Source organism: Helianthus annuus, chromosome 8, assembly GCF_002127325.2.
Source record: "Helianthus annuus cultivar XRQ/B chromosome 8, HanXRQr2.0-SUNRISE, whole genome shotgun sequence".
Lineage (NCBI taxonomy): Eukaryota > Viridiplantae > Streptophyta > Magnoliopsida > Asterales > Asteraceae > Helianthus > Helianthus annuus.
Window position 1 is genome coordinate 117,343,501 of NC_035440.2, and position 72,089 is coordinate 117,415,589.

Genomic DNA, 72,089 nt, shown 5'->3' on the forward strand with positions numbered 1-72,089 from the left:
AGGCAAAAGAAAAGCAAGGATGATAAAGAAAATAAGAAGAAAGGGACAGATTCTAAAGAAGGGGGACAAATTGGGTATATACATGTTAGAGCAAGGAGAGGTGAAGCAACTGATAGTCACAGTCTTGCTGAAAGGGTATGCTCTTCATTCTTTTGTACTTGAATTTCCTTTACTACCCTTCTTTCATACCCTTTTTTCGTAGATATTTATTCGGAAATGAAGCTCGTCTAGGTGAGCTCGATATCCTTTCACTTTTTCTTTTCCACATTTGTACATTTGTATAATACAATATGTTACACTACGACCCTACAATGCAGTTAACACATGTGTGTAACAGAAAAAGTACTAATGAGTTTGATAATTATTAGGTTTTGTATAAACCAACACTTCATACGCTCAAGTTCACTAGAAAATGTATACACCTAATATTTACTAGAACGTCGACACATTAATTATTTTCTATATTTTTTTAAACTCCTAATTAAATTAAGTTGACATCTTTTTAAAGAGATTTAAAGAGTTTAAACTGGTAGGTACATTACTAGAACAAGTAAATTTCAGTTTAACCCTAGTTTTAAAACCAGAATCAATACATGAATTTTAAACACGCATGCATGTCCTATTCGTTTTGATGACCAATAAAGATTCAAGCACTCTTGATCATAACCACCTTTACTTTCACATTTCATGTATAATTTTCTTTTGTTCTTCCATCTGTACATATAACATGTTCCTTTTCTATTTATATATACTTAAATAGTTAATAAAATAAAAAAATGACTGAGAATGGATATGCCGTGCGCAATAATTTTAGGTGAGACGAGAGAAGATAAGTGAGAAGATGAAGGCCTTGCAATCCATTGTTCCAGGGTGTGATAAGGCAAGTTAATTAATTTATTTTAGCTTAATTAATTTACTAAACTGAAAATAAATACTCAATAATATTTATTCAAAAGCAGATAACAGGAAAGGCTCTTATGTTGGAGGAAGTTATTAACTATGTCCAATCTCTACAAAATGTAATTCAGGTTAGCTTGAACTAGATTTTAGTTACTATTATTATTTAATATATTTAGTAAATAAATATTTTATTAAATCACATTCTTCAGACTCTATCTTTGAAGCTTGCTTCTGTAAATCCCATGTTGTATGACTATGGAGCAGAATATGAGGAATGCATGCACCAACCTCATGATCAGGTATTAGAAAAATATTTATATTGTTTATCTTTTTTTTTTATTTAAGTTTGAAATAATAATGTGTAGAATTATATGACCACCATCCAGCAACAGCTGCTTTCATTTCAAGAAAACCAGATGCCATGCATGAATTCCCAGGTATAGATATGTTCTGAACAATATATATAGAGGAAGATTTAAATGATAACGCTAAATATTGTGAGAACTGTGAAGAAGAATGAAAAAACAACGAGAACTTTGTCAAAAACAATTCAAATTCATTTTTTTAAACTTATCATTATAATTCGAATACACTATTAGAAATTTAATTTAGATCCATAAATTTACGTTAATTCGTAAATAAAGAAAATTTACACATATGTAAAAAATCTAATAACAGTGATTTTGAGAGGAGTAATTAATTATTTAATGTTGTAAATTCTTTTTTTAATATTGTATTTTAATTACAATGATGATGTTTGTATAAAAAAATTGGTTTTGATTGGTTCTCACGGTTCTCGCAATATTTAACGTTCTCAAGATAACACTCCCATATATATATATATATATATATATATATATATATATATATATATATATATATATATATATATATATATATATATATATATATATATATATATATATATATATATATATATATATATATACACATATTTATGTATGTATCTTTTTATATATAAAACATGTCAAATTATTTAATAAGAAGGAATTATATACAGAATAATGGTGAAGCATTATGGGATTTTGAAGAACAAAGACAAGAACTCGACGATCTTTTTGCTATTATCAATGGCAATTCATTTACTTAATTTCTTTTATGTAATTTCAGGTAATTATCAAATGAAATAGTAAATATGTATTCGAATTCTTAAATTATTTTAGTGTATGTATGGGTATGCGTATGTGTATTTATGTATAGATACATTAATTACACTCATACTTAACTACTCACAGTGTGTACACATATACATTACACCACACATTCACACACATAAAAGAAAATATTTTTAACGTGTGAATTAATTAAGCCGTACAAAATGCATGCAGAGTGTTGACCAAATTGAAGATGAAGAAAGAGATGAATAACTTAACGGAATACAGGCATGTAGACGTATATATATGTATGTGTATATGTATATGTGTATGTATACACATATAATATCCTCTCATCGATTTCATATATTTGTATAACATTTTTTATATATCATGTGGTTCCTGCTTTTTACTTATAATTAAGTTAACTTAAAATCCAGAAAAAAAAGGAATACATTAATGTGTGACAAATTGTGTTTCATGAATTGTTTTGGATTTGAACTTTAATTGGTTGGAGTGGATGTTAAATATCGGTTCATCTTAATTCACTCGTTAATAGATGTTCAACCAATAAATTCTTTGTTGTATTCTAGCTAGAATTAACTAGAGACGACTTACTTAAAATCTTCTCTCTTCTAATTCTCTAAAACTGTATAGGTCGCAAATAACTTCTTCATAGTCTTAATAAGGGTCACTACCATTGAATGTAGTCAAGATATGTCACTTTCATACTCTATTTAGTCAAGATCAGGGTCGGCCTTAAGAATTCGTATACTATGTTGGAACTCAAAAAAACATGTCATTAGGCCTTAAAATAAATTAGGTATTGAGCTCACTAAAGGTCTAAACCTAATGTCAATGAGCTAGTAACTAATCTAAGCCATAAGAATAGTTTTGTAAGTGGGGCTATGTTGGTGTTTGTATGGGTATACCCTATTAATTTTTTTTACATATACATATCGTATTTTTTTTAATGACGTGCCCTTCGAAATACCGAGCCCTGACCGGTGGTCCTCCCTGCCCTCTTGTCAACATATATGTCAATTTTATACATTATCCTTAATCTTGGCAAGGGTTATCATTTCCTCTCTAATCAGTAACTTTCCTTTAATCTTGATAATGATCACCCTCGCAATTGCAACATATTAACCATTTTAATAAACATTATAGCCTAGTGGCATTTTGGTAGTGGAATAAGACTTATGATCAATAGGTCATGGGTTCGATTCCCACAAAAGAGAGAGGAGGGGGGGGGGGTCCCAGATTTATTGGGTTACTTCTGAATTGGTATATAGGCATTATTGCCTGATGGATATGGATATGATCGGATGCTTCCGCTAGTGGCACAATGATACTCTAGTGATCCGTCAGTGATCCAAATTTGCCGTTCAAAAAAAAAAATACAATAATGATCTCTCTTTTAAAATAGAAAGTGTTTATCGAACTAGACATCACTTAAAGAACTTGAACTTTAAGTGTGCAATTCATTTAAGTATACCTTACATTAGCAAGGTACACTTATAATAATTATTATATGAAGTTGTTGGCATATCATCTCCAACGTGACAACGCATATACAAGTGAATAAGTATGTATATATGACTTTTACGTACGATGGATCAATATACATTGTTGCTAACTGTGACGATTATATTGATTTTAAAATAATATAATCAAGATTGCATGAAGTATCGGCCGATATCATGTTTTTTCTACAAATACTTGCATAATTTTATTTCACTACGACTAGGTTCAATCGCTAGCAAAAAAAAAAGGAGTATTTAATAGCAAAAAATAAAATAATATATAAAAAAATAAAAAAAATAGCAGTGTTTAATATTTAATAAAACGGTTAATGGGTACCTATATAAAAAAGTTGTGTTTTTTAAAATAAGGATACATTTAAACCAGATCTAAGACAGTAATAATAAAAAATTCTTAACAATTTCAACCTAAATACAGCGGCCGATATACAAACCGGTATAATTGGTAATTTATCTATAATTTTTTAAAACATAAAAGAGTAAGCTACACAGATTGTTTATGTGATTTTCAAAATTTTTGATTTGGTTCCTAGTTCTAAAAGTATGCAAATGGTCCATTTGTTTTTGTAATTTATAACGCATTTAGTTTTCACCCAACAAATTTAAAGCTTTCAGGAGATACAAGTTAGAGACTAAATGCGTAACAATCAGCAACCAATTAATTATATATGCAGCAACCAAATAATAAATGTTTACATTTACATTTATATACATAAAATATTTACATTTATAAATACGTGTCTATGCTCTACTTTTGTATAATCATTTATTAGGCTACCTGGTTATTAATTCGCGTATTACATGGGATGAATAAAGACAATATCTTACGTAAACATATGTAAAAACACAAGACTATAACCTAGTGACTTAGATAATAATAATAATAAATAATTATAATAATATAATAATTACAAATAAATAATGACAATAGCAATAACAGTTTTTCTTATATGTCATAAGGTTTGCATTTTTTTTTTTTTTTTTTTTTTGTTATTTTCATCCAGCCCATTAACTTCATCCAAAAAGTCAGTTAAATGAAGGACACTTTTTTCTTTTTACTTATATAAATTATTAGTATTTTTAAATAAAACTCACCCCATTAATTTATATCACCGGTCAAATGTGAACTTAAGAAGTTATGTAAATATCTTATACAATAATGAGATTTAACTTAATCAGATGATAAATTACAAAAACTTAAAATATAACCTAAATTATATAAAATTAATTTAAATTTTAAACTATATACCATATTCGTTTTCATAGGTTTATCGACGCGACGGTATAAAATTTGTTGAATACAGAGTTATATTCACAATAAAGTATTTTTTTTGTATCAGACACCACATGTGTTGTTTATTAATAATAAAAATAAGATATTAATCTAATATATTATTAATAAAATAATAATATTGCTAAATTAAGAGATACTTATGTGTAGTTATTCGCATACAAATTATTATAAATAAAATACTACAATAATATAAGATATATATTTTTACGCAGTACGTATTTATCTATACTTATTTATAGATTATTAAATTGGACAAAATGGTTATTGGGCAAATTATTCCATGACAATGCTGTGAACATGTCTGACCAAATTATCATTTCAAAACTTCAATTTTTCGATTCAAAAACGCAATCTATCACATCAAAGCAACTCAATTTTGATCCAGAATCTAGAAACACACTTAGATCTAGAAACACACTTCGAATTCATCAAAATCGCACTAAAATTTACATCTCCGTGATGTTTGGCAGAAACAAACATTAAATCAAGAACAATGGTGATTCGGAAGCCAGTTAGACCAAACTAAATCCGTAATCATGCTCTGATACCCAAAAGTCCTTGTGACCCTCTGGATCGATGACAAACACCACAAACATGCTAGACACATAAACACCGACACAAAACTAAACCCTAAACAAGTATCAAACCCTGACAAACTCATGCCATCTTAAACTTTGACAACTTGTAATGGTTTATTCCCTGACAACTTGTAAGGTTTATCCCTGAAGCTTTGAGGGTGTATTCCACACCCTTGTTGACTTTGTCGACCAAAATTGATAAAGCCATAGTTACTTGTAGGTTATTGTAGTTATGAGTCGAGCCTTAACGATTCGGAGCCACAGCTTAAGCCAAAAATAAAGCTCGTTGTTGGATCGTTGTACGACCTATACAAGTCGATCAGAAGAGTCTAATCCATATCAAAGGCGGAATTCAATGATACGAACTTGATTACAGCTTGATTCACGCTTATAAACACTTGTTTATTGATTTCAAAGCAATACAGATCAGTTGACAGTTTGGCTGCACCTCGGCTCTGAAATCCGGATCGTTACAAATGAAATGACACACTAGGTATTTATAGGCAAGCCATTTTGTACGGAATAGACACATGCCATTTCGTGCGAAATGGACAATGTTCATTTCGTACGAAATGGACTCATCCATTTCATGCGAAATGGCCTGTTTTGCCTAAAAACCCATTTTCTCGAACTACGTGCCCTGATCTATCATTTCTATTTACAAGACTCGATACAAGACGAAGTCAACAGACATATGCACCAACACTCGTTTAGTTATTGAGCCTGAGCTCGAGCCTAAATTACAAAATTCGTTTAGGATCACGGGCCTAAACAAACCCCAAAAAAAATATTTTTTATATGATATAATAATAATAATAATGATAATAACATTGGCGAGCCGAGCTCGAGTCGAGCTTTAGCTCTTTTAAGTGATATTGAAGTAAGCTCGAGCCGAGCTTTTAGCTCGTTTGAGATTGTTCTCAAAATAGCTAGAGCCGAGCCGAGCCGAGCTGAGTTGAGTCCGAGTTTCAGGTTTTATTCGCGAGCCGAGCTCGAGCTCAAACAAGTAGTCTTGAGCCTCGAGCTCGACCCGACATGTTTACACCCCTACTCCCACTAAAGACAAACCAGACAAGAGAAAATAGGATCCAGAAGTACACCTACTGTGGGACCTGTATGGACAAATGTCATTAACTTTTGGGTGCAACATGTTTACATTATACAAACTTACACAAACACGCATTCTTTATGCAATTACACAACAATCCAATACATGCATGCTAATATGTTATACTTGATTCGTTATTCTGGGGTTATTCTTTTTGTGATAAACTTGTCATTAACTTCGTACGAGCCTACCCTTAACATGTATACTGCTATAGGAGTAATGCACCGCTCGTGAACGTGAGGTCATGTTAAGTTTATTTATTCTTTATACTTGCGGTAATCAGAGGGTTGAATTGTAAATCGCATGCCGGTTTATACGTTAATCTTGATAACTAGGTTTGCCATGTGGATTGTTCATTTTATACTTATATGCTAGTACACCAAACTTGTATACTCGCCAATACTTTTGTATTGAATTATACTTTAAAACATGTTGCAGGTTTATGATGATGTTGGTGATGCACGGAACTTAGTAGGATGCCTAGAAATGCATTTTAAACTTGAAATACTTGTTGTAATGTAATTCATTTGTTTCAACTTTCAACTTGTTGTATTCTATTTCAAACAATGTATTTGATTCTTTTAGCAATGAAATGAAATTTATTGTTAAATACTTGTCACATTAGTGTTATGAAGTCTCTTGTAATCTCGTTTACATCTCACTCCGATGTTTCCGCCATCGGTTGAGGTGTGACAGATTGGTATCAGAGCCATATGTTACGCCCTAACACGTTTAACCTTAAAAATAACGCAGCGGAAAAAGAGCTTTAAAATTTCTTTCCTTATTAACGACATGACTTTCACGAAGGTTCCAAATTCTAAAAATGTTAAACGTTCTATAAAAGGGTTCACAACATTCGTACTAAAATTTAGATTTCTAGACATTATATACTTCAACTATGTGACCGATCTATCCGTACAATCCTTGCTCTTGACTCGATCTACGTCCGCTTCACTTCCTTAGCAGCAGAAGAAGTCCGTGTAGTACCTGTGGGCATCACATACAACTTAGCCATTAGTCAATGACAACATCATATAACATTAATCTCAAATAATTAAGGATTGAATAACGTTCGATAATGTAACTTGATCCATTCGAATAACCCTTCTCCTTCTCTTGTTCCGGATTCGGCTTAAATTTCATAAGAATCCGAGGTACTCATTCCTGCATTGCATACCGACCTCAAACGAATAATTAGTAACGTTAAAATTCTAACATATCAGCTCATGCATACATACGTACTTACATACAACATATATACACATCTGCATACATACATACCTTTCCTACAACCTTACTTACGTGCATACACTCATACATGTCTTTACACATACATACATACACAACTACATACGAACATACCTTTTCTACATCTTTACGTAATCATACAATGTTTACATGGGTCTTAGACTTAGGTTTAAAGCCCATAAACATCTAAGGAACGTAAAAATCATGTTCGGAAAGTCCGTCGTAGTCCACGGATAACAAACCGAAGCCTACGACACATAAATCAACTTAAATAACCAGAATTTAGCTTTTGGGACTTGGGAGGCCGTCGCCGACGCCCCTAGGGCCGTCGCCGACGGGCCTTGCATTCACCCGTAGCCCAAAAACCCGTAGGCAGGTAATTAACCCGTCAGCACAAAACTTCACTTTCTGGAGCCCGTCGGCGACGCCCCCATACCCGTCGGCGACGCCCTCTAGAAATTGCAGTTTTTCTGCAGTTCCGTTTCGTCGTCCGTACGCACTAAAACGCGCATAACTTTTGAACCGTTTACCCGTTTAACCTACCGTTTCTTCCTACATGCTTGTAAATTCACATTCTATCATATTAACTTAAAATCCTACCTCCGGATTAAGTAAATTCTTAACTTGCGTGCATTTGACATATTACCATTTTCTAACTATTTGACCCGTTCGTGCATTTAACATCATAATCTGTTTATTTGACCTCAATCTCATATGATCTTTAATAATTTCATTGGCACCTAACATAAAAGATTAAATTATCGGACGTCTTGCATCCTCTTAACCCATTTTCGCTCAAAAGCTTATTGTTGACCCGTTATGGGTATTTGCGCATTAAATGAACCATGACATACAAAACCCTATACTTCGCTTTCATACTTGTCCAAGACATTACTCTAATCGAAATAGCTCGTTTCTAAACGACTTCTATGGCCGTTTGCCCGATATACCTATCAAGGGCATTTTAGTCAACTATGCTCTATCCTTAATAACAAAGGAATTTCTTACATAAGTAACCAATTCCACTACCTTGCTACAATTTCTTAATCACACCTACCTTGCTCGGATCAAAACTAAGATCCGTTTAATACATTCATCGACATCATACAATTCATTCCTATTTGACCTCAATTATCACATGTAATTAAAATGCATATAACATTACATAAACAACTAAGAAGTGATTACGGAATCACTTACCTTGTGCATCCGTGTTCATACCCGCTTGCTTGCCTCATCTTGACCCGTTAGTCTTTCGTGCTTGAGTCCACATCCACATGATCCCTAATGCTTTCATGTTACCGCAATCACATCCTTGTTAGTGTACACGATTTCACATCTAAATGATCATATCAAAAGCGTAACTCACATTTGACTTTCATGGTCAAGTCTAATAAACATAAGGCATACATCCAAAACCACAACTTTTTAGACTCATGCAATCCATCACGTTAACGCATAAAACGCATATTAATTTAGCACCTACCATACGACACTATGTACATTTCCTACTTATGATGCTAAAGTACTTACAACCACATGATCACATAATCATACTCGCATACACATTTGCTTACATATACTTTCACATATCATACACCTTCGCTCTTAATTACCTTGATTCAAGCACATCTAATACAAGGTGAGCATTACACCATTCAAGCACAAAGTACAAGCTCCTAATGCATAATTTTGACCAACACATATATTCCACCCGAATTCTTGTACTAGTTCCATCTAAAGCACCTTCATTAAGTTAGTATACTACTAATTACATCATTACCATAAGTTATTCATATATGTCAAGCCACTTCCTAAAATCTCACATCCTAACTTCACTTAGACATTTCATCAAACACTTGGTGGGCATACTACCTTCTAAGCACAATGTACAACTAATTCATGCAAAGTCTTCTAGGTTCTCACTTTCAATTAACAACATAACAAAACATCAAACTAACTCCATGCCATATTCAACCTAACTAGCAAGGATGAGTCACATACAACATAATATATCAAGAATTTAAACAAAGATTGGACATGGGTGACATACCCATGTCGCTACTTTTACTAACCCAAACGGGTTTCATCTTCAAACATCAATTAACATCTAATCTTGTATAATTCACCTTCCATATGATAATTCTAACATATATTCATGCTCAATATCATGGAAATTCGCGGATCGATCATAACCCGCTTCATATCAAAATCACCAAATCATGAATTACAACTTACCAAGTGATTTGTAAGGCTAGATGATCAAGAATCCTTGTACATGCAATAGAATTAGGCTGGATTCCCTCTTTAATTTGATGAATTCTTGAGAGTTAGGGTTTACACCCTTCTCCCCCTTCTCCTGCTCAATCTCACGTACACACACACCTGGTGTGTGAGATTTTCTTTTTTTTTATTTTATTTTCCTTATAAACTTAAACCCATTCACCCATTTTAGTCCCTCATGTTTTCTATAATTCCCTTTTTGTCACAATTAAATCCCTACTACATAACTTATACTTTATATATTTTAAATAGATTACTTAATAAAGGTTAGTTAAACCACCTTATACCATTCAACATGGAAACATACTGGTAATTTAGACATTTCGGTTTTAGGGGCGTTACACCATAACTATAGAGAATTTGGAAAATTGCCTTGCTTTTTGACCTAGTATGTAGTTAAGCACCATACTCGACCATACTTGATTTATTTGTTAATTTCTTGAAACATCTTTTATGTGCTATATTCTTGAAATACCTTTTATGTGCTCATACTTTTTTTACTATTCCAAAACATACGCCTTTCCTAAGGCATTTTATACGATCATATTAAACTAAAAAAAACACTCGCGTTATACAAACGAGACGACTTCACCAAAATAGGCGTGAAACCCACAATTTGGTAAACGACTCTCAATCCACTTACTCTTTTATTCAAAAATTCACCACCAAGTTAGAAGTGAAATTCTCACCTTAATGGAGAAATTCCATTTCAAATCTAGTGGACCCTCGTCAACGAGTCGGAATTAACTTTCTTGACCCGACGAGTACCCACACACTTAGTGTTGGTGCATATGTCTGTTGACTTCGTCTTGTATCGTGGCTTTAAATAGAAATGATAGATCAGGGCACGTAGTTCGAGAAAATGCGTTTTTAGGCAAAACAGGCCATTTCGCATGAAATGCCATGTGTCTATTTCGTACGAAATGGCTTACCTATAAATACCTAGTGTGTCATTTCATTTGTAACGATCCGGATTTCAGAGCCGAGGTGCTGCCAAACTGTCAACTGATCTGTATTGCTTTGAAATCAATAAACAAGTGTTTATAAGCGTGAATCAAGCTGTAATCAAGTTCGTATCATCGAATTCCGCCTTTGATATGGATTAGACTCTTCTGATCGACTTGTATAGGTCGTACAACGATCTAACAAGTGGTATCAGAGCTCAGGAGGAAGAGTTCTAACCGATTCAGCTCGATTGCACCGAGATTTCTGATTTCTACACCTTTTACAAGTTTTTTTCAAAATTAAACAAGATTTCACGGTTAAAATGGATTGATTTTCACATATAACACCCGTAATACTGTATTAATCAATCCTTGAAAGAATCAGACCTAAAATCAACCTAAATCTTGATCAATTTGGTCAAAAACCGGCCGATTGGATGACATCAGCATGATTTCGCACGAAATGGACTTCCATTTCGTTTGAAATTGCCATTCCGTTTGAAAGAAGACATCATTTCGTACGAAATAGGCCATTTCATGTGAAACAGATCTCCATTTCGCACGAAATAGACTTCATTTCGTTTGAAAGTTGCCATTTCGTTTGAAAAATCATCCATTTCGCACGAATTGGGTGAAGTTGATCCATTTCGTTTGAAATAACAATCCATTTCGCACGAATAAAATTTTTTGATCTCCATTTTGTACGGATTGAGTTTTAGTGATACCATTTCGCTTCAAACTTCCCATTTCGTATCAAAGGTATTCATTTCGTGTGAAACTTGATTGTTTGCTTAAAAAGTATTTCAGGTTGTACGATTTGAGTAAACATCACATCAGGTTGTTTGAAGTGTGGTAAAAATGTTTGACGAATACGAAAACGATGATCATGAAAGATTAAATAATTGGTATGAGGGATATTGGAGTAGTAGGTATAGAGATGTGAAAAGGGAGGATTGGGTTAAAAGATTTGAATGTTTCTTGTGTAGGAAAGATGAAACAGTGAATGAGTTGGAAAATCAGTATGAAAGCTTGCTTGACAATTTAAAAAGGTTTGAGATAAGAATGTCAAATGATGAACAGAAATCAAAATTTGCAGACGCGTTACCTGCAGAGTGGAATGAAATTTTGATTAAACTGAAAAAGGATTCTGAATTTTCGAAATTTTATCCAAAAGAATTTATCAGTGAGCTGAAAACATTCAAGTATGAAAATGATAAGAAAAAGAAGGAGGTGATAAATGATTTAGAAAAGAATTTAGAAAAAATAAGTTTGGACGTGATGTTTGAAATGAGAAGAAGAGTATATATGTGTCTTGCATAGGGGTGAGCAAAAGGAAAAACCCGACCCTACCCGACCATTACCCGACCCGACCCGAGAACCGATCAAACATAAAATACAGAACCAATTCACTACCCTAAATATAGGGTCGGTTCCGTTCCATAGGTCCAAATCGGGTTTCACCATGAAAAGAACCGAGAACCGACCCGACCCTACTTTATATGAAAAATTGGAACCGATCTAAATACAGAGGTACTTAGGTTCAGGTCGGGTTGGGTATATTTTCGGTTCGATTCTCGGTTATTTTCGGTCCGGACCTAAACTTGCTCACCCCTAGTCTTGTAGCAAAAAATGTTATGAAATATGATATTAAGAGGGGTTGTTATATTGATGAAAATATGAATTCTCTTGATTTTGTTAAAAATTTTTGTGCAGGTACATACAAGACAGAGACAGAAGTAATTTCAAAGAATGAAGAATTCGAGAAAAATGAAGTTTCAAGATCTGAACCAGTGTGCTCAAAATGTGATAAATCTGAATCAGACAATGTCAAACTCCTGAAAGATATAGAGAGTTTGACATTGGAAAAAAAAATTAAAAGAAAACGAAAAAGAACTCCAAAATAAAATAAAAATTTTAGAAAAAGAAGATGTTTTTTGGATAAAACTAGAAAACAAAGTTTTAATAGAAAAAGAAACAGAATTTCAAAGTCAAATAAAAGTTTTAGAAAATGAAAAATCTGTTTTAGATAAAAATAAAATTGAAAATGAAAATACAATAAATTCTCATCTTGAGAAAATCACTCAACTTGAAAATGAAGTTGAGATTGCTAAAAATAAAATTGGTGAGCTAGAAAAGAAATTGAAAGGTTTTGTGACCACGTCAGTATTACTAGATCATATTTGTCCAAAACCTATCAATGAAATTCCAATAAGTGACAATGTCAAAAATTATGACAAAGTCATAATTGTGACAACCCTCACTAAACCAGGTATCCGTACGACTTAATTAATAATAATTTACTGCTTAATTACTGTGCTTACCTGAAATTGTGGACAAACTGCTACTTGATTTCTGATACTTGTACATACCTGCATCATACTTTATTTACTGTCACTACATTATTTACATGCTGAACCTTAGTGGCAAACATGATGCACAAAAGCACAGTAGCACAATGAACGGATAACCTATTGAACGTGCTGTCATAACTAGCACCAGGCAGATACTGCCTCTAAGGCCTGTATGAGCCCGAGATAGTTTACTACACTAATAGTGAGTGTGGAGATACAAGGGTTGTAGAACTGCGTCTCTAGGAATAAGTTACAATGACAGGATGTGCCTAAAACGTACTCTAAGTACAAAACTCAGCACTTTAACTAAAAATTCAGCATTTGGTTAACTAATAAAGTGCCAAAACATGAGAAAAACATTACTAGACACTTTCCAAAGTGTCGGGAATAAGTTGTATCACTAAAATTAATATTAACGACACTTTAAAGCTTTGTTAAACGCTTTAACGGATTACTATCCCGGAACATAAAAATATTGCCATATACATTATTTGTCTTTTTCTGAGCCAGTTAGGGTCCCTGAATACCCTAACACCCATTGTAAAGCACAACTCACTAGTAACCGGGTTAATCCCTAAACTAACTTAACTTAACCTAACTATAAACTAACTAGATGGTTGGATATGAACCAAGACCCCCCCCCCCTAACCAAACCATCCCCAAGAGGGGACACACATTGTCCTTCACTTAATTATTTTAATCTTCTTGTTCCATATCAAGCTAGCATATAACCCTTTGGGTAATGAACACTCTAATTGTCTATAAGATCACCACTTAACACATTCTTTCTCACACTTAACATCTCAACAAAAACACACTCTCTCTCTCTCAAGAAGCTCTCGGACGAACTCTCCTATACATCCATCAATTCTTCGAGTCTTGATCATCCAATTCCAAGTTCATACAAGTGTTAAGGATCACCTACAAGGAGGCTTAGTGCATTCGGAAGGCGAAGGACCTCACCCTATTGCTTTTATCCACTCATTTTGCGTCTAGATTCTTCCCTAGCCTCGAGCTAGTAGTAAGTTACTATAATCACACTCTCGAACTATTTTAAGGTGGTTAAAATGATATGTAACGGTTAAAACTCGTAATCTTACAAGATGATACATAAAAGTCTACTGAAAATGCTAGTAATGATGGTTAAAAGCTTGAATGTTGTGTAAATCTTGTAGTATTTGATTTGTGTAGTTATTTAGGCCCGATCTATGTTGTGGTAGCTCGGATCATCGTTTAACCCGGATTGGTCATGATCATGGATCATGACATAAAGCTTGTTTAAGTGTAACAAGGGTTAAGTGATGAAACTCTACCACACCTCAAACTTGAACTTGTGTAAAAATGGTTTTACTTACGGAATAGTGTTTAAAACTAGTAGATCTACGGATCTACAAGCGGTATTTTCAAAGGACCGAGTGTCAAAGAAACCATATTTACTAAAGCCGGATCTTACACTAACAAGGATGATTTTTAGAACACACGAGTGTGTAAACACATGTGTAACACAAAGTTTCGACAAAATAACTATTTTTGTAAAAGTTGACAAGAAGTTGTAAAGATGGAATTTCTTTAAAAGCGAGGTTTTTGCGAAACCGGATTGATTTATATAAAGATTCACTAAAAGTAATGAGATTTACTTCATAGTTTTGGAAAACTACAAGTTCATGTGATTATTGCGATTTACATATTTATTGACTAGTTTGTTGCTTTGAACGTTGTTTTGATTGAATGAGAAAATTGTTGGGTTGATTTATAAAAGAAAATGATACGCTTGAAAGCGTGGCCACCTCCAGTTACAGAGGAAACTCTGGCGAAATTTTTCCAAAAACCTAGCACTTAGAAATATTTTCACCACAAGTGTTAGAAATACGTTTTTTTAAACTTGTTTTCACATATAAGTTTCGCCACGACTTTATTTACAAAATATCGGAGGTGGAATTTTCACAAAATTAAACGTGATAAATATATATTTGGTAAATATATTTTTCATAACGTTACTTGTCATGTATTTATGATTATTTTGTGAAGATACTAGTATTATTTTTAGGGTAAAAATAATATTATCGTGTTAACGGCTCTAAATTAATACGAACGCTTTCACGATAAATATATAAGTTACACCGGTAATTATTATTACCACTCGATCGTTAAAACGTAACTTACGCATTTAAGGAAATATTTATGAACGCGTATTTTTGCCAAGGTATTATTTTGGGAAAATTATATGTAATAGAAAATATAATATTTTTGAGAAGAATATTTATATTTTAGAGTTAGAAATAAAATATATTTTAAGTGAGACTTAATAATATATTTCGAACACACATGTATTAAATCCCCCGTCCTTGGGAAGGAAAATGATTACCAAGTATTTACAAAATGTAAACACGAAATAGTTGTCTAACTATTTCCCAAAAACTTTAAACCATAAAGCTAAGGCACGGCCGTCCGTCTAATAGAGTTAGTACGTGTAGGTCGTCACACAGCTGCTTGATCAGGAGACATACTTGGTAGAGACACACCACTATGAGTTCATGTCCCCCTTTTCTCTTAACTGTTTTCAGTTTTTAAACTGCGGGGGTGAAATACATGTTACTATGATTACAAGTACTTTATACATGGTATGGTTAGCGTAAGGAGGTTTACTACTTAGATCATGTGAGTGGGTAGGCAGAAACTTGAGGCCATTAATCGTCATGGTAGGACCGAGGGACAGGAGCGGTAGATCTATCTGGGTGTAGCGAGCCCAGCCCCAGGCCAAACAGAACGGACCTCGGGGTGACTTTGTGCCCAACGCATAAATCTGCTAGGTTTGAGTCTTCCTACTTGCACTTCACACATATCAATGGCCTTGCAAACCATTGGTGATCTCTTTTTTTCCTTATTTGCTACATACCAGGATTTTATACATACAAAGGTTTATTTACTCACTTACACATGAACTCGCTCAACATTATTGTTGATTTTTCAACTTACATGTATTTCAGGGAATTAAAGGATCCAGCGCGGTATGACACGTTTTCCCGCTGCACTAGTTACGAGGTCATCCGGGTTTAGGGGATGTGACTCTTTCCTGGACAAGTCACAGTCCTTAAACTATGTTTATGTCATGTTGATGTTAGTGTCTGTTGAACACTGTTTATGTTGTTAGGATGTGTTTCCGTTAAGACAATGTTATTATATTTGACTTTTAAAACTTAATTAAATGGATGATCTTGCATGGTTTTTATTTCATATAGCTTGTTATGATTAAGCTATGGTATTAAGAAGTCACACCAAAATTAACCACGCTTCCACAAAGCCAGGGTGTGACAGCTTGGTATCAGAGCTCTGATCATAGCGAACTAGGATTCCTTCTCGAGTCTAGACTATGATCACTAGGGCTCTCACGAATTCATTTTTACTGCATACCACTTAAGTCCAGATCCAAACCGTTTTTATAAACAAATGTTGAGCACATTTTTTTATAGGCTCAGTCTGGGAGGCTGAGGCTCAGTCTGGGAGGCTGAGGCTCGGTCTGAGAGGCCGAGGCTCGGTCTAAGAGATCAAGGTAGATGGCTCGTGAGACTAGGAAGATCAGTCTAAGAGGCTGGGAGAATTTGGCTAGCAAGACTAGGAGTTTTCAGTCTAGGAGACTGGGAGGCTAGTGGGACTAGGAGAATTATTTGATTGCTTACTTGGTGACTAATGTGTTTACCTGATTATATGACTGATTATTTGTGCATATTTGTGTTTATGTTACAGACACATGGACTCGTCTGGCACTGGGGATTCAGACACCACAGGCCCTAGACCTATAGTATCAGACGATCTAGAGTCTTCAGAGCGCGAGGTTCACACATCCGACGTTACTAGCACAGACGAGGATGACTTTCAGCCCTTTGCGTTACCTGATGGTGCTGATGAGCTCGCTGATGGCCCTTTGGCCGGGGACCTACCGCTGGTAGAGATCCCTGCTCCCATACCACTTGCTTCATATCCTGCTTACGATTTGCTTCTCGACGCCGACGTTGATGGCGACGTCGATCTGTTTGATGACGAGCCCTTAGAGGAGGATGTTCAGGGCGAGGCCCTTCTTGCTGCTGGTGATCTTTTGATGCTTGCAGATGCTCCCGCTGAGGAGTCACCTGCACACTCACCGATCCCAGACTCTTTCGAGTCTGTGGCCTCCGCACCTTCACACACTCAGAGTGCGCAGCACTTTTCTCACGGTTCAGATCTAGATAGAGCATCCTCTGTTGCCCCTGCTCCTAGCTTTGCTTTCGACCACGATGATGAGCAGGATTCCGATCCTGTCTTTCCCCCAGGTTTCGACCCAGATCAGGATATAGAGTTTATACCTATGGATCAGCCTATGGAGGATCCAGTCGACCCAGTTGACCCAGTTGATCCCATCGACCCTGAGTTTGATTTTGAGATGGCCTTTGATGATCCCGAGCCTGTCATGGCCCCTGAGCAGGTAGCCGCTCTAGACCCAGTGCTTGAGCATGACCTTGTTCATGCTGGCGCACCCATTATTGATCCTGTGATTGCTGACCCACCCATTGATGATCACCCTGTCGATGCTCCGTTGTTGGAGGGCGATCATGTCATTGCTGCTGATCATGATGATCCCCCACTTATCGCTGATGCACCTGTTGACCCTTTTGTTGCACCCCCACCATGATCCTATGCCTGTTCAGTTTGACCGTGCACTTTTTGAGGCACAGATTGACCCACGAGATGAGCACGCACAGCACGGGTGGATTCCTGCTGATGACGAGGTTCCACGTATTCCCCCTCAGATCACTGATACTCGTCACGTTGATACCTCTTTTACATTCCCTCAGTTTACACCTCCAGCTCGACCTGGAGAGGATTCTTCGGCTCATCCTTTTGGACATGTACCGGTATCTATCCCAGTTATACCACCATCTTCTACTACTTTTCCCCCTGTTCCACCTTTTCCTGTATCACCTTTTGATCCAGCCAGTGAGCCATTCCTTTGGTCGTCACCACCTGTTATGCCACCGACCGACCCCTACCATCCATTCCATATGGGGTATTCCATTGAGGACGTTTTGATGTCATTTGTTGCCCAGCACGAGGCACACACACGGCGCATCCAGGAGCTTGAGAGAGCTCAGCCGCCGCCGTGCCAGTGTCAGGGTCAGACCCACCCTACTTCATTGCAGCACCCTCGACATTTACCACCAGACTATGCTGCACGCCATTCGGCACTTGAGCAGCAGGTTGCTTCTTGGTTGCGTACCCAGAGAGCCATGGAGGAGGACTGGCTCCATTTGAGTCGTTTGTTCTTCGCCCACTTTCCCCCTCCTCCACCGCCATCAGTGTAGAGCTCTTCAGTACCGTATGGGTAGACGTTGGTGAGAAGACGGCGATTGCTTTTGACTGCACAGCATTTTTGGAGACCACCTTCTGATTCTGACTTTTGTTGATCATGTATATGGGATGTATTGACACTGATTTGATATAGTTTTTGGACTGGGGTGACGTAGCCCTAGTCGACTGATGTTGTATGACACTGTCATGTACTTGTACACTTACTATGTGGTCTCGATATATGGCAATCGCAGTATTCTCATCATATTTGATGCTTGATTTGGTTATTTATATTTTTGACATGGGATGTTGTGTGATTAATATAATTGAAACATGAGATGCTATGTGATTGGTCTATTTATAACATGAGATGTTATGTGCTATTACTATTATTATATACGTACGCTTTATTATGGCCTGACCAACGTGAACACATCTTTTAGAAGATGCCGAGACGTCAAACGCCGATGCCTACCAATGAGGCAGAACTCCAGCAAATCATCGCTGCTGCCATCGCGCAATACGCCGCCTCTCAAGGAGGGACTAGTGGAAGCAACTCTGGCAATACTGGCAACAACAATCCACCTCATGGTAATACTGAGTCATTAAGACATACCGTGACCTAATTAGATATCTATAGCAAAGATGCTAATGCCGTTCATATGTTGTAACGTATGTGCAGGGTGCACCTACAAGCAGTTTCTAGACTGCAAGCCTGTCAACTTTGATGGCACAGGAGGTGCTGTCGCCTTTGTTCGTTGGGCTGAGAAAACTGAATATGTTCTTCGCATGAGCAAATGTGCACCAGACCAGCAAGTCACCTATATATCTGGGCTATTCTTGGATGGAGCCCTATCTTAGTGGAATTTGCAAGTGCAGACTCTTGGAGAAGCTGCTACCTACGCACTAACATGGACCGAACTGAAGGAACTTGTGCGCAAAAAGTACTGCTCTCGCGCGGAAATCCAAAGATTGGAAACTGAGTTCTGGCATTTGAAAATGGAAGGTCCAAAGATCGCAGAATACGTTCAGAGGTTCCATGACTTATCGCATGTGGTACCTTATATGGTCACTCCAGAGTTCAAGCGAATTGAACGCTTCATTTGGGGTTTAGCTCCCCAAATCAAAAGCATGGTAACCTCCTCCAAGCCTGCGACAATTACTGAGGCGATTGATTTGAGCGTGGCTCTCACTGAGGAGGCTATTCGCCTGAACAAGTTCGATGAGATCGAGGCAAAGAAGAAAGAGACTCACGTCGAGTCATCAGGAGGTAACAAGCGGAAGTTCTCGAACTTCAAGCAAGGCACCAGTGGTGTTGTCAAGAAAGGAGAAACAAGCATGCCAGCTCAGGTTACAGCTGGTAGTGGAAAGAAAGGAAAAGGATATATGGGCACCCAGCCTAAGTGTAATACCTGCCAACGACACCATTCTGGCCATTGTACTGTGAAAGTATGCGAAGCATGTGGAAAACCTGGCCACTTGAAGGATTCTTGTTGGGCCACTGTTGGCCAGGGAGGATTCGGAAACAGAAATAATAACCGGGGTGGGAATGGAAATCGCCCACAAGGAAACAATAGAGGTAATGGAAATCGAGGCAACAATGCTAATCAAGCGGGCGCTGTGAATCGTAACCAGAGGAATAATCAAGCTGGTGGAAACGGGCAAAGACCCGGATGCTTCAACTGTGGTGATCTCGGGCACTACAAGAGGAACTGCCCAGAGTTAAACCAAGCCCGTGAAAGAGTGTTTAATATCGAAGCGAGGGAGGCGCGCCAGGATCCCAATGTCGTTACTGGTACATTCCCTGTAAACCAACGCTATGCATCCGTTTTATTTGATACTGGTGCCGATTATAGCTTCATGTCGTTAGAGTTTAAGAATATGCTTGGTTTAGCCGGTAGTAAATTAGATATTCCATACTCAATCGAATTGGCTAATGGAAAGTCGGTAGAAGCCGGTGAAGTTATCAGAGGTTGTGTGATCGAATTGGGAGAGCGTGAGTTTGCTTTGGATCTACTACCAGTCCAGCTAGGAAGCTTCGATGTGGTGGTAGGAATGGATTGGTTATCAGGCAACAAGGCTGAGATAGTTTGTCACGAAAAGGTCATTCGTATCCCAACCGAAGCGCGAAACAATTGTGGTTCACGGAGAGAAGCGTGATACGCCGTTAAGAATTATCAGCTGCCTCAAAGCGCGAAAGTGTTTGCAGAAGGGATGTGCTGCCTTTCTGGCACATATTGTAGATAAGAAAGCTGAAGAACCAAAGATCGAAGACATCCCTGTCGTGAGGGAATATCCAGAAGTCTTCCCAGAGGACTTGCCTGGACTGCCACCTCAGAGGCAAGTAGAGTTTCACATCGATTTAGTCCCAGGCGCCACGCCTGTGGCTAAGGCACCCTATAGACTTGCCCCGTCTGAGATACAAGAATTGTCGACACAACTTCAAGAGTTGTTAGACAAGGGATTTATCCGACCAAGCTTCTCGCCTTGGGGAGCTCCAGTTTTGTTTGTCAAGAAGAAGGACAGTAGTTTTCGAATGTGCATTGACTACCGGGAGTTGAACAAGCTGACGATCAAGAATAGATACCCTCTGCCAAGGATCGATGATCTATTCGACCAACTGCAAGGTTCAAGCTTTTACTCTAAGATCGATCTTCGATCTGGATACCATCAGTTAAGGATACAGGAGGAGAGTATCCCGAAAACAGCCTTAAGAACTCGTTATGGACACTACGAGTTCCTAGTTATGCCATTTGGGTTGACAAACGCACCTGCAGTGTTCATGGATTTGATGAATAGAGTTTGCAAGCCCTACTTGGACAAGTTCGTGATTGTGTTCATCGATGATATCTTGATTTATTCAAAGACGAAGGCTGAGCACGAACAGCATTTAAGAGCCATTTTGGAATTACTGAAGAAAGAACAGTTGTACGCCAAGTTCTCTAAGTGCGAGTTTTGGCTACGAGAAGTACAATTCCTTGGGCACGTGGTAAATGGAGATGGAATCCACGTGGATCCCACCAAGATCGAAGCGATCAAGAATTGGGAAACGGCAAAGACGCCAACCGAGATCCGGCAATTCTTGGGTTTGGCTGGCTATTACCGAAGATTCATTGAGGATTTTTCAAAAATCGCTCAACCATTGACGCTCCTCACGCAGAAAGATAAGAAGTTTGATTGGGGAATCAAACAGGAAGAAGTATTCCAGATATTGAAAGATAAGCTCTGCAATGCGCCAATCTTAGCACTACCAGAAGGTACAGATGATTTTGTGGTATACTGTGACGCCTCACGCCAAGGTTTGGGTTGCGTGTTGATGCAACACCAAAAGGTTATTGCTTACGCATCGCGTCAATTGAAAGTGCACGAAAAGAACTATACCACACATGATTTGGAACTTGGCGCAGTGGTTTTTGCTTTAAAGATCTGGAGACACTACCTTTATGGTACGAAGTGTACAATTTTTACAGATCATAAAAGCCTACAACACATATTCAATCAGAAGGAGTTGAATATGAGACAAAGACGATGGGTTGAGTTGTTGAATGATTACGACTGCGAGATAAAGTATCATCCAGGGAAGGCGAATGTGGTCGCCGATGCCCTAAGTCGAAAGGAGAGGATCAAGCCCATAAGGGTTAGGGCTTTAGAGATGATTATCCAAACCGATCTTTCCTTGCGCATTCGTGCCGCGCAAAAAGAAGCTCTTAAGGAAAGAAACCTTGAAGAGGAATATCTTCGTGGGATGGAGAAGCAATTGGTGCCAAACGAGGAAGGAATGTTATGTTTTGAGAAAAGGATTTGGGTTCCTTTGTTTGGAGGTTTGAGGAAAGTTATCTTTGATGAAGCTCACAAATCGCGGTACTCTATCCACCCAGGAGCGGATAAGATGTACCAAGACCTTAAAGATTACTACTGGTGGCCTAGGATGAAAGGCGATGTTGTTGTTTATGTGAGCAAGTGTTTAACATGCGCTAAGGTGAAAGCGGAATACCAGAAGCCTTCGGGACTTCTGCAACAACCGGAAATTCCCAAGTGGAAGTGGGAACAAATCTCCATGGATTTTATTACAAAGCTGCCAAGAACGCCAAGAGGCCATGACACTATTTGGGTAATAGTAGATCGATTAACGAAGTCAGCGCACTTCTTACCTATCAGAGAGAAGGATAATACGAGCAAGTTGGCCGAAATTTACATGAGAGAAATTGTTACACGCCATGGAGTACCTCTCTCGATCATCTATGACAGAGATGGAAGGTTCGTATCAAGGATTTGGCAATCCTTCCAAGAAGCTTTTGGCTCGCAATTGAATATGAGCACCGCGTTTCACCCACAGACCGACGGGCAAAGCGAACGGACGATACAGACTTTGGAAGACATGCTGAGAGCGTGTGTTATGGATTTGGGCGGTAGCTAGGATAAACATTTGCCACTGGTCGAATTTTCATACAACAACAGCTACCACACCAGTATTGGTGCCGCGCCATTTGAAGCTTTATATGGACGCAAGTGCAGGTCACTGCTTTGTTGGTCTGACACAGGTGATAGACAATTGGTTGGTTCTGATGTGGTCCAGGAAACCACAGATAAGATTGCACAGATCCGAGATCGCATCAATGCGGCTCGCGACCGTCAGAAAGCCTACGCGGATCGAAAAAGGAAACCTCTAGAGTTTGAGGTAGGTGATATGGTTTTGTTGAAAGTATCACCCTGGAAGGATGTGGCACGCTTCGGGAAGCGTGGAAATTTGAATCCGCGGTATATTGGTCCGTTCAGAATTTTGGAAAGAATTGGGCTAGTAGCATACAAGCTGGACTTACCTGCTGAACTGAATGGTGTTCACGATACATTCCACGTATCAAATTTGAGGAAGAGTCCAACTCAAGATACCGTTGTCATTCCTACCGACGAAATTCATGTTGACGACACGCTCCACTTCGTTGAAGAACCCGTTGAGGTTACGGATTGGAAAGTGAACAAGACCCGCCGGAGCAGTGTCAAGCTCGTCAAGGTTCGATGGAATGCCAGACATGGTCCTGAATACACCTGGGAGCGTGAGGACCGGATGAAAGAGAAATACCCCCACTTATTTCCCAAGAACCCTGCATCTAGAAGCAGAATTTAAAATTTCGGGACGAAATTTTTCTAACGGGGGGAGAATGTGACAACCCTCACTAAACCAGGTATCCGTACGACTTAATTAATAATAATTTACTGCTTAATTACTGTGCTTACCTGAAATTGTGGACAAACTGCTACTTGATTTCTGATACTTGTACATACCTGCATCATACTTTATTTACTGTCACTACATTATTTACATGCTGAACCTTAGTGACAAACATGATGCACAAAAGCACAGTATCACAATGAACGAATAACCTATTGAACGTGTTGTCATAACTAGCACCAGGCAGATACTGCCTCTAAGGCCTGTATGAGCCTGAGATAGTTTACTACACTAATAGTGAGTGTGGAGATACAAGGGTTGTAGAACTGCGTCTCTAGGAATAAGTTACAGTGACAGGATGTGCCTAAAACGTACTCTAAGTACAAAAGTCAGCACTTTAACTAAAAATTCAGCATTTGGTTAACTAATAAAGTGCCAAAACATGAGAAAAACATTACTAGACACTTTCCAAAGTGTCGGGAATAAGTTGTGTCACTAAAATTAATATTAACGACACTTTAAAGCTTTGTTAAACGCTTTAACGGATTACTATCCAACCGAACAACCGGACTTTACCCGGAACATAAAAATATTGCCATATACATTATTTGTCTTTTTCTGAGCCAGTTAGGGTCCCTGAATACCCTAACACCCACTGTAAAGCACAACACACTAGTAACCAGGTTAATCCCTAAACTAACTTAACTTAACCTAACTATAAACTAACTAGATGGTTGGATATGAACCAAGACCCCCCCCCCTTAACATCTCAACAAAAACACACTCTCTCTCTCTCAAGAAGCTCTCGGCCGAACTCCCCTATACATCCATCAATTCTTCGAGTCTTGATCATCCAATTCCAAGTTCATACAAGTGTTAAGGATCACCTACAAGGAGGCTTAGTGCATTCGGAAGGCGAAGGACCTCACCCTATTGCTTTTATCCACTCATTTTGCGTCTAGATTCTTCCCTAGCCTCGAGCTAGTAGTAAGTTACTATAATCACACTCTCGGAACTATTTTAAGGTGGTTAAAATGATATGTAACGGTTAAAACTCGTAATCTTACAAGATGATACATAAAAGTCTACTGAAAATGCTAGTAATGATGGTTAAAAGCTTGAATGTTGTGTAAATCTTGTAGTATTTGATTTGTGTAGTTATTTAGGCCCGATCTATGTTGTGGTAGCTCGGATCATCGTTTAACCTGGATTGGTCATGATCATGGATCATGACATAAAGCTTGTTTAAGTGTAACAAGGGTTAAGTGATGAAACTCTACCACACCTCAAACTTGAACTTGTGTAAAAATGGTTTTACTTACGGAATAGTGTTTAAAACTAGTAGATCTACGGATCTACAAGCGGTATTTTCAAAGGACCGAGTGTCAAAGAAACCATATTTACTAAAGCCGGATCTTACACTAACAAGGATGATTTTTAGAACACACGAGTGTGTAAACACATGTGTAACACAAAGTTTCGACAAAATAACTATTTTTGTAAAAGTTGACAAGAAGTTGTAAAGATGGAATTTCTTTAAAAGCGAGGGTTTTTGCAAAACCGGATTGATTTATATAAAGATCCACTAAAAGTAATGAGATTTACTTCATAGTTTTGGAAAACTACAAGTTCATGTGATTCTTGCGATTTACATATTTATTGACTAGTTTGTTGCTTTGAACGTTGTTTTGATTGAATGAGAAAATTGTTGGGTTGATTTATGAAAGAAAATGATACGCTTGAAAGCGTGGCCACCTCCAGTTATAGAGGAAACTCGGGCGAAATTTTTCCAAAAACCTAGCACTTAGAAATATTTTCACCACAAGTGTTAGAAATACGTTTTTTTAACTTGTTTTCACATATAAGTTTCGCCACGACTTTATTTACAAAATATCGGAGGTGGAATTTTCACAAAATTAAACGTGATAAATATATATTTAGTAAATATATTTTTCATAACGTTACTTGTCATGTATTTATGATTATTTTGTGAAGATACTAGTATTATTTTTAGGGTAAAAATAATATTACCGTGTTAATGGCTCCAAATTAATACGAACGCTTTCACGATAAATATATAAGTTACACCGGTAATTATTATTACCACTCGATCGTTAAAACGTAACTTACGCATTTAAGGAAATATTTATGAACGCGTATTTTTGCCAAGGTATTATTTTGGGAAAATTATATGTAATAGAAAATATAATATTTTTGAGAAGAATATTTATATTTTGGAGTTAGAAATAAAATATATTTTAAGTGAGACTTAATAATATATTTCGAACACACATGTATTAAATCCCCCATCCTTGGGAAGGAAAATGATTACCAAGTATTTACAAAATGTAAACACGAAATAGTTGTCTAACTATTTCCCAAAAACTTTAAACCATAAAGCTAAGGCACGGCCGTCCGTCTAATAGAGTTAGTACGTGTGGGTCGTCACACAACTGCTTGATCAGGAGACATACTTGGTAGAGACGCACCACTGTGAGTTCATGTCCCCCTTTTCTCTTAACTGTTTTCAGTTTTTAAACTGCGGGGGTGAAATACATGTTACTATGATTACAAGTACTTTATACATGGTATGGTTAGCGTAAGGACGTTTACTACTTAGATCATGTGAGTGGGTAGGCGGAAACTTGAGGCCATTAATCCTCATGGTAGGACCGAGGGACAGGAGCGGTAGATCTATCTGGGTGTAGCGAGCCCAGCCCCAGGCCAAACAGAACGGACCTCGGGGTGACTTTGTGCCCAATGCATAAATCTGCTAGGTTTGAGTCTTCCTACTTGCACTTCACACATATCAATGGCCTTGCAAACCATTGGTGATCTCTTTTTTTTTCCTTATTTGCTACATACCAGGATTTTATACATACAAAGGTTTATTTACTCACTTACACATGAACTCGCTCAACATTATTGTTGATTTTTCAACTTACATGTATTTCAGGGAATTAATGGATCTGGCGCGGTATGACACGATTTCCTGCTGCACTAGTTACGAGGTCATCCAGGTTTAGGGGATGTGACTCTTTCCTGGACAAGTCACAGTCCTTAAACTATGTTTATGTCATGTTGATGTTAGTGTCTGTTGAACACTGTTTATGTTGTTAGGATGTGTTTCCGTTAAGACAATGTTGTTATATTTGACTTTTAAAACTTAATTAAATGGATGATCTTGCATGGTTTTTATTTCATATAGCTTGTTATGATTAAGCTATGGTATTAAGAAGTCACACCAAAATTAACCACGCTTCCGCAAAGCCAGGGTGTGACAATAATTGAAGATTGTGATGATAAATCTGATGATGAGGATGAGAAAAAGAAAATATTTTTAAAATTAAAAGAAAAATTTCAAGAAACTGTTTTACAATCTACTGAAAGAGGTGAATGTTCAAAGCAAAAACCTTTTAAGAAGAATGTAGAACAAAAACAAAATGTTAAAAATTCGAAAAATTTTCAAAACAACAATAAAAGATCATCAGTTCAATCATCCAATCGTTATATAAAACCACAAAAAATTTGAAAATCAAAACTCATAAAAAGTTGGTAATAAGTGGTGCAGGTTTGACCACAGTGCTCAAAAGTCAAATCAAGCTTACAGGAGAAGATGTGATGAAGATTCTTCAAAGACAAATCTTTACAATGATAGAAAACAGAGAAATGATGAGTACTACAAATCAAATCAGTGTTATGATTTGAGTGTGTGGTGTGAAAGTGATGAATGGTACGATAACAGAGTGTGTTACAAATATGGTTTTCAAGGACACATTGTTGTTAACTGCCAGAGTCAGAGATTTGAGACAAGAAGATGCTATGACTGTCAAATCAAAGGTCATATTGCCAGAGATTGCCCAATGAGATCAAAGAGAGGATCGAGGGCTGAAACTCAAAGAACGGTAAAGAAAACCGTTAAAATTGAAGAAAAGGCCAAAGAAGAGAAAGTGAAAGAACAGAAAGTGAAACTTTCACAAGGGCAGAAAGATAGATTGAGAAAGAAAAGAAAAAAGGCGAGAGAGTATCTGGAAAAGATCTTGTCCTCGGGTACAACTGGTGATTCAGATAAAAGTTCTGATGAATTGATGTGCTCAACAAAAGATGGTCAGTCAAGCAAAACGAATTCATCAGATACAAATCTGAGGACAAAAGAGAAGATAAAGAAAGAAAAATTGACTAATCAAACTGATAAAGAATCAAAGAAAGTTAATTTTTCAGATAAAATCTTTATCAAAGTTTTTAAGTATAAAAGAAACTGTGAAAGGTTGTTCATGTCACAGGTTGATAAACTTGGAAAACCTAAACCTTGTAAGGATTTGGTTCCAATAAAGGATGGCAATGAATTTGTTTCTGTGAAAACAAAAGAGCCATCTTCTGGCAGTGAATTTGTTTCTACGGAAGCAAAAGAGCCACGTTCGGGCGATGAATTTGACTCGTCAAAGTCAAAAGAGCCACAAATTGAGATAAAGAGTGATGATTCCGTGTCGACAATGGATGATGCAAATTTTTCTTCATTGTCAAACGGAAATTTAAAACAAAAAAATTGGCAAACCCAAGGTCCGTCAAGCTTGGGTGGATCTCTTTAAATAACAATCCTGACTTGCCGGAACTCCCAGGTTGGTAATTGGGGAGTAGGAATCGGCATCTTTCTTGAGAAATTCACAAGTTGGTAACTGTGATATTTCGACTTACAAGTGGTTAATCAAGGACATTAAGTTGTACTTGTTTTAACTTTCTTACGAAGTGGTTAAAGAGAAAGAAAATTGAACCTACATGTGATTGAAAAACAATGTGATGAAATAAACCCCATGGTTGTGTAATTACAAACAAAATTTATTTTCTGGAAAAACCATTTTGATTAAAACAAACTTAAGTGTTTTGAAATCATAATGGGAAAATAGTTTGTTGTTAGGGGGAGTTCTGATTGTTTACGCCAAGAGGATGAAGAATTGAGGTAATTCACATCAGTTTGTCACTTTGTTTGAAAAAGTTTACTGCTCTGTTTTTCAAATTTTCCCAGAAAATCAAAAATTGAAACATATTTTTGATTTTAGGGGGAGTAAAAATTTTAGAAAAAATTCGAAAATTTGAAAAATTCAAAAACATTGAAAAATTAAAAACGAGTTTTGTTGTGAAAAAGGGGAAATGATAGTACATCAGTGGAATATCACAACATGCTAAAGAAATGTAAAGTCTAAATGATTTTAAACAAGTCTGCCAGTAGGCTTCACACAGTTAGTAAATTGTTTTCGAGATATAAACCTAAATATCAAAACTTGCTTATCTCGTGGGGAACATCTGTTGGATATATGGGTAACCCCCGAAATCGTGTTTGAGAGATTGTCTGATTCTGAGATACTAGGTCTTTATGTTGTTTGATATCTAGGGTATTATACCTGGTCTTCTGATATTGTGGAAAGCTCTCCCTCTGCTGATAAAATTGAAAAATATCGAAAGATATGAATCAATAGCAGTTGAAGAAAAGATTCCCTAAAGGGAACACACCTAAAGTCGAGCCTTCATCTCTTTGATCGAATGGTAGTTCGTACCTGAGCTCTCAAGGTCTCGCACTAACCCGAATACAGATATCAGATTGGTATACTCACCTGTAAGACTGAATCAAGGGAATTTTGATACAGGAGTATATTCTGAGGTGGGACTCATGAGTAAGTTAGTTCTTAAAACATTAAATCGTATCTTGAAGCAATTGAAACTTGTGTAGAAGTTTAAGTGGACAACAATACTGACAATCAGAAGGGAATTTGTTTAAGATTTAATGATTAATCAAGATCAACGGTGTTGGTGATAGGTCTTAAAAACTGATATGATCCTCTTACACAGACTCACAAAAATATTGTCTGTAAATATTTCTTTACTGCATTTCATAAAAGACAAAATTCCAAAAAGAATGTGTTTTAGCATCAATTTTTGAAAAATACAAAAAGATTTTCGACAACTGATATTGAAGAGCTGATTTTCAAAATTCCAAGTGCTAAACATGATGAACAACAGGGTTTGAGAGTTTGTTTGAGATGTGAAATAATTTTGAAATGTTTAAATGGTTCATTAATTTGAATCAAAATTTTGAATGTTACAAATTCAAGAAGCTTATCAATGTCAAAATTTGTTTACTTTACAAGTGGTAGAGGATTGTGCAGGTTAATGCCAGGTTTCTGATCCTGTTGCTACAGAGAGCCAGGAGATGTTTCAGAGCCTGTGAAAGCTTGGGCAGAGTTTGAGCCAGGATACGATCTTAAGGCGATAGCAAAATTTTCTGGACTGCGATCCCAGCTTATTGATAGGGGGATTCTGAAGATGTTAAAGCCAGATTCAGATCCTGGAACAATACTCAAGACAGAAGTTGTTAATGCTGAAGAATTTATGAAATCAACATTCAAGGGGAAGTATAGATTCTAAAAGTGAAAAGAGAAGATTAAGGATACTTACATTGTCAGATACTTTGGAAAGAGCACGATGACTGGTCAAGACTGAAGAGTCGACATGCTGAAGACTCGTACCGAAGACTTCGTCAACATCCAAGGGGGAGTCTGTTGGTGCATATGTCTGTTGACTTCGTCTTGTATCGAGTCTTGTAAATAGAAATGATAGATCAGGGCATGTAGTTCGAGAAAATGGGTTTTTTAGGCAAAACAGGCCATTTCGCACGAAATGGATGAGTCCATTTCGTACGAAATGAACATTGTCCATTTCGCTGAAATGGCATATGTCTATTCCGTACGAAATGGCTTGCCTCTAAATACCTAGTGTGTCATTTCATTTGTAACGATCCGAATTTCAGAGCCAATGTGCTGCCAAACTGTCAACTGATCTGTATTGCTTTGAAATCAATAAACAAGTGTTTATAAGCGTGAATCAAGTTCGTATCATCGAATTCTGCCTTTGATATGGATTAGACTCTTCTAATCGACTCGTATAGGTCGTACAACGATCCAACACTTAGGGTTCGATGTTGTCAAGTTAGGGGTGAAACCCGCACCTTGTCAACTTATCCCACTCCTTGATTTCCGAAAATCTCGCTAAGTCTCGAATTTTCAATTGATTTGGAACGTGTAGTAACCTGAAGAGTGAATATCGTTAACCGAAATTTCGGCGAGAATATTCCACCTATTAGGCCAAAGCATGCTTCCCAAATTCAAGAGAACTTTCGAACACTTTGGTTTAGTCAAAAGTTCCGTTTTGGAACAATCCAAGTTTTAATCAAACCTTCATTATACTGTTATCAATCGTATGCTTAACACGATACAACCTTTTCTTTTCAAAATTCAAATTATTTTCAAGATTTTTACACGCACATCATGCCAAGTCTATTCATACACTTATACATTATTCACATGCCTGATTTAAAAAACGTCGCCAACAAGGTTTACATTACCTGTAATCCCAAAATGGAGGCATATCATCAAGATAGGAGTGATTCCCTTACCTTGACGATTAGCTCCGCTCCTTCCCTTCTTAAAACGACCTTACCAACAGGTTACGGGTGATTCCCTTACCTTGGTGATCGTTACCAAACTATCTTTTTCGTAGCCCGATGCACTTCTATGTATTTCATCAATAGGTTAAACTATTTCTTACTTTTCACATGCTTTTGAATGTCTTCGAGACATATTTGCATACACAACAAGGTATACTCAATTTAAGAAGCTATAATAGATTACATTCTATTACGGCCGGCTCTTGGGCCGGGCCAAACTTACGTCGTCGCCCTAGGCTCAAGATTTCAAAGGGACTGAAAGGTTTTTATAAACATATATATATATATAGGGTCGGGATTTAGAGAAAACGGTAGAAAGTGTGAGAACGGTGAGTGTCACACCCCAACCGATGGCGGAATCATCGGGACGTGGCACTGAGCGAAACGGATTGTCCAGAAGTTTCCATATCAACTACATTTACCAATTATTTAAAGCATCACGTCCCATATCATGACATAACAAGTAGCATCGTTATTACAGGCAAAAATCAAGACAAATAGTTCTGTTCCGACAACTCAGATTTCAAATAAAAATAAATTGTCTTTGTTTCAAGACTCTTTCCTAGCCTCGATTTCACAGCAAGCCAAGCATCTTAACAACTTAAGCACCTGTCACATTTAAAGTAAAAGTCAATACACATAGTGTAAAGGTGAGCATACAAGTTTAATAGATATAATAGAGTTCGAAATCGTTTACGCATAATCAGCACGTACAATGCGTGAAATGAAGCACGTAAGTTATCGACATGATCCTATCAATACCAATGACTGCGGGTTGACTGTGCAAGGCAGTTCGTAATGCATTTTCACCACTGTGAATCATGTGATTAATTGTCCTTAACAACCTCTGAGTGAACAGGTGCTGAGTCCAAACTATAGTACTATCGTTGCTAAGGCAGGTAGACAACAATCATGTGTAAACATAACAAACAAGCATTCATTGAGTCACGTACAACATGTAGTAGCGGTTAGCATTAAAGTATTGCGTAATGTGTTCGATGTGATTTAGAATAAGTAACGTATGTAACACCCAAAAGTGCTTAAAGCAAAAAAGGGTTCGAGTATACTCACAGCGATGGTGGATTGAAGGGAGCGCTAGAGTGAGTTTAGCCTGATCAGAATGATAGCATAAACGATAAGCGGTGCGTAAAACAGTGATGTGCACAAAATGCAACATATAAATTACATCAATCGTGGCATAAAACTAACCCTTTTTTAGTACTAATGTTGGAAAAAGTGTGCTTTTGTCTTCATTTTGTATTTTCAGGATTAAATGAGCTCAAATGAACAAAAGAAACAAAAAGGCAGCTAAATCTAACATAAATACAAGAAAAGGAACAAACGTGGCATGTCCGACCTCCCGACAGCATCTTCCCAAGCAAAACAAGAAGACAGAAGCCTGAACACGCCCCGTGCTCAATGAGCACAGGGGCGTGCCCAAGTGTCAGCAGAAAAGACAAAGTGGTAGAAGCTTCTATTGCCCACCACGGAGCCGTGCTCAGCGGACTTGGGGCCGTGGTCAACTATAAGATTCGCGAAATCCAGGCAAATCTTGATAGTACAGATATGCTTCTGCACACGGGGTCGTGCTCAGCGGACACGGGGGCATGGTCAACTAATGCAGACAAAAATGCATTTAATGAAAATGCATTTAATGAAGAAAGAGAGTAGGATGGGCACGGGGCCGTGCCCAGTGGACACGGGGCCGTGTCCGAGCTTCTGTTCAGCCTATAAATAGGAGTGCTTGGAGCTCTTGCAACTCATCCCTTGGCACACCACCTCTCTCACACTTCACCCACCACCCACCACCATCACAACACCATCATCCACCACCATCATCCATTGTCCATCATAGAGTGTGTGAGTCGTCTCGGGATCCAAGATTGATCGTAAGAGTTCTTGACAATCAAAGGCTATGTTTGCCTAAGTCTCTTTCATCACTTGGTGAAGACAAGTGTTTAGTGTAATACTTTTTATTTTTAATCTTTTGCACTTTTTAATTGGTTTTGTATTAATGACTTCAATTACTAGTTTCTTATGTTGAATGTGATTCTTCCTTATCGTTTGTCCGTGGTGTCTTGGCATTATTTTACTATCTATATAAAATAAAAGATTTTCACCATTCATATCTCCATGGTCTATGTGGAGGTATGTTGGCTACCTGGTCGGGGGTTAAGGGAACGGTTTGGTAAGAGTCTTGCCATTGTTCAGTGTATAGATCCTGCAAAGGACCTGGGTCAAATTTAGAAGGACCTCCTTCAATACCCAACGGTATTGGATGGCAGGGGTCCAAACTCTTTGATCCCCTCATAAGTTAAACTACTATTAAAACTTTAACCCGGTTGCTTAGGACTGTATCCCTGCTGACTCAGACTACTTAGCTGAGGGTAACGTCGCCTTCAAAAGAGGGGCCTACCACATTATGCATTAATAACTTAATTAATTATCTTTCAATAATCCGACCCTTTAGGATTGTATCCTTGCTGACTCAAACTACTGGGTTGAGGGTAACGTCACCTTCAAAAGAGGGGCCTACTACAATAACTAAGATAATCTCTTAAACAAGTGCAAAAGTGCGAAAATAATCAAAGGTTACACTACACACGAGTCGGATCCAAGTGATTCATCTTGTCTATCTGTTTTTACTTTTATTTTATTTTCAGCATTTTAGTTTTATTTTCCTAGTTTAAAAACCTTTTTCTAACATTTTGATTTGATTAGACGGTAAGGGTAAACCAGTACTAAAACCTCTTGTGTCCTTGGACGACCTCGGTATCTTACCATCACTATACTACGTCCACGATGGGTGCACTTGCCCATATGTGTGTTTAGTGTTAGTGAATATCGTGTTTATAAATTTAAAACTTGGCTAAAAAGTGTAAAAAGGGCTTAAAATATACATCTAAAACATATTACACCTAACGCACATCAAGTTTTTGGCGTCATTGTCGGGGATACAAGGATTTTAAGAAAGTTAGGAATCAACGGCCTAATCATTTTTCTATTTTATTTTTATTTTTTTAGGATTTTCTAAATTTTTCAGCTTCTGCAGAACTCAGCACGGGCCGTGCCCGCTGAACACACCCCATGCCCAATCATTGGAACTGGCAATCCTGTTTTAAGTCAGACAGTAAGCTGAACACGGGGCCGTGCCCACTCAACACGCCCCCGTGCCCAAGATTCAGTTACTGAAAACAGAAAGGGCTTAAAATATACATCTAAAACATATTACACCTAACGCACATCAAACAGTGCAAAGTGTCAATGGATCGGAAGGTAATCCGATCGGATGGCAATCCGATCGGGTGGCCGGTCGATCGGGTGACCATTCGATTGGATTGTTACCTCGTTTGGGATGGATGTGTTTGTGTATGATGGTTTTCCTTTTGAAGTTTTCGTTGTAGCATTTTGAAAACAGAGAAGTATCTCTACCTTTCAGGTCGGTCGATCGAACGGTCGTTCGAACGGGTAACGACCTGATTGGTTGGACACCTTGAGAGAACAAGTTCACAGCAGTTTGTCACTCGATCGAATTGCAGTCTGATCAGGTGGCAATCCGTTTGGAACTAGTAATGCATTGAACATGTTGAAAATTGTTTAAGTGTTGAAGTCCAAACATCACATGGTCGGATGGTAATCCTATCGGACGGCAATCCGTTTGATGTTCACAACCTCACAAGTTGAAATGAAAGTTAAGTGTGGGACCCAGGTGCAAGCCGATCGGGTGGCTGTCCGATCGGGTGGCAATCCGATCGGGTGGCTGCCCGATCAGACGGCAATCCATCCCAGTCGACTTGATCGTCTTTACACTTGGTTGTTTTGATAGTTTTCTGGTTTTCTCAAGATAGTACGATAACGTGCCAAACAACAGAAACCTCGTCCAGAGTTAGTGACCCGAACGGACAGGAACCACCATAGTCCGACCAGTTAACTGTTCGAGACGGTGTTTCATGTTTAACCCGAAATCAGTAATCTCTTTGATAGAATACAGATCTTGGACCAACACATCTCTAAGAAGGAGTAGAAGATCAGAACAAACTCCGATTCTATCAGTTTTGAATGTATTGAGTGTAAAATAGTTGAAAGAAAGTCAGAAAACCATCTTTCAATCCTTTTCACCGTGAATATTTTCAGATCTATGCAAGATCCTTGTTTATTCATGTGGAAATTGTTCAGATCTAAGTTTTTCTTGGTGGATTGAAGCCAAAACATGAAGTTCATAAGAACCCCATGATGACATCATCCTAGAACACCTCAAATCTAGTGAATTCATGGTTAAAAGTTAATATTTAAAAGATAGAAAGGTGTAGGAGTGCGTATAGATCAAGAAAGTACAAGATTTAGGTTGAAAACTTACAAGAATCGCGAGAAATCGGAAGAAATGTGGGCTGGAGCGAGTTGAGTCGAGTGGGAGCTGTCACATCAAGTGATGTGACATGTGAGGGGTATTTATAGGGTTTCCCAAAAGGGAAAGGGGGGAAAGTGGCTGGTCGATCGGGTGGCAGCTCGATCGGGTGGCAACCCGATCGGGTGGCAATGCGATCGGTTGGCCACTCGATTCGAGTGTTTGGCGCGACGAGTTTTGCTGTTTCGGTTCGCGTGTTGAGCGTTGCGATGTGATAGAGTTTCATTTTATATTACTTTTAATCCTAACTACTATATCTAACATACAATCATCATAATTAACTTGCGTTTAGCGTCTGCGATTCGATTACGATAGTGTTGCGATTGCGTTTCGATTGATCACCACAACATAACATGATTAAACATGCACAAGTAACACACAAAAGGCACACACACGTAAAACAATAACCAGAACGCATAAATCGAGTTGCGAGTGCGATTGCGATAAGCGATAAAGCGATAAATAGCTATTAGACCTCGATTATTAACAAGTACTCCACATAATACAACTAATGCGATAAAATAAATAGACTATCTACAAGTCAAAGAAGTCAATAACAGGAGTTGAGCAAGGAGTGACAAATCCCAATTAGCAATCTTTTCTTCCTTTGACTTCAATGTTGACTTTGACTTTGACTTTCGAAACACGGGGTGTTACAGTGAGAACGCTTATGGATCGTCTGATCAAAACAATCTATGGACTAGATTGGTGCGGTGGTGTTTTCGTAAATAACATCAATTTTATTACGTGGACGCGCTTCATTAAGGGTAAAAGGGTCTTTTGACTTCTCCACACAAAACGCCATATAATGAAATAAAATGCCAAAAACAAAAATCACACACCATTCTAACTAAAAACGTCATTAGATATAAAACGCCAAACTTAATTATAGTAAAATCCCGCCTAAGAAACCGCCAAAAAAATCCTATATATACAACATCTCAGACCTTCAATTAAAAACACACACAAAAACCCAAACGTCATATTTAATATATCACATTCGCCTTAGAAATGCCAAAAAACCCAAACATCAAATATCTTCTAACCCAAAACGTATTTGAAATTCAGTTTGGTTGTCTGTAAGATTTCGCTCAATGAAATGGACAAAATCCTTAAGTGAGGATACTGTCCATTTCATTGAGTAAAATCTTATTGACTTATCCTCAACTTCCATCCAATTTATAACGCCAAAACATACAAAAACATTATTGAGGTTTGTTGTCAATAAAGTTTAGCTGTATAGGGTGGACAACATTGTCAGTTATCTTTCTTAACCGAGGATTAACAATGTTGTCCATCTCATACAGCAAAACATTGTTGATTTTAGCATGATCAAATTTTGGGGTTTAAGGTGCTTTTATTTGGTGGCGTTCTTTTTATCGGTAAAACGCCAAAAAAGTTAAAAAATCAAACATTGTTCATTGGAAAATTCAAGATTGTTGGCTGAAGGGTCTAAACTCAATAACATTTTGCTGCATGAGATGGACAAATCTTCAAGAAAAAAATGCTGATATCAAACTTTGTGCTTCCAAACAGCCACAAAAAAACTACTTGAAAACAAAAAAACAATACGAAAGTCGAACCAGCCAGTTAAGTTTATTCAAAAAAGAAGAAAGAGACTGGTGACAGTGAAGATTTGGAAGATCAATTGTTTATATATTTTTTTTATTTTCTTTTTCGGTTGATTGTTATATAATAAAAACGCTATATATAATAAAAACGCCAAAACAGCCAAAATGCTTGTTTAAACGCTATCATCCCGTAAAACGCCCCCAAAAACTTCCAAACTATAATAAAATTACTTTGAAAAAGTATTATAAAAAAACCCAAAAAATAAAAAAAAATAAAAAGCAAATTGAAAATGTAACTAGAAACAGTAACTACAAAAATAGTAAAAATGAAGAGACGGGAAATTTATTATATTAGAATATAAAACGCCAAACTTGAAAGATGGGACGTGTTACAGACTTCAGAGATAAAGCTTATCAAAAACAATAATTACAAACAGTAACTGAAACGACGAATACTTTATTATAATAATACACCGCCTAACCTACGCCCCCAAACGAAATCCTATAAAATAATAACTCTAAGCAACTTCCATTTAATCAAACAAAAAAAAAGGCCAAAATACTACTAAATACCACTCACTGCAAAACGCCAAAAAATCAAAAAAAAAAAATCAAAGATGGCTAATGTGCTATCTTGGATATTCAGTATTGTTCTTCGTGAAGTTTCACTGAATGGATTGTTACCTGAGAGGAGTAACTCAGAAAGATTTTGCTGCATGAGATGGACAATTCTTCAAGAAAAATATACACATGACAATCGAATGTCATTTTGTGTTCTTTGTTCTTGAATAAGGCTTGGATGAGGAAAAGAGCTCAATGACACTGAAGAGTGGCATGATTATAAAGATGACGATGAAGAAAAAGCGAAAAACCCACCCACATGTCATAGATCTATGTACCCAAACATCCACAAAAAGCCACTTCAACAGACGAGCAGACAAAATAATTAAACCGATGGGTTTGTTAAGTTTTACATAAAACGTCATATATTTGGTGACAGTTCTTGTAATATTAAAGAAGAGAGAGACTGATGACAGTGAAGATTGTGAAGAGAGATCCGATTATGATTTTTAATTTATTTTCTTCGCTTCTACTTTTTTCCCTGTGCTTGTGATAAATCTTACAATTGTAAAACGACAAGTTACCACAAACACCAAAATGTATATAAAAAATAAAAGAACAATGGGCCATCTTGTTTAAAACGCCTTGAAAAAATGCCATTCAGATAGATTTCCTAACCACCCTGAGGTTCCAATGGCATACGATTTGAAAAACGCCATAAACGCCAAAATGTTAATACGATGAAACCATTAAACGCCATTAATTATTGAATTTGGTTTACGCCAAAAATCTTAAACCCCAACAAATAAAACAATATTGGGAAAAGCGGAACTGGAAAAGCAGAAGATAAAAGGACAAAAAATCCCCTCTGCCCTTCTCTAAGCCGCGTGACACGTGTTTGGCCAGGATGCGTTCTCACCATTCTCACACTTTTGAGCGTTTTCTCCTGATCCCGTTTCTATATATATATATATATATATATATATATATATATATATATATATATATATATATATATATATATATATATATATAGGGTGGGGTTCTAGAGTGAACAGTAGTGTATTTGTGAACTGGATGAACAAATCCTGACCATTGATTTACATCATCAAATCATAAAATACACTAGTGTATTTTCATCATCAAATCTTGGCCATTGATTTACACATGTGTATACACTTGTGTATTGATAATCAAGGGCTATGATTAGTTCACTAGTGTTCACAATCAAGGAGGTTGTTCACTAATAACCTAACCCTATTATATATATATATATATATATATATATATATATATATATATATATATATATATATATATATATATATATATATATATATATATATATGTAGGGTAGGGTTCATGTGAGAACCACCTTTATTGCGAGAACCGCGAGAACCATGTGAACAGGGGGCAATTTTGTAAATAACAAACAACATTTAAAAAACCTGCATACCTGATTCCTTTTACCATCGGACTTCAAGCATAAAATAAATTACATTTAATAAAAACTTTCACATCCAATATCTGAACTCTTATCTGAACTTTGATTACATCCAGCTATCTCAACAATTCTTAACCTGATTCTCTTAACAATTCGTCGATTACAGTCGTTTACATCATCGTCCTGAATACATCATCACTTCACCATCATCAGTCCACCGTATCGAAGCATCTGGATTGAGATTGTATCTCATATTTTAGATTTTACCAGTAGATATTTTATATTTCGTCATATAATCGAGGTTAGTTCCCAAATTTGGTCCGGTGATTATAAGAATAAATTTGTTTTTTCACTTTCATATGTTAACATGATGCTTAATTGTCGATTCATATCCTTTATATGTTAGTATGACGATTAAATCGTAGTTTCATATATGCATTAGCGAAAATGGTTTGATGTATATGATGTTTGAGGGATTCAGGATAATTATTGTGATACATCGACTTGTAATGTGGTAGATATGTGTGTGTGTGTGTGTGTGTTTGTATGTAGGTTTTGTTACTGAATAATTTTAAATATATTTGGTGGTAATACATAATTTGAGTTGGCAATGGTTAGGTTATTCTATTGAAGCAAACATTACCTGTTGAAATTGTCGGTCATGTTAATGCACATGTGCACATAGTTATGCACATGTGCATAGTTAATATGGTGATGATAAAGTTGATGCATATATTGTTAACAAGGCCGTTTATGTTGATGCACATGTGCATAGTTAATATAGTGATGATAAAGTTGATGCATATGTTGTTAACAAGATCGTTTATGTTTATGCACATGTGCATAGTGTATATGGTTATGCTAAAGTTAACGTTAATGCACATATTTATTGATAATTTATATTTATTGATCTTATTTTTTATTATTTTTTTGTATATTATTGTATAAAAACAATAGGAAAAAATCGAAGAAAGTAACTTTTGTTTTGAAGTCAATGGATGAAGGGTCAAAAAAATGTCGGATGCAATGGAAGATGATTATGCGACATGCAATGGAAGATGATTACGCGGCAGTTAAACAAAGAGGTAAAAATCAAAAAAATAACTTTTGTTTTGTCTAATATTTTTTTATCGAAGCAAACCTGTTGATAAGCTCAGTCATGTTAATGAACATGTGCATAGTTATACACAAATGCATATTTTTGCCAGATTATTTCAATTAGGTCCGTCATATGGATGCAAACGTGCAGTTAGGCAAATATGCATAATTCACCAGAATATGTTAATAAGGTAATTCATGTTTTTGTACATGTGCATAGTTTGCTAGAATTTTGACAGAATATGTTAACAATGTAATTTATGTTCATGCACATGTGCATATTGTATATAGTAATGATAAAGTTAATGTTAATGCACAAATTCATTGAGATTGTATGTTTGTTAATCTTATGTTTTTTTGTTTATTATCATAGATCGATAACGGGAAAAATTCAAAGAAGGTAACTTACGTTTTGAAATCAAGGGATGAAGGGTCAAAATATGGCCGGATGCAATGGAAGATGATTACGCAACAGTTAAACAAAGAGGTAAAAAAGGTTGATTAATATTCGATGATGCAGTTGGGAGTTTATGCACATGTGCATCCCGTTATTACTTTCACGTTAAATAATATCATTTATGTATACACATTAAATATATCACATATAGGTGCACAAGAAGAAGAAGAAAGTATAAAGAGGAGGACAAGTGAGCGAAATCACGATGAAAAAATCGAACAAGTAAATAAACGAAATCCCATTATTACTTCACAGTTTGTGGGGTAGTTTGTGGGGTTTTCGCTATGCGACATATGAAGATGTATAATGGGAGTGGTGAGAAGTTTGATTGCATATTCAGCAAAGATAAATAAATTCAAGACTTGCAACTAAGAACATGAGAATGAAGATAGCAACAAAATTGCCAGTATTAGAGGCGAATGATCATGTTTGTTAATATATGGTGTATTATGTTGTTTCGTAGAGGGAATGTTGGTACTGCACATGTGCATAGTTTGAAATAGTACACATATTGGAATTGTATAATGCATTACAGATGGTTATATTTGTTAATTTAGGATGCAATATGTTGTTTGGTATAGTATATGTTGGTGATGCATATGTGCAATAATGATTGTTGATCGGATTATGTGATTCTTATGATGAGGGTGTTATATTTACTTGTTATAACACAAAAGTTGGTATAGTAAACATGTATGCACATGTGCATTGTTCGAAACAGTAACCATGTTGGTAATATATGTTAGGTAGTCAATAATGGAATTACATATGATTACATGTGCATTGTTCGAAACAATAAAAATGTAATCATAGTCTATGAATATGAAAACAAATAGTACAAAAAATGACTGTAAACAAAAAATCATAAACAAGACGATTAATGATTATAAATTGTTTGACATCATATATAGGCTAATACAAGATCGTCGGTTGATTTACGACACCTGGATGGACGTCTAAGGGGGTGCTCACGTTCATATATATATACATGTGTGTGTGTGTGTGGTCTTCTGGATCATCATCAGCATCTTCATTAGTGTCATTGGAATCCACATCATTCATTGGAATCAACATCATTGGAACAAGAATTAGGTTCATCATCAGGGGGATCAGGAAACCAATAGCATATTGTCATTAAATGTATACATAATGTAATTGTCAATATAATGCACGTGCGCATAATGTAATTGTCAATATAATGCACACGAGCATTATCATTTTATATATAACGACATTTTTTTGAACAAAATAAGATGTCATATATTCAAACCAGAAATCTAGCCAAGAACTAGAGAAGTACGCTTAAAATAAACATATAAACTCCTAATTTTCTATTACATTCACACCACTTGTGTACCACTCTTCAGTCACTAAATTCTCCATTTTTGCTATGACTTTCATCCACAACAGAGTACACTCATTGATTTGTTCCAGTCTTATATCATTTGAAAACTGCACGACTTTGAATACCTTCTCATTTCTGCTCGACCATATGATCCATAATGTAGCCATCACTATGTAGTTGACTGCCTTTTTCTTCTTCTTAGGAAAAAGATAGAATATATGCCACTGTTGAGCAATAATGTAAATCTTTTACTCCCAGCCATGATCTGACCATCCACACCATCCACCATATCGTTTTCGACATCAAACACGTAATGAGGATGTGTTCAACAGTTTCTTGCTCGTATCCGCAACTCGGGCACAATGTGTTGCTGATCTGAATTCCCCTTTTTTTCCAGATCCGTCTTTGTCGGTAACCTGCCTTCGACGCCTTTCCATGCTAACATATTGGCTTTAGGTGTAGCCCAGCCATTCCAGATCATTACAAAGCCACTCGACGGGTCCCGCTTGTGACACACAAATACTCTCTAACTGTTTTAACATTGAAAGTCGACTTATTTTTCCGAGTGCCAACCCCACCCATATTGACCCGTCTTCATTCTGGTGTCTCTCAGCAACGCCAAAAGCAACATAAACTCCACCAATGCCTCCCTGGTTGTCAGATTGTTCTTCCATTGCCAATCCCACACAGTCGCCTCCCTTAGTTTTTTGTAGTTGTCCGCCACCCAAGCCCCTTTGTTTGCTGCCATCCTGTACATAATTGGATAGTCATCCATAAGGCACTTGTTCAGAATCCACACATCAACAACATAGTCTAATTTTCAACATAATACACATTTGCATATAATTTAATACAATATCATTTACAATCAACATAATGCACATGTGCATAACATTTAATATAATATCATTTACAGAGTATATACAACAATTACAGTCAACATAATACCTTTAGTCACAAATTGAATGGACTGCAACTTCAGGTATGTATTCAATATCAACTTCAAGTATCCAATATGGGGTGCCATTGGGTGTAGAATGTATAGCAGCCATAACTGTTCCTGTGAATTTAATAAGAAAATTTAACAAATTATATGTGTAATGTAATTTAATATAGAGTAAATTACGTTTTTGGCCCCTGTGATTATGTCAGTTTTACTATATTAGCCCAAAATAAGAATTTTTAACGTATCTGCCCCCATGGTCCCTATATCTAACCATTTTGGCCCCTAATTCTAACCAAACCCCAACTCTAGTTAACTTTTTGGTCATATGGGTTGCACATGATGGGTAAAATTGTAATTTCCCCTCACCATTTACTTTTACTGATTATATACACCCACACATACATACAGAACACACACACACTCTCTCTCATCTTTCTCTCTGCTCTCTCTCTCTACTACCACCACCACCACACCACCACCCCCCACCGCAAAACACAGCCCACCACCGTATCATCACCACCATCACCGTATCATCACCACCACCACCGTACCTACCACCACCTCCTCCACCGTATCATCACCACCACCACCGTACCTACCACCACCTCCTCCACCGTATCATCACCACCACCACCACCGTACCTACCATCACCTCCTCCACCGTATCATCACCACCACCATCGTACCTACCACCACATACAGTCTCTCTCTCTCATAAACTATCCCCCTTCTCTCTGTCTCTCTCTCTCTCTTCTCTCTCTCATAAACACCCCTCTCTCTCACCACCGTCAACTCCATACCTCCGCCACCGACCCCCTGCCAAACACTACAACCTGTCTCTCCCTCATAAACTCTCCGCCATGAACCCCCAATCTTGGATTCACAATTTTATCAAGAGTACACACATGAACCCCCAATCTCGTTCTCGTTCGAAACCGATTTATAATCGGAGCCACGAGGAGAGAGGGAGCAGCGGGAAAAGGGGGAGCGGTGGAAGCGGCGGTGGTCAGGTGGCGAGGTGGCAGCGGCGGTGGTCAGGTGGCGGTGGGAGGTTCTCACAGTGGAAAGGATATGGTTATTGTGTTTGATTTTGTTTCAGATCATTTATCCAAGTATAACACAAATAGGCCTGTGTATGTTTGATTTTGTTTGTGGGTTTGTTTGGATTTGATTTGATTCTTTCGTTAATTTGGATTTGATTTTGTTTGTGGGTTTGTTTTTTAATCTGGATGGATATGGTTATTGGGTTTTGATCAAACATTATTGGTGTGGCAGTTGTGGAGGTGGAGGTGATGGTCACCGACGGGGGACTGATGTGGTGTGGTCGGTGGCTGAAGTGTGGTGGTGGCTGAGGTGTGGCTGAAGTGGTGTTAGTCGGAGGTGTATTGTTGCAGGTTGTGTTTTGCGGTGGTAGGAGAGAGAGAGCAGAGAGAAAGATGAGAGAGAGTGTGTGTGTTCTCTATGTATGATAATTATTGTTTCTTTTGTTTTTTATAAATCAGTAAAAGTAAAGGGGGAGGGGAAATTACAATTTTACCCATCATGTGCAACCCATGTGACCAAGAAGTTAACCAGAGTTGGGGTTTGGTTAGAATTAGGGGCCAAAATGGTTAGATATAGGGACCATGGGGGCAGATACGTTAAAAATTCTTATTTTGGGCTAATATAGTAAAACTGACATAACCACAGGGGCCGAAAACGTAATTTACTCTTTAATATACAATATAACAAATTAATAATCGTCAACATGCACATGTGCATATATTTATAATGTATCATAATTTATAAGATGGTTCAGTTAACACAGTGCACATGTGCATATATTGTTGATTAATAATTAGTGACATCATAATATGAATGTGAACATATTTTAAACATGTATAACATTGAACAATATACAAATTACACAAAATGGACATGGGATACCTTTAGTCTAAAACCGAATGAACTGCAATTGAGGTTGTTCTGTATTTGTGGGTCCTGTACCAGTCGAAGTAGTGTCAATCGACAACGATTGGTCAGATATATTGACATTCCCATATGCATTCCCAGATGAAACCGTAACATTAGCTGGTATTGATATGGAATCAAGAGTAGGTATTTCAAATCCATGACGGGAATGTCGACTATCAATTGTTGTGTACACAATTTTGCAACTTTCAATTGGATTGACAACATATACGGGTTTGGCAGCAGATGGACCACCAAGATAGGTATTATCAAATGTATGAGGATGATATTCAGATATTGGTGGGTTATTATCATCGGATGTGGTAGGTTCAACACGAGATATTTCAACACGGTATGAATCAGAGGACGCCATATGTAGCAATAATCCCGAATGCCCCAGCAATGAAATTTGTGGGATGAAATTTGTGGGATAAAGTGTTGTCTAATGTTGCGAGAACCACCATAAACTCATGTGTGCCGCCGGTAAGCCGCCGTGAACAGCCGTGAACCTCAATCAAAGTGTAGATGATGATGATGATGATGATGCAGATTGTGGATTGGGAACAAATGTGATGAAGAAACCCTAAAACAGGGGACACGCGTGTTTATGTTACAGATCCATATATTTACAATTATAACACCGTGTGTTTTTGTTAGAATTCAATATATTTACAATTTTGCCATGTGTTCACACTGGTTCTCGCGGTTCTCGCAATAAAAGGTGGTTCCTAACGGATCCTTTTCCTATATATATATATATATATATATATATATATATATATATATATATAGGGGACCGCTAGAATGAGAACCACCCCGAGTTGTAAGAACCACGAGAACCGCGACCCGCGGGTGGCCGTTGTCCACGAAATTTTTTTTACACCTAGATCCGTATATTTTAAGACCGGGTGTAAATTTTGGGTTCAAACGGCGCGCCCGAGGGGATAGTTTTTTACGCCCAAAGTTTGGGTTTTTTTAATTTTTTTAATTTTTCTTTTTTTTTTTTAACCAAACTTTGGGCGTAAAAAACTACCCCCTCGGGTGCGCCGTTTGAACCCAAAATTTACACCCGGTCTTAAAATATACGGATCTAGGTGTAAAAAAAATTTCGTGGTCAACGGCCACCCGCGGGTCGCGGTTCTCGTGGTTCTTACAACTCGTGGTGGTTCTCATTCTAGCGGTCCCCTATATATATATATATATATATATACATGTTTGTGTGTGTTTGTATAGGATGTATCATGGGAAAACTAGTTTAAATAAGAAAATAAAAAAACTACCTATATATATATATATATATATATATATATATATATATACATGTGTGTGTGTGTTTGTATAGGATGTATCATGGGAAAACTAGTTTAAATAAGAAAATAAAAAAAACTACCTAAATTTTTTTTTCCTAAAATTCACTATTTTTAATTTATAAAAAAAGTAAGTACTACATATGTGTATTAATATCCTAACCCTAAACCTCCTAAAAACCCTAACCATAAAAGCTAAACTAAACCCAAAACCTAAACCCTAAGGTTAAATTGCATATGCAACACATACAAATAATGCACATATGCAGTACTATTTTTAAATTTTTTATACATTAAAAATAGCAATTTTTTATAAAAAAAAAAAATGGTGTGTTTTTTAGACTTTTTGGTAGCTTTTAGTTTTCGCATTTATACTTAGTTTTCTCATGATTCTCTCCCTATATATATATAGTATATGCTTCCATTTACTATGTAAAAAAGTGTTTGTGGTGGAGTGAAAAAAACCATCACAAAATAATGTAGGTGTCTCTAGTTCAAGTCTTGATTTCACCACTAAGTTTTTATTTTGTTTTTAATTCATTTCCCTAACCACAATTTTAGGCCCAGTTTTTCTTTTATCGCCCGAAGGATAAATTTTTTTTTAAACTTCTCGGGACGGCTCTCCATTCTATGTGAGGATTTAAACTTGTAAGTGGACTTTAATACACATATAGTTGTTCATCCTTACTTGTAAATGAAAGTATACTATATGATTGAAGCATACACTGAGATAAGTCATTTTAAGTGTATCACATGATATCTTCATTTAAGCATATACACATACTCTCTCATATACGTTATGATAGTGTTTCAAGTATATAGTCATGCTAAGATGATAGTGTTTCAAGTATATAGTCATGCTAATATGATAATTATAATGTTATTTTAAGTATAAATTATCACCACAGCTATGCACTACTTTATCGTAGATCATACTTATGTAGTACTTGTACATAATCATATATTCATATGTACATATACTACACATAATCAGAAACGTAACTTAGCTCTGAAACTAACAATTGAATCCTTAATTAAGGAGTCAAGGCAAAATATCATATGATATTATAAGTGGACATCATATATAAACAAGTTGCATATTTTTGTTATGGTTACAAAATTTGCATAAATAACTGAAGTAATTTTGTTACAGGATCAAGCATTACTTAATTATAAATAACTGGTATAGGCAAAATATCCGCGACAGTATTCATTCCCCATGTCCTGCTGAGGTGGCATGGTTGACGTCCCCATCTAAGCCCACAACACATAGCCCCATAGCCCCATATGTTTCAAGTTTTGTACTCATTATGTTACATATAAATGTGTATGTTATTTACATAAAATCAACATAATATGTTATTTAAAGGTTTATATATACATGTGTAGGTGATGTAACTTACTATATAACTTCTTTAACGATTAAAAAGATAAACAGTTCTTGTCCTACATGTTCTCATAAATAAAACTTTGTTCTACCTAGAAAGTAGAACCTTTTCATCTTTGTGTATATGTATTTCTATATTTTGTGACGTTTTAACACTATTATTATTATTATTATTATTATTATTATTATTATTATTATTATTATTATTATTATTATTATTGTTAATTTTTTTTTTTATTTTTTTTTATTAAACCGCAGCACCGATTTGCTACCACAGAAACCATCTTGGACAGACCACCATGAAAACAACATTTTACCATAGTCCCCATCATACAAAACCAGGGGCCAGGGGGCGTACCCACATGTAAAGCCAAGGGCCACAATATGATAAGGTTTTATGGGTTAACTAACATACTTAACACTCCGGTTGATGTTGAAAGAGAGGGGTGCAAGGTGTTGTTTAGCAAGAGCGAAAAATAAAAATACCAAAGGATTAAAACATAATATGATAAGGTTTTATGGGTTAACACATTATTAACCTTAAGTTGATAACTAATTTACTACATCATTTTATCATACAATCAATTCTTACTACTATTATTATGATTAACTAGTATTTAATTTGTGTGTTGCGGGGTGGTAATAGTAAGCAAACACCATAAAAACTGGTAAAAATGACGTAAAACGCAAGGAAAGACAAACAAGAACTTATACCGCGAATCGGCATAAAGTATAGACAAACTTGAATTTATACCAACACGAATTATAAAGTTGAGTGGGTCAAAGTGATTTTTTTAAGTTTTTAGAAAATGAGGGCAAAACCAACGTTGTGGGTGTGAGTAGTAAGAAAACGACAACTAAAACCGAGAAAATCTTAAAACAAAAACACGCCGGATACGAATCAGATCGGCAAAGAAAACCTAGCCAGAAAAATCCGAGACTGCAAAAAAAACTGAAATCCAATAAGATTGTGACACGTGACGGTGCATGTTAGTACCACTACATTATTCCTAAGAACCTACCTTGTTATTATATAGTAACTAGGTTTTTTCTTCCCGCGCTACGCGGCGGGAATTTGATCGTTTTCCTCGTACTACACAGTTTGACTTTGGTCACTATCGCTCAACTCATCAAAAACCAAAAAAACGATTATCGATACTGGTTTCGATAATACCAATAAAAAAAAGGTTTTTTCCTCCCAATAAAAAAATAGGTTTTTCCTCCCGTGCGACACGCTGGGAGTTTGAACAATTTTTTTCTTGCGCTAAACCATAAAAGCGAATATCGATACAGGTTCCAATAATACCAATTAAAAAAAAGGTTTTTCCCCCGTGCTATGCGGCGGGAGTTTAATCGTTTTCCCCTACTACGTGGCCCGACTTTGGTCATTATCGACTCGACTCATTGAAAAGCATAAAACGAAGATCAATACGGGGTTCTTCCCATGCGCTACGTGACAAGAGTATGCTCGGTTATCCCTCGTGTTATGCGGTGTGATTTTGGTTGTTATCGGCTCGACTCATCGAAAAACTGTAAAAGCAAATATCGATATCGGTTCCGATAATATCAATTAAAAAACAAAATAAAATTCCCATTGTGTTACGCGGCATGAGTTTGATCGTTTTCCCCCGTGCTACGCGATGTGACCTTGGTCGTTATCAGCTCTACTCATCAGAAACCATAAAACGAAAATTAATAAAAGCGAATATTAAAACCGGTTTCGATAATACCAATTAAAAAAACACAAAAACCACTAAAAGTAAAAAATTGTAAAAGAAAGAAAATGCAAAGAGCACTGCTATTAAAAAAATTACCAATTAAAAAAAGCATAAAAAAAACAAAGACCACTATTCACAAGAGCTTTCATCAATTGTTAATATATAAAACTAGTACATGCCTCATGTCACACCCCCAAATTCCACCCGCGGATGACACCCGCTTCGAGGGCGTGACCGACCAGGATCCAGCCACCAATTATACTGAATAATTAAATTGATAACGGAAGCAATACTTACTAACCATACGATTAGCAAGTGTTAAGTTTAGAGTTCAATGTCTTAAGTTCAGAGTAAATGTAGCGGAAGCATAAACAAACAGTTTTAAGTAATGTTCATAAGGCAAACATGATAAATGCCCAACACACGGGCAGACGACCACTACACATCCCAAGTAGCTGCTCCAGTCACTGGCCACCTGCAAAGCATGCAGTAAAGGGGTCAACAATAATGCTGAGTGAGTTCACTAGTTGTCCAGTTTTAATTACCAAAAACTTGTTTCGCCAGTTAATTTATCCGTTTATACATGCCATGGGGAGCTACCCCAAAAGTTAGCGACTAAACTGTTTTTCCAATACCGAACACTAGGTAACCGTTTGCGTTTCCGCAGGATGCCCCGATGTCAATGTTCTATCATCATTGACGGATGCCTGAGTACATTAGTTCACGACCGATCCCATACCATGGCACGGTGTGAGGCTGGTAAGACCTAAATAGCGCTATCAACTAATAACCCGTTCGCCTGGCACCGGCGACTAATCGGTATTATGTAGTAGGGACTTGAGTGATAGAGTTGCGTTTAGTGCCGTTGGTTGCATTCCGTATAAACAGTAATTAACTAAAAAGGTTTCCCAATACCAGGGAAGATAAAGTAAGTTTGTTCCCAATAACCAGGGAAGGAATGTAGACGGTATCCCCTTTTCAAGGGGATAGGGTTGTGTTAGTCTCGTGTCCCAAACCACCGGGACGCATGCTTTTAAGTTGTGAACTCACCTTGGGTTGCTCGGTATGATACGTTACTTGGTTAAGTATGTTGGTCACCACGTCCTAGCATGGTTATCAAGTATGGGTCAAGTTGGGTACAAGTAAACACGTGTAAAACACACTTAACATAAATACAATTAACCACAGTAGCAGGTATATATATGCAGCCCAGTCAACAGAAAGTCCAACACACAACAGTGGGGTTATTGGGCCTAACCAGAAACAGTTACACAAGCAGTCCAGTTAACAGACAATCCAACAAGTACATTGGCCCAATAACAGCCCAGTCGAGACAGAGGTGACTCGCAACCAAGGTTGCGACTCGCAACCGAGGTCTCGGTTCGTCATGCTTTGGTTGCGACTCGCAATCAGCGATTCCGACTCGCAACCGGCGGTTCCGACAAAGCAGTTGTGGTTACGACTCGCAATCGGATCGATACGCGTTGATTACGACTCGCAACCGGGAGGTCTCGACAAATCTTGGTGCGGTCTCGAGTAGCAACCAAAGGTTGCGACTCGCAACCGTGATTACGTGCACAAGAAGACCTTCTACAACCTGCAAACTGTACTATCCAATGATATTGCAATTTCATGAAATCAGGTTGTACTATGCCACTAAAACATGTTTTCTTGTCTAACCTTTGTCTAAAATGGATCAAACAAGGCATTTTCAAATATTCATGAGACATTCATCTTGTTCATCATTATCCAAACAACATTCAACAACACTCATCATCATCAACCCAAATACTATGCATAAAACCCATTAACCAAAATCTTATATTTCTCGGACAACATCAAAACACACAAACAAGTTATCAAAACAACATTTTATCATGAAAATCCTAAGAATCAATTCTAAACCAAACCGATTCATATGGTGTCACACATATGCAAACCGGTTTTCATGAGCATCACAAGTCAATGGTTTGCATCATATTTAGCCACAAAAATGTCATGAACACATTAGCAACTTATCCGAAACTAAAAACATGTTAGTCGATTATCCATTTTACACACAAAACCACATCACCAAGCATACAACTACACTAGCTAAATTATGTCATTCATGCTATCATCTAACAATCAACAAATATTATAAAGACACTAACCGGTTGGTGAGGTTCAAGGGTGAGTATGAAACTTCTAACGGGTGTGTGTGTTGATCCGAGGGCTCCTAGTGGTCACCGATTTGATCCGAGAAGAAGGAGATGAGAAGAGGTGATCTTGGTTTGTTAGGGTTTTAGTGAGAGAGATGAGAGGAGAGTATGAGAGTGTAGTGAGATTTGTAAAAATAGTTAAGGGAGGGGTGGGTTGGTTTATATAACATTCCGAGTGGGCTTAGGGGGTTCCGGGTTGGGTTTTCGGCTACAAGGCCTTAACCGGCCCAAGTGCTTCACTGTTCACTCGAGACCGTGGTCTCGAGTCGGGTTCTCGGGTTTGGTTGTGGTTTCGGGTTCCGGTTCATCTCGCATACACACCCACTCTCTTATATCTATATACATATATATATATATTACAGACACATTTATATCTATAAACACATTTACATGAATAGCATGTAACACAATAGTTCAAATTTTCATTCCAAAGCACATATATACGTAAGTTACATCGAAAGGTTATCCGGGAAAGTCCGAAGTGTCACATTATCCCCAAGTTTTAGGAACTTTCGTCCCGAAAGTTAAGGCAGCCACTGTCAAGCTAGTGTAAGTGAAAGCGTTTCAACGGGGTGTCACATCATCCCCCCGTTAGTTTGGAATTTCGTCCCGAAATTCGTTCGTAGCTTCAGTGCTGGGATTTGCGTTAGGGAACAACTGGGGATACTTGTGCTTCATCTGGTCTTCCCGCTCCCAGGTATACTCTGGGCCACGTCGCGAGTTCCAACGGACTCGTGCAAGAGGTATCTGGCTACGTTTGAGGATTTTGATCTCTCGATCCGTGATCTCAATCGGTTCCTCAGTAAAGTGTAGCTGTTCGTCAATCGTCAGTTCCTTAAAAGGAATCACAAGTGTTTCATCCGACAAACACTTCTTCAGGTTGGATACGTGAAAAACGTTGTGTACCGCACTCAGTTCTTCAGGTAGGTTCAATCTATAAGCGACCTTACCGATCTTCTCGGTAATTTAGAATGGTCCAATGTATCGCGGATTAAGCTTGCCCCGTTTACCAAAGCGAACCACACCCTTCCAGGGTGAGACTTTAAGTAGAACCCGGTCACCGACCTGGAATTCCAATGGTTTCCTACGCTTATCAGCGTAGCTCTTCTGACGGTCACGAGCTGCCGCCATGCGTTGTCTGATCTGGGCAATCTTTTCCGTTGTATCTACCACCATCTCTGGGCCCGTGATTTGACTATCACCGATTTCTGCCCAGCAGAGAGGGGACCGGCATTTACGACCGTACAATGCCTCAAAAGGTGCTGCTTGAATACTAGTGTGGTAGCTGTTGTTGTAAGAGAACTCTACTAGCGGTAGATGCTTCTCCCAATTCTTGCCAAAGTCGATCACACACGCTCTAAGCATGTCTTCTAGAGTTTGGATGGTACGTTCGGACTGTCCATCCGTTTGCGGGTGATAAGCAGTGCTCATGTCCAAACGTGAGCCAAAGCATTTGTGCATAGCTTGCCACAATTCCGAAGTAAATCGAGCATCTCGGTCGGAAATAATTGAGGTTGGCACTCCGTGCCTCGAAACTACTTCCTTTAAGTAAATCTCTGCCAAGGTAGAAAACTTGTCTGTTTCCTTAATAGCCAGAAAGTGCGCGGACTTGGTCAGTCGATCCACTATTACCCAAATAGTATCATTTCCGCGTTGAGACCTAGGTAGCCCTGTAACAAAATCCATGGAAATTTGCTCCCATTTCCATTTCGGGATTTCTGGTTGTTGGAGTAGGCCTGCTGGCTTCTGGTATTCTGTCTTGACTCTTGCGCAAGTCAAACATTTGCTGACGTATGTTGCTATGTGGGCCTTCATACCAGGCCACCAGTATGTAGTCTTCAAATCATGGTACATCTTGTCCGAACCAGGATGTACTGAGTAGCGGGACTTGTGGGCTTCGTCCATCACGAGTTCACGTAAACCTCCAAAGAGAGGAACCCAAATGCGCCCTGTTACATAGTAAGCACCATCTTCTTTCTGTTCTAGTTGCTGTCTCGATCCTCGCAGGGATTCAGCCCTGATGTTTTCCGGCTTCAATGCTTCAACTTGAGCATTTCGAATCTGGGTAGGGAGGTTAGACTGGATGGTAAGTTGCAGTGCTCGCACGCGCTTTGGTATAGTGTCCTTTCGGCTGAGGGCGTCTGCCACGACATTGGCCTTGCCCGGATGGTATTTGATGGCGCATTCGTAGTCATTCAAGAGTTCGACCCATCGATGTTGTCTCATGTTCAATTCCTTTTGCCTAAAGATATGCTCGAGACTCCTGTGATCGGTGTAAATAGTGCACTTGGTACCGTACAGGTAATGTCTCCATATCTTAAGAGCAAAAACCACTGCTCCTAGTTCCAAGTCGTGCGTCGTGTAGTTCTTTTCATGCGTCTTGAGTTGTCGAGAGGCGTAGGCAATAACTTTCTCGCGTTGCATTAGCACGCAACCGAGCCCATGGATAGACGCATCGCAGTAAACCACAAAGTCGTCAGTACCTTCAGGTAGCGAGAGAATAGGAGCGCTACAGAGGTTATCCTTAAGCCTCTGAAAAGCAGATTCCTGTGCTGCATTCCACTTGTAGGCGACGCCTTTCTGAGTGAGTGTTGTGAGAGGTTGTGCAATCTTCGAGAATCCCTGAATGAATCTGCGGTAGTAGCCTGCCAAACCCAAAAATTGGCGAACTTCAGTGGGAGTCTTAGGCGTAGGCCAGTTCTTTATCGATTCGATCTTGGCGGGGTCGACGTGAATTCCGTTCTTATTAACTACATGGCCGAGGAAATGGACTTCTCGAAGCCAGAAGTCACATTTAGAGAATTTGGCGTACAGTTGCTCGTTGCGAAGGAGTTCGAGGATAAGACGTAGGTGTTGTTCATGCTCTTCTTGACTTTTCGAATAAATCAGGATGTCGTCGATAAACACAATCACGAATTTATCGAGGTAAGGCTTACATACGCGGTTCATAAGATCCATGAACACTGCGGGTGCGTTAGTCATTCCAAAAGGCATGACGAGGAACTCATAATGACCATAACGAGTCCTGAATGCAGTCTTGGAAATATCTTCATTACGAACTCTCAGCTGATGATAGCCTGATCGCAGGTCAATCTTTGAATAGTAGCTCGATCCTTGCAACTGATCGAACAGGTCGTCGATGCGCGGGAGAGGGTAACGATTCTTGACGGTAACCTTGTTCAACTCACGGTAATCGATGCACATTCGGAATGTGCCATCCTTCTTCTTGACAAAGAGTACTGGGGCTCCCCAGGGTGATGAACTAGGACGGATAAATCCTTTATCCAATAGTTCCTGTAGTTGCGTAGCGAGTTCTTTCAGTTCTGCAGGGGCTAGACGGTACGGCGCACGAGCTATGGGTGCTGCTCCGGGAGCTAGCTCGATTTGGAATTCGACCTGACGGTGGGGAGGGAGTCCAGGTAGTTCCTCAGGAAATACCTCGGGATAGTCGCGTACTACAGGAAAATCTTCAATCCTCTTTTCCTTCTCGTGGGTGTTGGTGACAAGTGCTAGGATAGCGGTGTGCCCTTTTTGCAGACACTTCTGGGCTTTTAGAAGCGAGATAATGCCTGTGACTTCTCCACCTTTGTTGCCTTTGACGATGAGGGGTTGACCAGAACGGCGAGGTATACGAACTGCTTTCTCTTGACAGAGGATCTCAGCGCGATGTTTGGATAACCAATCCATACCAATGACGACGTCGAAGCTTCCAAGTTTGACAGGGAAAAGATCGATGCTAAACGTATGGCCAGACAATTCCAGTGTGCAATCGTGGATCATGTGCGTGGCCTCGATGTTCTTACCATTAGCTATCTCGACGATGTGCTTAGAACTTAATAATGCGGGCGAGTGCTTAAGTTTCTTACTAATGCGAAGGGATACATAACTGGCATCGGCACCGGAATCAAATAACACAGAAACATAACGATCATCAAGTAGGAACTTACCCGCCACGACGTTGGGATCGTTCCTTGCTTCTCCAGCTCCAATCACGAAAGCTCTTCCCCTTGCATTCCCAGCATTGTTGTTCTGCTCAATGTTCCCAGCTCCCTGATTGTTGTTGCGATTCTGATTCAGTTCAGGGCAATCCTTTCGCATGTGCCCTGTTGCCCCGCATTTAAAACACGCTCTGTTGTTTCCCTGCTGCTGTTGCTGTTGGGGTTGTTTCTGATTCTGTCTTGCCGGGAACTGACTTCTACAATCCTTTGCTTCGTGCCCCATCTTGTGGCATCGCTGACACTGACCCTTGTTGCATGCCCCATTGTGGTGCCTGTTACACTTGTTGCACTTAGGGTAGTTTCCCCGGTAGCCACCCTGTTGCTGAGTGCCTTTGTTGTTGTCAGTTTTCCTTTGCTGAGCTGAGGCTTGAGTAGGGTTAGCATCCTTGCCCTGATTTCCATCCCACTTCCGCTTGTTGTCACTAGAAGTTCCGACAGTAGCACTGATTCTTTTGGGCAACCTGCCCTCCTCCACAGCCTGATCAGTGAGTTTGTGGGCAAGTCGAACGATCGGCTGAATGGTAGTGTGGTTGGCTGAAGTTACATGGCTTCGAATTTCTGGAGCCAGACCCTTGATGTACAGTTCGATTCTTCGATACATAGGTCGAGACATGTTTGGACAAAGAGCAGCATAGTCGTTGGACAGCTTGGTGTAGGTCTCAATCTCTGACCCAACCATCTTGAGTTCATAGTACTCATTTTCCAGCTTGTGGATGTCATCCCTGTGACAGTACTCTTCCTTGATCATATCCTTGAAATCTTCCCACGCAGTAGCGTTAGCAGTCTCCAAACCAAGCATTTGAATTTGCGCCTTCCACCACGAAAGTGCGCTTCCCTCAAGAGTACCAGTAGCAAACTTCACCCAATTAGCAGGGGGACACTCGCAGACAGCGAAGACAGCTTCGACCTTCTCGATCCAGTGTAGGAGTCCAATGGCACCCTCAGTGCCACTGAATGGAAGAGGCTTGCAATCCATGAAGGTCTTGAAGGTACAAACACGTGGTTGCACAGGTGCAGGCTGACCTGTTGTGAGGAGTGAAGCGAAATAGGTTTAGAGGCGAAAAGACGATGTGGCGGTAGGATCTAAACATCCTAAAACAACGGGTTTACCTATAGGGTGAGCTGCGAAAGCTGCAGCCACAGTGTTGAGCAAGTTTGTGAACTGAGCCTGAGTCATGTTGACGTTTCCTCGTCCGCGTCCACTCATTGTCTTCATAACCAGAAAACATAGTATGAGTGTGATGTCGTAACATAGCGAGAATGAGATAGAAGAGAGAAGGTGTATCAGGCAAACTAGTACGTATAATAAAGCGGAAAGCATAAGACAATTAAGCAAGTAACTATGGGTCCGAGCTATGAGGTCAGATAAGTCGAGCCTTGTACTTGGAGTGTAGTGTCGTCACGAGTCACGGGTTATAGTCTGGTTTTTCTCAAAAAGATTTTTCCCTTTTTAAAACCAAGTTCACTATAACCAATGGCTCTGATACCAATCTGTCACACCCCCAAATTCCACCCGCGGATGACACCCGCTTCGAGGGCGTGACCGACCAGGATCCAGCCACCAATTATACTGAATAATTAAATTGATAACGGAAGCAATACTTACTAACCATACGATTAGCAAGTGTTAAGTTTAGAGTTCAATGTCTTAAGTTCAGAGTAAATGTAGCGGAAGCATAAACAAACAGTTTTAAGTAATGTTCATAACGCAAACATGATAAATGCCCAACACACGGGCAGACGACCACTACACATCCCAAGTAGCTGCTCCAGTCACTGGCCACCTGCAAAGCATGCAGTAAAGGGGTCAACAATAATGCTGAGTGAGTTCACTAGTTGTCCAGTTTTAATTACCAAAAACTTGTTTCGCCAGTTAATTTATCCGTTTATACATGCCATGGGGAGCTACCCCAAAAGTTAGCGACTAAACTGTTTTTCCAATACCGAACACTAGGTAACCGTTTGCGTTTCCGCAGGATGCCCCGATGTCAATGTTCTATCATCATTGACGGATGCCTGAGTACATTAGTTCACGACCGATCCCATACCATGGCACGGTGTGAGGCTGGTAAGACCTAAATAGCGCTATCAACTAATAACCCGTTCGCCTGGCACCGGCGACTAATCGGTATTATGTAGTAGGGACTTGAGTGATAGAGTTGCGTTTAGTGCCGTTGGTTGCATTCCGTATAAACAGTAATTAACTAAAAAGGTTTCCCAATACCAGGGAAGATAAAGTAAGTTTGTTCCCAATAACCAGGGAAGGAATGTAGACGGTATCCCCTTTTCAAGGGGATAGGGTTGTGTTAGTCTCGTGTCCCAAACCACCGGGACGCATGCTTTTAAGTTGTGAACTCACCTTGGGTTGCTCGGTATGATACGTTACTTGGTTAAGTATGTTGGTCACCACGTCCTAGCATGGTTACCAAGTATGGGTCAAGTTGGGTACAAGTAAACACGTGTAAAACACACTTAACATAAATACAATTAACCACAGTAGCAGGTATATATATGCAGCCCAGTCAACAGAAAGTCCAACACACAACAGTGGGGTTATTGGGCCTAACCAGAAACAGTTACACAAGCAGTCCAGTTAACAGACAATCCAACAAGTACATTGGCCCAATAACAGCCCAGTCGAGACAGAGGTGACTCGCAACCAAGGTTGCGACTCGCAACCGAGGTCTCGGTTCGTTATGCTTTGGTTGCGACTCGCAATCAGCGATTCCGACTCGCAACCGGCGGTTCCGACAAAGCAGTTGTGGTTACGACTCGCAATCGGATCGATACGCGTTGATTACGACTCGCAACCGGGAGGTCTCGACAAATCTTGGTGCGGTCTCGAGTAGCAACCAAAGGTTGCGACTCGCAACCGTGATTACGTGCACAAGAAGACCTTCTAGAACCTGCAAACTGTACTATCCAATGATATTGCAATTTCATGAAATCAGGTTGTACTATGCCACTAAAACATGTTTTCTTGTCTAACCTTTGTCTAAAATGGATCAAACAAGGCATTTTCAAATATTCATGAGACATTCATCTTGTTCATCATTATCCAAACAACATTCAACAACACTCATCATCATCAACCCAAATACTATGCATAAAACCCATTAACCAAAATCTTATATTTCTCGGACAACATCAAAACACACAAACAAGTTATCAAAACAACATTTTATCATGAAAATCCTAAGAATCAATTCTAAACCAAACCGATTCATATGGTGTCACACATATGCAAACCGGTTTTCATGAGCATCACAAGTCAATGGTTTGCATCATATTTAGCCACAAAAATGTCATGAACACATTAGCAACTTATCCGAAACTAAAAACATGTTAGTCGATTATCCATTTTACACACAAAACCACATCACCAAGCATACAACTACACTAGCTAAATTATGTCATTCATGCTATCATCTAACAATCAACAAATATTATAAAGACACTAACCGGTTGGTGAGGTTCAAGGGTGAGTATGAAACTTCTAACGGGTGTGTGTGTTGATCCGAGGGCTCCTAGTGGTCACCGATTTGATCCGAGAAGAAGGAGATGAGAAGAGGTGATCTTGGTTTGTTAGGGTTTTAGTGAGAGAGATGAGAGGAGAGTATGAGAGTGTAGTGAGATTTGTAAAAATAGTTAAGGGAGGGGTGGGTTGGTTTATATAACATTCCGAGTGGGCTTAGGGGGTTCCGGGTTGGGTTTTCGGCTACAAGGCCTTAACCGGCCCAAGTGCTTCACTGTTCACTCGAGACCGTGGTCTCGAGTCGGGTTCTCGGGTTTGGTTGTGGTTTCGGGTTCCGGTTCATCTCGCATACACACCCACTCTCTTATATCTATATACATATATATATATATATATATATATATATATATATATATATATATATTACAGACACATTTATATCTATAAACACATTTACATGAATAGCATGTAACACAATAGTTCAAATTTTCATTCCAAAGCACATATATACGTAAGTTACATCGAAAGGTTATCCGGGAAAGTCCGAAGTGTCACACCTCACCCGTGTTGCGGGGCAATGACCGAATAATTCTCAATCAATTAAAAAAAGATTACTATAATTTTGCTATGAAAAAAAAAACGATGATAAGACCGTAATTTTGGGCTCAGGGCAAAACTGTAATTTTTCAGGACTAATGAGCCAGTGTTAGGCAGCTAGAGTTATGTGCCGCCAGCGTTGCGGGTCGCTAAACCGAGTATTTCTTAGGTTAATAACATGTACGCCTTTATGTCGGTTAGTTATACATGCTACCTATAACACGATATCAAAAAAGATACATCAAGTTAACCAATTAAAGAAAAACAGTACCATAGTTATGATAAAAAAAATTAAGTAAAATGATGACAAACATGTAATTTAGAGTTAGGGGAAAAACAATAATTTGTCAGGACCAATTAGCGAGCGCTAGGCAGCTGTTTGGCATGAATAAAAACAAAATTAAGTCAATAAAGTAAAATAAAACACTACCATGGTTTTGCCAAATAAAAAACGATGGCAAGATTGCAATTTTTAGCGGAGGTAAAATCGTGATTTTAAAATGGAGGTAAAATAATATTTTGAACTGAGGGCAAAACCATTTTTTTATTTTGAAATGGGGGCAAAATCGTAATATTTTAGCTGCGGGCAAAATCGTAATTTTTAGCTGGGGGCAAAATCGCAATTTTAAACTGCGAACCAAATCGTAATTTGGCAGGACTCTAGCTGAGGGCAAAACCATAATTTTATTTTGAACTGGGGGCAAAATTGTATTTTTTAACTGATGGCAAAATCGTAAATTTAAGCAAGGGACAAAAGCAAAATTTTATTTTGAATCGAGGGCGAAATCGTAATTTTACACATGGGATAAAATTGTAATTTGGCATCACCTATAAATAACTATTATATAAAAAAATAAAAAAAAGTCAAAAGTGGCCGTCAAAAGTGGTCAACCACTTAACAAAACTATTCCTCTATACGTCATCAACTTGTAAATGTATATGTTGAAAATATACCGATTATAATTTCTAGTAATATGTTACATGTATTTTTCAAACGAAATGTATGTTATTTTTAGATTAGTGAACCGTGTAATATATAAGGCGAATAAAATATTATTCTTAATATGATATAACAATAAACGATTAGGAAACCATTCTTTGCAATGCCGAAAAAAAATCGAAAAGACATTGTTAGTATATACTATTTTTTTAAAATAAAAGATGTATATAATAATGAATATAAGATTAGGAAACCAACTCTTAATGCATTTTAGTTTCTCCATTGCTATAAGAATAGACTTAGTGTAAGTAAATAATTAAGCTGATCATTTATTATTGCAAACAATTAAGCTGAATGGTTAGGGTATGTACCTTGATCATTTAAAGTGTAAATGATCAAGTCATCCTATAAATACCTGAACATATGCATTTCTCAAATTTTTTTTTTTTTTGAACGGCCAACGAATCCTTCAAATGGGCTACTGGCGAAATTCACCACATCGGGATACACTCGCCTTTCGAACCGGGGAAAACCCTCACCTAGGGCCGAAGCCCGTGAACACTCGCCCGAAGGCACGACAGTGCGGTGAGGTAAAACTCGCTCAGTTCAAGGATCGAACTAGCGATCGCCGCCTACTCGCCTAGTCTCCCATCATCACCAGGTGCCGCAGAAACTAAATGTAGGGGCAGGAATTGAACTTGGGTCACTTGGAACACAAGGTCTCTCCCTTACCACTCCACCACTAGCTCATTGGCATATGCATTTCTCATTAATTTATTGATTTGTCAGATCATTCTAGAGAGAGAAAGAGTGTGTGTAGATGTGAGGGGAGATCACCAAAGGTATTCTCCCGGTGGGTGTTTGTGATGTACACTCTTTCGGTATAATCAATCTATGTCAGGTTGTTCGTTATCATTTATTTACTGAGTTTGTTCATTTATTTACCAAATTCAACCGAATCCATTTGAAACATGCACTTTCACCAACCAAGTTTAGAGTTTTCAAAATTGGAATCAAAAGAGACCGAAAGCTAGAAAAGTCAAAACAATATTCGGACTTTGAAAAGTTGGTGCATTTTGTAAGTATCGAAATGGAAGGAAACTTGCTATTGTATTATTGACATGTTTTAATATGGAACGATTTTTAGCTAGGATTGGCTTATGAATGAAAAAAAAATTATTATTAGCTAGGATTGGCTTATGAATGAAAAAAAAATTATTATGTAGATGCATTTTGCAAACTTTGGAAAATATCTTTTTAAAAGCTAGCTTGTACTTTTGTACCCTGGAAGTAGAACAAAACAAACAAATAAACACAAATAAATATCAACATGTTTAAGAAAAGTAATAATAGCAAATCAATTTTATTAAAATTTTTCTCATCCAAAATCATCTCAATTAAGTACGTTTTGCTTCACTCTTTGACATTCATTTGCCTTCAAAATCTAACTCTTCCAACCTTGATTGTATACATTTTTTCTCATATCAAGGTCATCCAACAAATGTATACTTCTCGATTCCATTTTTCCATAAACCAATTTGAAAATTTTTATTAATTAATATCAAATAGTTAATGAAAAGCATTGGAACATCATGAAACAGTTGATAACTCTCGAGTGTGTGCCACTTTATGAATTTTATGAATATAAATTAAAAAATTTTAAAAACATTGATGTGTCTGTTTTACGGTATTAAAATGCAAAGAGCAACATAATATACTTACTTGGATATGGAACAATTGTGGTTAAGTAATTGGATTAGCATATATATATATATAAGTGATGATCGAACACGATTCATGTTCAAAACGGGTTAATATATCTTCAGGGGCGTGTTGATCAGTTCTATTTTAAGCATAATGGAAAACATGAAAATATATCCGTGATTACAGACATGCCAGCAGAGAATCCAGTGAGGGATGATGCCATCGAGTTCGACATGTTTGTCAGTGTGATCTGGTTCCTCCTTAGAGTGCAATCTAATGATGGTGATGATGAAAACCGATAAAGGGTAATCGGTATGGAGAGAGAGGTTTCGAATGATGTTATGAACTAAGTACAAGATGTCTAATTGTCTAACCTTGTTACCTCTACATAAGTCTCCTTATATATGCACCCAAGATGAAACCCAATTAGCTAATAAGGGTAATATGGTCCATCAACAATTACCAAATAATTATTTAATAGGTCGTTATATATTTTTGATCTATATAATGTAAATGATTATAATGGCTACTAGATTAAATACAACATCATAACGTATTTAATCTTACATTCTCCCACTTAGCCGAGTAATCATTTATTGTGAGTATTAGATAAGCATGATCAAGAGTTAACACTCATTTTAGCCTTAAACCAAGAACTATAGCAGAGAAATACAGTCGTTGAATCATCATTCGACTCAGGACCCCCATTAGTCATACTATAGCCTCAATTTAAAACCTAATCGTCATGACTAAAATACGCATAAGCCCTTTGTTTTATTTGTAATTTTATTTGTCTATATGCCATTATACCGGTTGAATATATTCTTAAAGACATACAAAATCAAACTGAGGAAATTTCATTAAAACATAAGCTAGTACAATATGCTAAATAAGGTCTTTACTAAATCCCATATTCCGAACATGTTCTTCGTAAACTTTATGTGGGAGACCTTTATCATCGGATCCGCAAGCATATCTTTAGTACTAATATACTGAATAGAAAGATTATTTTCCTCAACTCGTTCACGTACGAACAGATACTTTGTATCGAGATATAAATCAGCTCTAATCGAACTGTTACTGTTCGAGAAACTAACGGCAGCTGAGTTATCACAATAAAGCTTCAATGGTCTAGAAATGAAATTGATGATTTTGAGTCTAGTGATCAGATTCCTAAGAAACATTCCATGACAAGTTGCGTTATAAACAGCAATGTACTCTGCGATCATTGTGGAAGTTGTGGTCAACTGTTGTTTATGACTCTTCTATCGCCTGCTAGCATAAAGATATAGCCCAAAGTGGATTTCTTGTCATCTTTGTATTTTGCAAAGCCAGAATCATAATAGCCTACCACTTCTAAATGATCACTTCTTCTAGAAGTCAGTTTATAGTCTTTCGTCCCTTGCAGATATCGAAGTACCTTCTTAGCTGCTTTCCAGTCATCTAGGCCAGGATTAGTCTAATAACGGCCTAGAATTCCAGCAATATAAGCGATATCTGGGCGAGTACAGACTTGAGCATACATCAGGCTCCCGACTACTGACGCGTAAGGTATCTAGCTCATTTGCTCCTTCTCAACCTCTGTTGTCGGACACTGGAATGAACCGAAAACATCTCCCTTAACTACTGGAGCAACTGAGGGTTTGCACTGTTGCATGTTATAACGTGTAAGGACACAATCTATGTAATCCTTTTAAGACAATCCTAAGATCCCTTTGTGTCTATCTCGGTGAATTTCGATGCCAAAGACGTAAGAAACATCTCCGAGATCCTTCATGTCGAAGTTATGCGAGAGTAACAGCTTCGACTCATGAAACATGTCTAAACTATTACTTGCTAATAGAATATCATCTACATAAAGGACAAGTATAGTAAAGTTGCTCCCACTCATCTTGAGGTAGGTGCATTGATCCACTTGATTGTTTACAAAACCTTGTTTCTTCATGACTTCATCAAACTTGAGGTACCATTGACGTGATGCTTGTTTTAACCCGTAAATGGATTTCTTCAACTTACAGACTAGATGCTCCTGACCTTCAGGTTTAAAGCCTTCAGGTTGTTTCATGTAAACATCTTTGTCAAAGTCTCCGTTAAGGAAAGTGGTTTTAACGTCCATCTGATGCAGCTCTAAATTAAAATGAGCTACTAGGGCCATGACGATCCTTAATGAATTTTTACGAGAGACAGGTGAAAACGTATCTTGATAATCAATTCCCTCTTTCTGAGTGTAGCCCTTTGCAACCAATCTCTCTTTGCAGCGTTCAACGTTCCCACTTAGATCCAGCTTTGTTTTGAACACCCATTTACATCCTACGGGTTTGACACTGTTGGGTAATTCTACCAAATCCCAAACGTCCTTTTTCTTCATGGATTCAAGCTCATCAATCATTGTTTTATTCCATTAGAAGACTGATCACTGCTAATGGCTTCATTATAAGAGATAGGATCATTGAGCTTTCCGGGATCCATTTCAGTTAGGTAGGTAACATAATCATCCCAATTTATAGGCCTTCTGGGCCTAGATCACCTCCTGAGTTGATTATCGGGTTCAATGTTATCTTGGTATTGAGCATTTGATGTGCCTTCGTTATGAGGTATAATGGGTTCTGATTGTGGAGGTAAATTTAGAGTTGCTGCAATAGCTTCAGGTGCAGTAGTTGCATTGGGTACAAGAGGAGTAAACGGAGTAATAGTAAGCGACGAGTCCCCCCCCCCCCCGTGTCTTGTACTTCTTGCAATTCTTCGTAAGGCTTGGTACTGCTCCCACTGACCTTGAAATCCTCCAGGAACGCAGCGCGCTTGGTTTCAACAATACGGGTGACATGGGAAGGACAATAGAAACGATAACCCTTTGAGTGATCAGGATACCTGTCACACCCCAGCCGATGGCGGAATCATCGGGGCATGGCACTGAGCGAAACAGATTGTCCAGAAGTTTCCATAACAATTATCATTACTATTCAATTTAAATAATACGTCCCATACCGTACCTCAAACAGTAAATAAATTATTACAGACAAAATCCAGGCAAATATTCTGTTCCGACAACTCAGATTTAAATAAACAGCAATTGTTTATCTACTTCTAGAGACCCTTAATTTGACCACTACAGAAAACTATTTGTTGGGCTCTAGAGCTTTATTCTAGCCTCGCTTTCCTAGCAGATAAGCATCTTAAACACCTGTCACATACGTTAAAATAAAGTCAATACATAAACTGTAAAGGTGAGCATACAAGTTTGATAATACCATATAGAGTTCGAAATAGTTTACGCATAACCAGCACGTACACAGAGGAAAACGAAGCATGTTAATTATCGACATGGATCTATCGATACCAATGACTGCGGGTTGACTGTCCGAGGCAGTTCGCAATACATGATTACCACCGTAATCCATGCAAGTAATTGTCCTTAACAACCCCCGTGTGAACGGGTGCTGAGTCCAAACTATAGTACTATCATCGTTAAGGCAGGTAGACAGCATTCCACGTGTAAACATAACAACAAGCATTCATTTAGTCACCTAATACATGCGGTAACGGTTAGCGTTTAAAATGTTACGTAGTGTGTTCGATGTGATTTCGTATAAGTAACGTATGTAACACCCAAAAGTGCTGAAAGCAAAAAGGGATCGAGTATACTCACAGCGGTTGATGGATTGAAGGGAGCGCTTGGGAGTAGGGTTAGCCTGAATAGTTTGATAGCATAACGATAAGCAACGTGTAAAATGGAAAACAAGTGTTGGAGAGTCGGACAGCTGGTCGATCGGACGGTAGTCCGATCGGACGGCTGACCATTCGGTTGACAGTCTGTCGGACAGCTGTCCAGTCGGACGGGAGTCCGATCGGATGGCTGTTCGAGTGGATTGTTTCTTCCTTTGTGTAGGATGTGTTTGTGTATGATGGTTTGATCTTTTGAAGTTTTTGTTGTAGCATTTGAAAACATTGAAGTATCTTTACCTTTCAGGTCGGTCGATCGAACGGTCGTTCGATCGGCTGGCAACCCGATCGGCTAGGTACCTTAGCAAAATAAGTTCTCAGCAAGGTGTCACCTGATCGGACGGCTGTTCGATCGGGTGGCACTCCTAGTGCATCGAACATGATGAAAAATCGATTAAGTGTTGAAGTATAGTATCTCATGATCCGAAGAGTAATCCAATCGGACGGTAGTCCGATCGAACAGCAGTTCGTTCAATACTCAACTTCAAAAGAACAAATTGATTAAGTGTGGGAACATATGTTAGCCGATCGGCTGGCCAGTCGATCGGCTGACTGTCCAATCGGCTGGCTGTCCGTTCGGACAGCAGTCCGATCGGTCAGCACCCTGACCCGGTCGGCCTGTTCGTCTAACACTTGGTTATCCTGATTATTTGTCGTTTTATCGAGGTATTTTGAGAACGAGGCAAACAACAGAAAACTCATCTCTACTTGGTTCTCCTGATCGGACAGGACTCACCCAAACCTGGTCAGTGAACTGTTCGGGACGGTTGTTTAACGTTTTAACCCAAAATCGGTGAACCTCGTGGATAGAATCCGGTTCTTGAACCGCACAACTACTAGAATGATTAGTAGGTTGGCACAAGCTCCGTCTCTATCGGTTTGAAGGCATTGAGTGTAAAAGATTGAGAAAACTTGTGGTTATTTCTTTCAACTCTTTTATTTGGTGAAAATGTTTAGATCTACTAAAGATCTTTGTTAGTTTATATGGAAATCGGTTAGATCTAAGTTGTTCTTAAAGGATTGAAGCCAAAACATGAAGTTCTTCAAGGACCCATGATGACATCATCCTAGAACACTTGAATCTTGATGATTTCACGGTTAAAAGTTAAGATTCGAAAGATAGAAAGGTGTAGGAGTGCGTGTAGATCAAGAAAGTACAAGATTTAGGACGAAATCTTACCGGAATCGAGAGAAATCTGAGAAAAAGTGAGCTGAGCATGCTGGTCGGACAGAGGTTTCCAAAAGTAGAAAGTTTGACAATGACAGGGGCATTTATAGGATGCCAAAAGAGGTAATGGATGGCCGATCGGCCAGTCAGCTCGATCGGACAGCCTGTCCGATCGGACAGCAGTCCGATCGGCTGGCTGTTCGATCGGCTGGTAGCCTAATCAATCAGCGGCCTGTTTCGAGTGTTTGGTGCGACGATTTTTGATATTTCGATTTCAATTGCGAACGATGCAGATACGGTAAAGTTTCCTATTCAAATTACTTTTAATCCCAACTACTCATATCTTGCACTATCTCTTCTCCACTAATTATCGTACTATATCAACATACAATCATCCTTAATTTTGTATTTGTTATGCGATTGCGATTAGATTGCGATTGAATTCGATTGCGTTTCGATTGCGATTCGATTGATTACCACACATAACATAAATAAACATGCACATGTAACACATAAGGCACACACACACGTATAACAGTAAACCATTCCTTGCGATATTCGAGTTTCGAGTTCGATGCTGATTAGATTAGTCCGATTATCGTTTAACTGACTTTATCGCATTGTTACTTCCTATTATTCACAGTCGTAAAGCGGTTCGCATTGAGAAATATACTTCGATTACTTCGATTGTAATTAATTACTCCACATAATATAACTAACGTAAAAACATAAAAAATATGCTAACTACAGCAAAGAAGTCAAAATAGGGATTGAGCAAGGAGTGACAGATCGCAATTAGCGATCTTTTATCCCTTTGACTTCAATCTTGAATTTGAATTTGACTTTTGAAAACACGGGGTGTTACACTACCCGATAAAGAAACATGTAACTGTTTTAGGGTCAACTTTCTAAAAGAAAGGATTATAAAGTTTTGCTTCAGCAATGCAGCCCCATGCTTTCATATATTTAAGACTTGGTTTCCTTCCTGTCCAAAGTTCATAAGGAGTTTTAGGGATAGACTTAGAAGGAACTCTATTGAGTATATGAACAGCTGCTTTTAACGCTTCAGTCCAGAGGAATAATGGTAAATTAGTGTTGGCTAACATACTGTGCACCATGTTCATAAAGGTACGGTTTCTTCGTTCAGCGACACCATTCTACTGAGGTGTACCAGGCATGGTGTATTGGTTCACAATCCCCTGGCCCTTACAAAACTCATAAAATGGACTAGGAGCTTGACCCACATCAGTAAATCTTCCATAATATTCACCGCCTCTATCTGATCTCACAACTTTAATCTGACGATCTAATTGCTTTTCAACTTCAGCTTTACAATCTTTAAAAGTTGTAAGAGATTTAGATTTCTCCTTAATAAGATACAAGTACATGTAACAAGAATAACCATCATTGAAAGTGATAAATGAAGTATGTCCAGTTATGCTAGCGATTTGGTAAGGACCACTAATGTCAGTGTGAATGAGTTCTAATAAACTAGATGTCACACCCCGATTTCCACGTGTCTCACCGGTGGGCCCGGTGGGGGATTACCGTGACGATGTTGGCAACATTATAGTCAAACCACACAATTATATAATGCACAGCGGAAGCATAATTTAAATATATAAATTCAACCTCTGGTTGTAATATCAAAATGTATTACAGAAGTTGAATATCCACAGTGGATCGTAAATACAGATAAAGTATTGTTCCATTAGATACTGCAATCAAGCTTGCGAGGCTTATCCCGACGCTAGGGAGCTAATACCAGCCAATTACGTTTAGGTACCTGCACTTAATCTTTTTGGGGAAAATACGTCAGTTTACACTGGTAAATACATTCAACTGACACATTTGAAAATGTTTATTAAAATTGATTTGAATGCACAAGGCACAAACTCTTTTATAACTTGGGAAAATTCATAATGATCTTGTGAACGTTTTACATGTTCTTTTATGCGTTCAGTAGCCCGGGTCGTGCCGGGTTAAAGATTTATAGACACACCACGTTTGCGTAAAACCGTAGTACAGAAACCAACGGCTACGTCTTTTAGTATTAATGTCGACACTTTATACCGGGTGTACGCCTACACCGGGATGTCGATGGTCGTGGCCATTTCGTAAAATGATGCCGAGGATATCCGGGACAACGGTCATTAAACCCCCCAAAGGCTTATAAGCAACAAAACTGTTTAAATGAGCCGATCATATTTAATCAATTAACCACCTAAGCGATGGAAGTATATAATGCTCAATCAAGCGGTATTAATATACCGTAACCCAAGCCCATATAGGGGAAATAAGTCAAAAGTATTTACCTTTGCAAGTATTAATCCTTAATTTAGATCAAGTCACCGATAGCTTTTACTGGGGCTCCTAATCTGGAACGAAGGTTTTAATTAACCTCTTAGAATCCTAACGGTCCTTGTATTAGCCGTAGCTTAAACCGGTTGATTCCGATATATAGATATGGTTAATTCGCACGAAAAGGCGAAAACCGGGAATGGAGTATGATTTGGACCCAACAAGTTCAGTGACTTGTTTTATATGGGTTTGTAGTTCATACTCTGGATTTTGGGGTTCAAATAATATAATTTGACCCATATCGGCTATTGCACGAAAACTAGTTCCATGAGCCGTACCGTGTGCGCAAATAGGCGAAACGGTTAATCATAAGAGTCGTATGCTTATTTCCTAAGTCAATATGCCTTAAAAGTATTTTGGTATCAGTAGGATACCTTCCGTGACGCCCGTAACGAGTTTAAGTTAGTATTATGCCCCGTAGGGGCTTTTCGGTCATTTTAAAGACTTTAAAAGGGCTTTTCGAGTTCTACAGGAAATCTGAGTTTCCCGAACAGCTTATAAAGCTTAAAATATTTTATTTATTATTTAAAACCAGTGGTAACTGGAATCGGGTCAAAAGACCTTGTAGAACTCCCGTTTTGGCCAAAAAGGGCATATTCGGTATTTACCGAACCGTAGCCATAACCGCAGGTTATGAGCAAGGTAAAAATTATTAAAAATCTTTAAAATTCCCAAAATATTATTTTACCACAGTGGGTAAAAGTTTTGGTGCCGAAAACTTGGGTTAGATGAGCGTTATGCTAATTGCGCCGTTAATTACAAAACTTTCTTAAAAGTGCGCCTTTTAGCATAACTCTCATTATAGACCTCGGATTGACGTGAAACTTTAGGGACATGCTTATAATTTAACAAGCAAGGTTTTGGTCCATTCACGTGTCCGAAATACTCGTTTTAATTTTTAAAAGGCCGTTACGGTCAACTTTTAGGCGAATGACGGAAATGCGCTAAAGACTCGGATAACTCATGAACCGACCACAGAGGCTTATACCAACATGTGACCTGGTCCTAAGAGAGTCCTAGGGTATATTTATACCTCACTAAAACGGGTCAGAACTGAAGTCAAAGCAAAAGTCAAACTTTTGCGACATTCGGCTCCGAACCGGTTCTATACAGTAAATGATCGATTCAAACGAGCGCAAACATGTTTATACACTTATTATCATGTTTTATGATTATCAAAACAGGTTCCATAACATATATATTACAGATTATGCATAAATCGCCAAAATAGCTTTCTGTTGACTTTTTAACCGCGCGTTTGACTCGATATTTGACATAGTTAGAGTGGTGATCAGGGGGAACCCTTTTAGAGGTTTAATACCCACATAAATACCAACTCATAACCATTTTTGATTCGTCATAAGACTGAATCATTTGCAAGATATTGCAATGACAACCGTTAATTACGACGGTTGCGTTTATGAGCTATAACTATGGAAATGTGAAACCAAAATGGTTATGAACGACTTACAGAAGGTAACTCTTGATTAGAGAACAGAAGAGAATGCTAGGGAGCTCTTGAAATGATCAGTTGTAAGTGTTTTGTGTTGTGTGATTTGTTATGCACAAGGTGTGGCTATTTATAGCCAAAGGAAGCAACTTATGATCATTACAAGCATTACAATCAGTCCAGAGCTGATGGGTAGATGTCCCCTAAGTGTATGGGTTGAGCATAGGGTGCCCATGCCCCATAATTATGTGCATGATCGTTCACAAGCTCCAAAAGTCAAGAAACTACAACTTTCTGCATCTGGGCGTCGTACGCGACCCGCATGGACATTCCATGCAACTCTTACGCGGGTCGCCTGGGATCAGAAAATCAGACGCGTAATAGAGGAGGCTCGCGGCCCGCCTCAACTTATGTTTAAACCTTACGCGGGTCGCGTGAGGTTATATTTTCTGAATTTTTCAAATCTTTTATAATGATTACAGAATCGGGCCATTAATAACGAAATCTTTCGTAATGATTTGCCTGACCTTTCGGATTTGAAGGGGTAACTTTGCGGTTTGGCCCTCGGTTATTTACCGATAGGGGCCTCATGTTAATTACCCGCATTATTAAGTCCCCGGTTTATTTATTAATTGTTCAGAAAGCCTTAACTTTCATTATTGACGCTTTTAACCTTTCTTTTACGAATTCGATCGTAACTTTCTCGTTTCATATCGAAACTTCGCGGAATTTATATATATTATTTTAGTGAGTGTATAATACTGTTACAAAGTCTTGGGAACGTTAAAGGGTCACTCAGAGGTATTATTAAACATGTTGACACAGTTAACCCCTGTAGTTTGTAATCTCTCACTTTCTCCCGCGTTTTGTTTATGTACGATCTATAATTTATTCGTTCGAAGGTTTAAGCATTATTTAGGGATACTATACA

The 72,089-nt window shown here is 38.1% G+C and overlaps 1 protein-coding gene and 1 long non-coding RNA gene across 3 annotated transcripts in view; both read left to right on the forward strand.

The window, feature by feature from the left end:
* Positions 1-2,415, forward strand: part of LOC110870649 (transcription factor BHLH094) — a 2,962-nt gene extending 547 nt beyond the window's left edge. Inside the window, exons 2-8 of one of the 2 annotated variants that reach the window (XM_022119829.2) lie at positions 1-135; positions 815-880; positions 960-1,028; positions 1,110-1,199; positions 1,266-1,337; positions 1,922-2,031; positions 2,250-2,415. The exon at positions 1-135 is cut by the window's left edge and continues 33 nt beyond it. In XM_022119829.2, the coding sequence (XP_021975521.1) occupies positions 1-135; positions 815-880; positions 960-1,028; positions 1,110-1,199; positions 1,266-1,337; positions 1,922-2,011 (522 nt within the window). In that variant the 3' untranslated portion in view covers positions 2,012-2,031; positions 2,250-2,415. The remainder of the gene's footprint in view (positions 136-814; positions 881-959; positions 1,029-1,109; positions 1,200-1,265; positions 1,338-1,921; positions 2,032-2,249) is intronic. The other variant, XM_035975792.1, reaches the window with a different exon arrangement.
* Positions 2,416-40,265: 37,850 nt separating this feature from the next.
* On the forward strand, positions 40,266-41,059 carry LOC118480853. Its single transcript, XR_004863879.1, has 3 exons — positions 40,266-40,421; positions 40,808-40,921; positions 41,043-41,059. It is a non-coding gene; the product is annotated as an uncharacterized LOC118480853 (long non-coding RNA).
* Positions 41,060-72,089: the final 31,030 nt, after the last annotated feature.